General features: G+C 38.3%; 1 protein-coding gene across 2 annotated transcripts; it reads left to right on the top strand.

Annotated features, from left to right (window-relative positions):
• Window positions 1-19,732: 19,732 nt before the first annotated feature.
• LOC309889593 (solute carrier organic anion transporter family member 4C1-like) lies at window positions 19,733-51,705 on the top strand (the record flags this gene model as incomplete). 2 transcript variants are annotated; one of them, XM_082782466.1, is made up of 13 exons in its annotated part: window positions 19,733-20,006; window positions 25,290-25,553; window positions 32,564-32,758; window positions 35,594-35,690; window positions 36,329-36,450; window positions 37,315-37,430; window positions 37,721-37,865; window positions 39,204-39,399; window positions 44,319-44,472; window positions 46,256-46,443; window positions 48,395-48,459; window positions 49,572-49,709; window positions 50,814-51,705. In XM_082782466.1, 13 exons carry the CDS (start codon window positions 19,733-19,735, stop codon window positions 50,936-50,938), a joined length of 2,079 nt encoding a protein of 692 aa, XP_082638592.1. In that variant the 3' UTR covers window positions 50,939-51,705. The 2 variants fall into 2 exon arrangements, with proteins under 2 accessions (XP_082638592.1, XP_082638593.1); XM_082782467.1 differs by lacking the exon at window positions 39,204-39,399 and having other exon boundaries at window positions 44,324-44,472.
• Window positions 51,706-72,089: the final 20,384 nt, after the last annotated feature.

The raw sequence follows: 72,089 nt of genomic DNA, 5'->3' as shown, positions 1-72,089 counted from the left end.
AATAACAGCTGGGTGGAAGACTTCAGATTGTGAAATTTGGGAATATTTTATAACATCTGCTATATAGTTTCTCCATTTTCATCTTTTTCCTCAGCTACCACTGAAATCACTGAGGATAAAAATTCTGTTTTTGAATGGGAACTCCGCTATAGTAACAAAAATGAGTTTCTATCCATGCAAATGTCAATACAGAAAAGTAAGGTTTCCCTAGTTACTAGGCCATCTGAAACCAGCCATCTGGTCTCATTGCTATTTTAATAGTTCAGTTCTTGTGCAATTGTTAATGACTGAAAATAAAAGTCAAAGAGGCTCACATATAAACCTCAATTTAACTCCAGTTCAGTTTAGTGAAGGAGCTGATGCTTCCACAGCTGAATAAAGATCTCAAGACAGACACCAAAGATGGAGCAGACACAGCAATTGATTTTTTTCTTTTGCTGTAACAATGGTCTTCAAAAAGCTTTAAGAAATCCTAAGTGACTTTTATTGAAAAGAGACATGTATTATTAGACTTTATAGCAGGTGCTGGATATCGAAAGGCTCTGACAGCCCTGTTTGTCCCTGCTGAGCCTGCCCAGGGATCCCCCACCTGCCCCAGGTCCCCATGCCAGCCCTGGAGCCTCTGGACTCCAGCTTCCCACAGGCTGGCTCAGCCATGAGCCCTGCTCAACTGGGCCTAGCCATGGCCTGGCCTGGCCCTGTCCTCCTGCAGGTGCATGGTGCTGTGGCTGGGGCTGTCCTTACTTGTCCCTGGTTGCCCTGCTCCTAGCTGGCATTGTGGGATGGTCCCTGGCTGTAAGATGCTGCCGGGCTCCTCAGCTCCTTCCCAATGGAACTGCTGGTCCTGGCTGGGTCATGGTATGGGGAGGAATTGCTGGAGGAGGGAGTAGAAAGAGGTCTCAGGTTAGACCGGTGTAGTGGATGAGTTACTCCTCTGCTGTGGAGAGTGCTTTGTCAGGCCTTTCCGTCCCACAGCTGTTGTACCCACCCCACACTGCTGGTCTCTCTCACTGGAAGGACGTCCATCAGGAAATTAACTTCAACATCCAAGCAGAAGTCTGAGAGGAAAAAGCAGCAGAAAGCAGTAGCAGCAGAGGAAATGCTTTTGTTAAGCAGCTGCACGTTGTTATAATAACAAATCTGAGCTCTAATATAGTTCTCATGCCCTTTCACTAACTTTTAATTATGGTATTATTACATGTTTCACAGTTGTTCTTTTTTTTTTTTTTTTTTTTCCTTAGATACCTGATTAGAAGCTGCCAGTTAATTAATCACTTTTTGTGTACCCTGGCAAAATATACAATAGTAGCAAAGTATCACTTGTCAATGGATACAATGACAATAATAAATGTGGAATGTCAAAAGAAACAAATACCAAATGAAACAATGACATTAATAACAGAAAAATATTTGTTATGACCATACAGTTTATATCCAACTCTTAAACAAATCTTTCTAAAAGTTTCATTTGCCTGCAGAGGCAGAATGACATGTACTTTTATGCATTGCTTAGCCACTAAGGAGAAAATTACTGCTGGTCTTGTTGTAATACCTCTCCAGGAAACTTTCAATGTGAGCAGGAACCTTCCCCAAAGTTGATTATTTCTCTTAGATTCTCTTAAGCAAAGATAATAACTAAAACACCCTGGAAAACAGTCATATGAACTCTAATTCCAGTGACTTAGCATCCTGTTAGAAATTATTTCAGAAGTCTGTTCAGACTTCCCCATGTAGCTCTTTAGAACCTCCTCATTTTGTTAACAATGTTGGATTCCTGGTAATGCAGCCTGTGTTATTTTATCTCAAAGTTTACCAACAATTTTTTTATAACAATATTTTATCTCAAATTTTACCAGCAGATAGCTAGTATCCAATCCTGTAATATTATTTAATTTTAAATTAATGTATTAAACATGTAAACCTGTGCAAACTTCACACATATACTATGTTTTCTCTCTCCATTAATCAAGTCATCTTATAGTCTGTCTTAACAATGCCATATGCCAGAGTGACAGTTAATAGTGCCATTGAGTTACTCTATTTACTCTAGCTTTACTATGGTTTACTGCCTTTAAATCTTCAGGTAATTGTTTTATCTGGACACCAGCATAATAACTTACTTCTAAAATACTGTTCCAAGCAGTGGTATTGAGCTTCTTGTACTTACATTCTCCACTAGGCTCTTATCCAAGTACCTCTTGTGAAAATGCACTGCCTAAGTTGGAATAAATCTACCCAGCCTTACCTCCAGTTTCAAGCCAACTGAAACCCAAAGAGACTTCTGAGAAGAGGCATGGAATGTTGAAATAGGAGAAAATTACTTCCTTGTGGCTAAAAAATTTGGCTGAGGCAAGTTCACTGTAAAGGAAGAAGTGAAGCTATATGCAGCACTATTTATTATTTGGAAATTTTGAAGTTACTAACATGAATAGTCTATTAAAAATATTGTTAAACATTTCATAGAATGTGAAAAGGCTGTTTTTAGTATTAGTATAAAGAGTCATTTTTATTCAAGTACCAAACCCACGTATTTTCTACAATGTTTTAGTGACTTTGTATCCTTACATACTTAAAAAGTCTCCAATAAAGAAAGAAAAAAAAAAAAGTACCACCAACATTTCTGTTAGTGTTTGCAAGTATTAAGAAGACACACCTCAAAATTTCTCTGCAGCACAAATCCAAATACAGACCCAGAAAACTGGCAGAGCAGAGATGGAAAGCCTTGAAGATTCAGGCCTCTTTGCCAGTAGGAAGTTGGGGAACATGTTGGCCCACGTGCTAATGATGGGAGGAACTGGTGTCCCTGGAACAGTCACTATCCCTGACATCTCAGATGTTCTCTCAGCAAAAAAACTGTAGTGGGCCTGCCTTTTCAGGGCTTCTTATTGGTAAGGTAGTCAGGGGTACCACCACAAGCAGTTTGACTATTAGCTCTTCTTTTCCTGTGTCTAGCATTTGATAGGTTAAATTCAAAGCTTTTTATGTTACTGCGTTTTCAAAGAGAAAGATTCTGCCCAGCTCTAAAGGAAGAAGTGGGAGGTGGGAGAGGCTAATAATAAGGGGAAGAGGTTTGAGGAACTTCCCTGACAGCCTACCTCTACAGCTGTCCCTGGCTGATTGATCATTGCTTTAAGTTTCTCTGAGAAGGGCATGCAGTCACAGTGGAAGAACTGATCTCCATTTATCCATACCTGCTAGCACCTACACAGCTTTTGAAATATTCATACAGTGCTCATACTCTCCCTGCAAGAGATTACTTCTGGTAATGGCCTATGCCTGAGCGAACACATGGGCTAGTTCAGTGTGTATAAATGACTGTAAAATGAACTGCAGCACAGAGTCTTGTAGATCCTCCTCTGTGTTTCCAATACCAAGCAGGAATTTCCAAGCAGGAATTCACCCTATGCCTGGACTGTCACTGGGACTGGATGCCTCTTTTTTGCTTTAGCATATGTTCTGTCCTGGAGGCACAGGTAGACCTACGAATAAATTATTACCAGAAAGAGACAATGTTATTGTCATAGTAATAAGAAAAATTGCTTTCTTATTAACGAGTTCCTTTGTGCTTTCCAAAAAAGCAGCTGAAGACTAAGTATATGCTAGTGTCTGTTAAACAATATGAATACAGGAATTTTACAGGCATTCTGTTCCACAAGAAGTTTCAATTATACTGTTGGTTTCATAGTGCAACATAATTTCAGAAATAATATCTAAAAAAGTGACATACTTACAGTCAGTTGGAACATAACACCTTCCACCACCCAGAAACTTTAGTATTAAGGAAATATACCATTGGGAAAGCAAAATATATGACTGGTTTTTATTGTAGGTGCCAAGTGTGAAGCATACTAATAAAGGAATTACCATAACACAGGCTATCATTGTATCCAGCAGATGCATATGTTTCAAAGAGAAGCTGCAATACTTTCTGAAGGTGCAGCTGTGAATGCTGTTGGAACTTCTGGCTGTTGTACAGAATATCACTTTAACTCTTAGACATTTTGGCAGTTCACTTTTTGTCACAAGTTTTATGAAGTGATGTGATAAAGTTGTTCTTTCCAGAGACACACTGAAAAGGCCAGTTTCACCTGTTAATCACATGGTAGTTAATATTGTGATCAGGGGCTTGGGCAAATTCTTACCACACTGTTGCAAGTTTAACAGGGCAATTGCTCCACAGCTGGCTGAAGCACAGATACAGATCTGCCAACCCACTGACTCATGCTATGGACTAAACCTGGTGTCTGTGCCTTCAATTTGTGTTGAAATCACAGTGTAATGATCACTGCTGTAATGGATTGCATTATTCATCTTTGTCCAAAAGGCGTTCTTAGGCCTTAAAAATTTAGAAACTAAATTCAAATAATTCAAATAACTGGAAGATGTTATGTATGTATTGAAGTTCATCCTCCTTTTTGTAAGAACTTTTTGCTTTTGAAAACAGAAATATTGTAAATCAAGCAAATAGGAAAAAGCAGCAGAGATTTTAATACATATCCTTTATGAACTAAATAAATACTTTTCTAAATATATTGTTTAAAAAAATGTGGGGTGTAAATTAACTAATGTGGCTAACCAGGTGCTAGCTGGCAAGATGAAAAGCAAAGCAGTAGCAGCCAGTTAGGAATTTCCAGAGTGTACTAATGTTTTTGAATACAAAACAAAATAATAGTTAACTAAACCAGTCCTTTCAAAATCTGGGCTGATCCACCGAATGTGGATCCAACGAGAGTGTTGGTTTTTTTATTTTTATTATTCTTTTATTTTTTTTTTCCTTTTCGCTACTTATCAGTCCTTTTCTGAGCTCTCTTCTTGAACTTCCAAGCACTGCGAAGGCCAAGTGAAATTACAGTTAACTTTGAACACTTGAGATGTAATGCTGTCATTGTCCTCTCTCAAAATCAGTGTTTCTTCATTCTTTTACTTTGAGTCCTATTTCTATAACAGTTCTTCTGTCTCAAATACCATATATCATACATGGTGTTTGTAAATACATTGTACATATATCACTTGTACTACTGAAACGCAGAACTTAAAGAATTCTATAGCTATTATCCATTTTAGAAGGTACAAAATTGGCAATTCAAGGCATGCTACTGATTTATATTTCCTAAAATGTTATACTCTTGTTAACATTAATCTAAATTTAATTTCAGTTATTTGTACAAAAATACAGTTATGTAAAGAAAGAAGACTGCTTTCTCACACTTGCAAATGTTATTTAAATATCAGAATTGTGAAGTGATAGCCATGTATTTAACCTGTTGAACATAAAAGAGCCTATTGATACAACATTTGAATTGAATATAGAGCTCACAGCACAGAGTCCATACTTTCTATTACAGAATTTTTGAAAATTTCTCATTCAGATATACAGTTTTGAAATAAAGCAGATTTTATATTTTTATTTCTCAAAGGAGAAACTAAAAAAGGTGAGTTTGAAATATTACGCAGAAAAATGTTATGTGAATTATGTCATATATTCAGCTGTTAAAGGTGGTTGGACCTGTTTTCACACCCATCTCAGTATGTAAAGACGAATTGAGAAAGTTAACAACAGAACAAGTGTGAAATGGAATATGAATACACCCATCCTTTAAAACTGCAAAGTAATACATGGGTGGACACTGCCTTCCAATGTTATTCATGCTAGATATGTCAATGGTAAACACAAAGAGTGACTCATTGAATGAAAATTTATTTTGCATGGCTACTTCTGTATTTAGTTCTTCCTCATGAACATTTCAAATGTTTACTACACTGTTGGCCTTAGTGCCATGGATTTAGCTTAATGTTTATAGCTAAATCAATCAAATATGATGTAAGATTACCATTTACATATTGACACATAATTTAAAAACTGAGGATTGCATTTATGAACTAAATTTTCAAAGTTGAAAATTGCAACAGAGATATACAGTAATGCTGCCCCTGCAAAATATGTATTGCATAAAGATTTTAATGAAAACATCAAGCATCTTTTGTTTTCACCCCATAACAACATTTAGATGATGAGAATATTCAGGTGTTGTGGCTTGACTCCAGCAGGCATCTAAGCCCCACACAGATGCTTGCTTACTGCCTCCCAGCGAGATAGGGAAGAGAATCAGAAAGGTAAAAGTGTGAGAACTAGTGGGTTGAGATAAAGACAGTTTACCAGGTACAGCCAGAGCTGCATGCACGAGCAAAGCAAAACAAGGAATTTATTCACTGCTTCCCTTTGGTGGGCCATTTCAGACATTTCCAGGAAAGCAGCATCCATCACACACAGCATTTCTTGGGAAGACAAACACCATTGTGGCAAATGTCCACCCTTCCTCTTTCTTTCCCCCTAGCTTTTATTGCCTAGCATAATGTCTTATGGCATGGGACATCCGTTTGGCCAGTTTGGGTCAGCTGTCCTGGGTGTGTCCCCTCCCAGCTTCTGTTGCACCCCCAGTCTCCTCACTGGCAGAGCAGTGTGACAAGAGGAAAAGTTCTTGGCTCTGTGCAAGGACTCAGCACTACTCAGCAACAACTAAAACATTGGTGTGTTATCAGCACTGTTCTGGTCACAAATCTGCAACACAGCATCATAAAAGCTGCTATGAAGAAAATTAATTCTATCCCAGCCAAAGCTGGTACACAAGAAATAATTTTATATAGCTACCTGGCTGAAAAGAACACATTTGGAGAATCACCAAATACATAATACTGCCTTGCTTTCTTGTTTTCACATAATGAATTTATTCCTCACTCACATCTACTACTACAGGCACACAGTTGTTTTATTAATATCAGTGGATATTGTCTCTTCACATCTTGTGAAAAGTACTTCCTAAACAGGTTCACCTAAATTTATGGAAGGATACTGCTTTCATTGACAGTTTGTGCACTCTTCATGGAGAACACATACTGTGCTGTTCCTACTTACGCAGGTGGTCCCATTGATGTCAAGGCGATTATCAGAATGGGTAAAGTGTATGAAATGGGTTTACTCAAAGGAAAAAAATCCTTGCTGAATGATGTAAATGACAGGATGTGTTTCAGCTTCAAGTGTTCATTCTGATTATATTCTTACATTAGGCTGTTGAAATAAGTCCAGTCAATGGGTTACCCACTCCTGGAACACTGAACTGAAAGTCAGCATTTGCAATTCTACCCTCAAAAACTTCCTTTTCCCTTCTTCTGGACAAATTTAAGTTCTCTTTTGGGACTTACACTTTAAAACTTGTATTTCAAATGTGTAGTTATATTATAATTATACTCTGTTTTTTGTATGTTTTTGAGTGCTCTTCCCAAAGAATGGTGCATTAAACTATATTGCACAGTTCCCAAGGGAACACATCTCTCAGCAGAATTTGATTTAAAATGCTTGTGAAGAGTTAGATAATTGTTCAGTGAAAAATGTTTGGTGTCACATCAAATCCATATGTTCGCTAGGGTATGTACTACCATAACTTGTAATTATGAGAGTTATAATTAGCTGCAAAAACAATGGAATCATAGCTAGGACAAACTAAGGTGACACAAGATTTGCCGGCAAATTCCTGATATGTTGTCTCTGTAAAGTAGTTTGAGCTGCTATATTTAAACAAACTCAGTTATTTCTTTCCCTTCCCACTCAAGTTGTGACACCTATCTCTTGGATTACATGCCAATCTTATTTATTTAGAATGCTTTCCATTCTGTTTAATTCCTTCTCAAAATTTTCCTTGGATGACTAGCACTCTTCCAAAGAGCACACATGTATACTCTAAGTGGAATCAGTTTGTCAGTTTCTCCTGGTTAGTAATCTACTATTCTGAAAAACTCTTAAAGTCAGGGTGAATTTTAACAACTTATAAGATCTCCAGCTCCACAGGTATGAGCTGCATGCTTGGAACAAGTACAAGACTATCTGAAATTCATTTAATATTGCCAATAGTTTATAAATAAACTTAAAATAATAGGGCATTAAAAAAGACATGGTTAAAAAAAATGTGTACCCCCTGCTGCTTATCATTCCATCTTTGAATAGTTGGCACTATTTAATATGTTGTGTTCCAAGAAAATCTGGAAAAGTATTGATAATATGAGATATTTCTTAATCAAATCTGTGAGGTCCCCATGCCCCAAGAGTTACTGCAGCCTATTTCCTTCCATCCATCCCTGTCCCTGGTTCTGGCTGCCTGTGACACCAGCCCTGGTGCAGTACAGACAGGTCCACAGATCAGGCTGCTGGGCATGGAGCTCTATGTGTAGAGCTGGGAGCAGCCCTACTGTGGCAGCCCCTGACTTCCCAATAGTTGCATCAAGCCCTGGCTCCTGCCCTTGGTCCTTGTGCCCTGTGTCTTGTGCCCAGCCCCTGCCCCCTGGACCAGACTGGCCAGTTGTGCCTGGCACCAGCCTCATCACCATTCTCTGGTCTGGTGGTGATGGCCTGCAGGCCTGCAGGAAGTGATTCCTGGCTGCTGTCCCTGCTCCCCCACTCTCCCTCCCACAACTATGGGCTGCACATGATCCCCTTGCCCACTTCCTTGCCTCATCTCAGCCTGACCATCACTTGTTTGGAGGTGCTGACTCGCAGCAGATAGGGTCATAGGGGGTCATGTTCACTTGGACCTTCCCATGGCAATATCCTTTTTTGTGAGTTGTGTGGGTGCAAAGTGCATAGTAGCCCAGTAAATATGAATGCTGTTGCTTGCAACAAGACAAGGTTTTTTGTTAGGCTGATATGACACCATCCTCAAGACTTGTCAGCCTTTGTATTGCCTGAATTTGCATGGCCTATATGACTTCACTTGGCCTGACTGGAAACTCAGTATGACTTGCCACACTTGCCCCCACGATTCAAACTGAAACTAGTGACCTTATGACCCATGGGATCTTTGGGAGTGTGAATGTAACACCAAACAGGGGGCAGACACTAGATATTTCTTTATATGTCATTTTAACTGTATACTACTTGAACTATACATGTATTAATTAGTAATTGGTAATTGGACTAACAGTTCTTTGATTAGACTGTTAAGACGGTGTGTTTGTTTTACCCCAAGGTAATGTGTAACAAACTGTTGGAAATTCAAGCAATCAACACTAACTTGTATCCCATAAACTGGTGACAGTATGAAGTGCCCCTTGATCTGTCAAAATCTTCCTGTGCATTGCTGTGGTCAGATGTCTCCTGCCATTTTTGATGGGTATGCTACATGCCCTCCTGGTGTAGTTATTGATTCATTTATGGCTAGAAATCTTTCTGATACCTTTTCTCTCTACTGTTCTTCTTTTACTCTGGTATGGCTGTGAAATAAGTTTAATGTGAGTGTCTTTTTCAATCTTTGTTAAGTTGGCTAAAGCATTTTATAACTTCTAACATATGAATGGTTTGTCTATTTATTTACTTATTTATTTATTTATTCTCTTACATCTATTTTAAATAACCTGAGAATCAAATCCACTTCATCAATATATTCAATGGGATGCTGGAGAAGGGAAATTAAGTAATTTACTGCTAAAAATATTTTAAACTCCAGTGTAACTGAATTTGAGTTTTCACTTTTTATTTTATTTTTTTCCCAGTTACTGTTCTTAATTTTTAAATTAATTTTAAGTTAATATCATAATTTTTCTGTTCTTCTAGTTTAAGAGAAACATAAAACACAAGCATCAGGTGAAAAGTTTCATTTCTAGATCCGTCTGTACAAAGCAATTTTAAAAATCTTAATTTGCTAATGGAATATTTTTTGACAGAGATATAGATATTCTAGGGATTTCATCAACTTGACAATTTTCACGCACAAACACCATGTTGTAATGCATATAGTAGTTTCCAGTTTTTATATTTCACACATATAATTATCATGATTAAGCAAGCACACTTATTTAGAAAATAAGAAATTTTAGAAAAGAACCTATCCAAGAATCATTAACAGAAATATTGGTTTTGGCCAGGAGGGTAATAGCTAGTAAATGAAATCAGACTGAAACCTCCTAAACAAACAGAAACTTTATATATTTTGAAGGAGGGAAAATCCTTGGAAAACCCCTGACAAGTTTTGCTGCTTCAATGAAAATGTGGAGCAGAATTGTGCAATTTCAGCTTTATTGCACTTGATGCCAAAAATCTGCAGTAAAAGTCTAGAACAGTTGGAAATATTTGACATTAAAACACTTCTCAAAATCACAGCAACAGATTCAGGGCTTATATATTTATGTGAATTACTTTACTTTAATATCCATATATCTACACAGAAATATTTATAATCATAGCTGATTATAAGCCTTGTTCATGTACTATATGAGTCTAATTTGAAGAACTGCTAAAGAAAATCTTGATCCTTTGGATTGCACAGCAAGTTCCATCAATTGTTTTATCCTTTATAACAGAACTAACTACAAAACTGAAAATGTCCCTGACTTAGAAAAGCCTGAGGCATTCCTGAGAAAATTCAACTCTCTCCTACAATTCTTTAAGATAAAAAATATGAAGTGTTGGAACAGGTGCCCAAATCTTACAATCATAGTTTATCAACTCTTTTTGAAGCTTTAACTCTACACCCAGTACAGCCTTAACATTAACTGAGTTGCTTTTGCAGTGGTGTCTCTAACATACTATCAAATTTCTTTCTACACATCTTTTTTTTTTTTTTTTCAGAAACATTTTGTAAAGCTCAAAATACTCAATAGACTCATCTGCTAGACACGTATTCATAACAATATCCTCTGTTAATAAAACGGCAAAGTCAATGGTAACTAAAACAGTGAAGTGGGAGAACTGCATCATCCCACATAAAGAGATGCGTTTTTTCTGCTGCTGAAAACTTTTCTATGGCAGATAACAGAACCACAAAATGTCTGAGGTTGGCAGGGACCTCTGGAGCTCATCTGTTCTAACTCCTCCATTCCCACTCAATCAAGCAGGAACATCTAGAGCAGGGTGCCTAGGACCACATCCAAATGGCTTTTGAAGATCACGAAGGAAGAAGACCTGTCCTGGGCAACCTGTTCCAGTGCTTTGTCACCTGCACAGTACAGAAGTGATTCCTGATGTTCAGAAGGAACCTTCTGTGTTCCAATTTGCACAGGCTGACAGGAGGCAGAGCCCTGAGGCCCAGGGGCAGAGGGGGTAGTGAGCGGGAGGCAAGGCCTGGGGTGATGGGGATGGGCATAGGCTGGCTCTGGGCACCCCTTGGCTGCAAACCTATCGCTGAGAGCAGCTACAGAGCTGCAGGCCTGCAGCTGGGCAGCACACACTTTCAGTGGGAGCAAAGCAGTGGTGCTGGGCACCTCAGGAGGGAAATGCCGAGACGAATACCCCAGCCCTCCTGGCAAAGGGTGGCATTACCCTCTCCCACCAAACTGAACCCATCGGATTCTGGGTGCAGTGGGCATGTGAGGAGGCCGTGGGCACAGCAGCAGGAAGAGGCAGGGACGGCAGCAGGGGTGGGGATGGCAATGACCAATGCATTGTTGACAGCACTGAGACTTTTTCCTGTAATTTTATTGCTTTACTACTCTCTGTGATAGTGAGACACTGAGGACTTCTCTGTGTCCTGAGGGGCTGGCACATGCCCCAGCAGCTGGCCTCACCAGCTCTGGGGCCACTGTCCCAGCATCACCAGTGGTGTGACCTCTTGGGTGGTGGTCCTAAGGCCTGGGAGGTGGAGGCCTTCCTCTTTGGGACCCACTGGGGCCCCCATATGGGTGGTCCCTGCCCCTGCTGGAAGTGGAGAGACCTGCCACAGCCTCCCTTGGCTCTCCATTAAGGACTTCTCGCTCCCTGGGGACATCAACAAGGGTGGCAGGGGGTATCTGGGACTTCACAAAGGCCATCTCCTGAGGTGCTAGGAAGCTCCTCCATGTTGGTTTCCCTGGGGCTGCTGGAGGGCTCTGGGTTGGGGGCAGGAGTCACTGCTGGGGCGGCAGCTGGGCTGGGGGGTACCTGTGGTTCTTGCCTGCTGTTCTGCGGCAGGGTGGGAGATACCAAGGCCCAGCAAACTGTGGGTCTCCCTGCTGTATGATCACACAGTGACACCAGTTAAATGGTGTACAAATATTGCTGTACATTTCCAGTGGTTGAGCTCCAGCAGTTTGACCAGGAGCTCTTTCTCCAGGCTGGAGAGACACAGGGTACCAGTGTCAGAATTCTTCAGCATGAGTGCCTATGAACACTTGGTCCCAGAGATGAGCCCCAGCAGCTGGCACAGCCAGGACAGCAGGGGCAGGAGCAGCGATGGGTTCGCCTGGAAGAGGTACACCCAGTTGTGCTGGTGGAGCGTGCCCACAGAAGCCCTGGGCACCAGCCCTGCAACACATGGCCAGGCTGCTTTGGGACAAGGGCAGCTGGGCCTTCCTGAGCTGTTCCTGCCTGGCAGGTGATGAATGACGCTGCTGCAGATGCTCTCATGATGAACTCTTGAAATTTGTCATTCACCTGTCTTGAGTGCACTGCAAAGCTCAGTCTTCCTCTTGCAGAGAGGGCACTTGTGCTTGCTGTCAGTCCACTGCTGGATGCAGGTGAAACAAAGCTGGTAGAGGCATGGCCCTGCATAAGCTGAATCACCCCAGATGTTGAGGCATATGGGGCAGTGATTGTCCAGGTTCATGGCCATGCTATCCACATGCTGTGGTGGGCTGGGGAGAGCTGAGGTTGATTAGCTGCTCCCTGTCACTGATACTGCAGCAATGTCTGTCACACTAGAAAAGGAAGAAGGAGGCCGTAGTCATTCATTGGCCTGGGGAGGGGTCCCTCAAGAAGGAAGCCCTCTCAGCTTCCCAGGGTGAGGTGTCCCCATACTGCTCACCCCTGCTATTGCAAGCTCACCATCTGGGTGTCCTGTCTGCCTGATCCAAGCAGGGCCAGGGAAAAAGTCACAGTTAGTCACAGCACAGTTAGCATCTCTCTGAGCACGTGTGGTGGTTTTATTCAGCTGGGCAGCTGAACTTCACCACAACCACTCTCTCACTCCCCCTCCTCAAAGTGAAAGGAAGGAGGAGGGGAGAGATACAATGAAAAAGGTCCAAGGGTGGAGATAAGGACAAGGGGAATCATTCAACAATTATCATCATGGGCAAAACAGAGTCACCATAGGGAAATTAATATAATTTACTACCTATTAGTGACAAGCTAGAGCAGTGAGAAAAACAACAACAACAAAAAAAAACACAACAAACTGAAAACACCTTCCTCTCATCCTCCCTCTTCTACATCATCATCTTAGTGGCCCTTCAATGGACTCACTCTGGCAGCTATATGTCTTTCTTGTACTAGTGAGCCCTGAACTAGACACAGTACTTCAGGTGTGGCCTCACCAGGAATGAATATAAGGAAACTGAGGATGAAGACCGAGCAGTAGAATGATCACAAAGGTGGAGTGCATTTTCACTTACCGTATGAATGTTACAGATTAAATTCACTGCTAAAAAAAAAAAAAAAAAAAAAAAAAAAAAAGGAGCTGCCATCATGGTCAGATAAGCATTTAAGAGAGAAACTTTGTGGAGTACCTGCTCCTGCTCTTCATATGCAGAATTTAGTTTACTTCATAAATCATTACTAACTGCTTGCCACTAGAGGTCATGTATTTGCTGATGGAACAAAGTAAGAGTCAGACCTTAACAAACAAACAAACAAACAAAACTAAGGGCAAAAATAGAAAAAAAGAGACTGTCAAGCTCTAGAAAACACTGAAACTAGTGTTTCTGAAACTAAATGAAATAATTGGTCCTTCTGTCTTCATCGGTTCATTAGATTCCAAGAGTAGAAAACAATCCATGGAACTCACTATGTGAGAAATCAACGACTGTTAATTTTGTCACATTATCAATGAATGTGAAACATGAAATCTGAAGAAAACAGGCAAGATTTGGTTAGAAGTAAACTACAGTACTGAGATACAAACAGGAGATGCCTCAAGTTCACACTGGGTAACATTCAATAGACAGTTTCACAAACAATGGTAATAAATGTAGGAATTAATTTCAGGACACCAGTTTAGCCCCTTTACTATCACTAACTATGTAAAACAAACTTGTAAAGACTGATGTCTTTACACTTATATATATACCACTGCAGAATAAATTGGCTCATCTTCCCAAGGAGAAAAATGTTGCAGAAGTAAAAATAGAAGGTCCATGACTGAAGCCTTTAACAAGATAACCCTCCAAGAAAATTTCTCTTTCGCCATATGCTCAAAACGTGGAAAAATTGATGTTGGTTCTTTGTACCCCTACTGTTGACAGAATTAGACATAAGGTCGATTAAATGATAGTTTATTTAAATTAGCATAGACACAAAACACTAAAGGTACCAACACTGTAAAGGTAATGCTACTTTGGCAGAATCACATGACTGCCCTGAGGCACAATGTCATTTAGGGACACCTTTAACTAGTTCAGATCCTACAGCACAAAATTACCTAGGTACTCCATAGGTTTTAATTTGTTCACTTTCAAAAGAATAAAAAGAAACAAAAGCAGATCATTTTTGCATAAATAATGAGACAACTACACACAAAAAATCTAAATGCTGATTTTATATTGTTTCCAAATTAAATATGTCATCAGGATTTAAATGGAATTAAGATTTTAGTTCAGATATGAAACAATGAAGTTGGTCAAGAAAAGGATGACTGATGTATTAAATTTCTGGTTCTGCAAGCCAAGAAAACAGGCTACATTCTGCTCTATTATGAGTCTTTTGGGGTGCTAACGTATCCCAGTCCCTATGCCTGCCTGTATTGAGTTTATGTGGCACGGGTTTTGTAATGAGAGTGGGCACAGGGAGTCTACAGGGGGAACTTCCATGAGCTGAGTTCAGAAGATGGCCCACGTTAGATAAGGGCCAGTTTCAGATGGATACAACAGGGACCCACCACTGGCCAGAGCCAAGGCAGTGAGCGATCCTGGGTGTGCTTCTGGAAGAATAGATTTAAGAAAGGGAAACAAACAAACAAGAAAACTTACTGTGTAACAACAGCTGGGAGGAATGAATGAGAAAATGTGAGAGATTCAGCCCTGCAGCCCCCCATGTGAGTGCCACAGGAGGGCAGGAGGTGCTGCAGGCAGGCAGCAGCAGTTCCCCTGCGGGCTGTGCAGGGAGAGGCCCCTGGTGGAGCAGGCTGTCCCCCTGCAGCCCATGGGTCCCACATGGAGCAGATCTCCACGCTGCAGCCCCCCCATGGGTGGAGGAGCCCCCGGTGGAGCAGGTGGATGTGGCCTGGAGGAGGCTGTGGTCCATGGAGAGCCCCCGCAGGAGCAGACCCCGGGCCGGAGCTGCAGCCCGTGGAGAGGAGCCCACGCAGGAGCAGGGGCTCTGGGGGGAGCTGCTGCCCACCTGTGGGGGACCCGTGCTGGAGCAGTTTGCTCCTGGGGGATGGATGGACGCTGTGGTATGGAGCTGTGTGGGAGCAGTGCTTGAAGAGCTGCTGCCTGTGGGCAGCCCCTGCAGGCTCAGATCAGGAAGGACGGCATCCCATTTGAGAGACCCCATGTGGAGCAGGGCAAGAGAGGGACTGTGAGGGAGTGGCAGAGACAAAACATCAGGGACTGACCACAGCCACCATTTTCTGTTCCCCTGTGCTACTCAGGGAGAGGAGATAGAGGAGGGTGGATGGGGGGAAGGTGTTTTTAGTTTGTTTTTAGTTTCTCACTTCTCTAGCTTGTCAGTAATAGGTCGTCAAATATATTAATCTCCCTATGCTGACTGTTTTGCCTGTGATGATAATTGTTGAGTGATCCCTTTATCCTTATCTCCACCTACGTGCTTCTTTTTTTTTTTTTTTTCATGTGTTTTCTCCTCTTCTGTTGAGAGTAGTGGTTGTGCTGAGATACCTATAGTGTTAAACCACCGAAATGGGGAAGTATACTTAGAAGAGATGTTAATTTCTTCCTTTTGAATATCAACAAATAGATAAAAATTCAAGATTCAAACTTTTTCTTCACTGGAAAAAAAAACAAACAAACAAACACAAAAACTCATAGAAATGAAGATATTTCAATAGAAGAAATCAAACTGTTTAACAATTTATTTTGTATGAAATCCAACCTAGATCAATTAACTCAAAATGTATTATAAGAATCCAGCACAATCCACTTTGCATCTTATTTTACATCTGGTAGAGTCAATGGAAGTATTGTACTGACAAAATGTTGTGCTATATTTTTGGGACGTAATCTTCTTACAATGAGAAAGTAGGGCTGTATACCACTTGGCCTTTAAATGAGAGCAGAATGTCACACAGAATATCCACAAAGCTTCGTAATTTTTTTTACAGACATGTCTTTCCCTTCATACCCTACCCCCCAAATTCTTCACAAGAAAGACACTGTAGTTACATTTTATTTATTTTCTCTCTATATACGTCATTATTCTTAGCTGAACCCTATTATTACCAACAGTTTACATTATCAGCTACCCATTGACAGGTTTTGAGATGCTTGAAAAAAAGTTTTACATATGTACTTTTCACCTTACTGAATGTAAAACTCAACTGCTTTCCAAATTCAGAGAATAACATTTCTCAAACATTTTAAAATTAATCTCTATTTCTTAAGCAAATCCACAGGTCTTATTCCTGTGGTGGATTTATGTCTGATGAACAACATGGCATGCCATGACACCAAGCAACAGGAGAACTCCTAGGACTTCTGAATCTGCAGAAGCTGCAAGGGAACAAATACAAGACTGTGAAGAGGGATTTAAAATAGTTCCCCAAATATAGCAATTTTTTTTCAACATAGCAAATTTATTCTTTAAAATACTAGTTTGCCTCCCCAAAATGTATTTCAGTGTGATACATCAGTTTTATTTCTCCTAGATTGCAGTTTCCCATTCCCACTTCACAGGAACTTTGGATCAGAAAAAGACATCAGAGATAGGCAATTCTTGTGCCTTTATTCTAGTCATAAATTGATTGTGCTCCGTCTAAAGAGTTTTATAATTCAATAAATCTATTAGAAGTTTGCTCCCAAACTCTCCCCCCTTAAAGATTAATCACCTTTGAACTTAGAATAAAAAAATAATATGGTCGGTTTGATCATTTGTTTCAGATTTTTCTTTTTGTCTTTCTTTTCCTTATGGTAGTTTATTGATTCTTGAAGAGCTGCTGCCTGTGGAAAACCCACACAAGATCAGTTCGGGAAAGACAGTATCCCATGGGAGGGACCCCACATGGAGCAGGGGCAGAGGAAGGCTGTTAAGGAGTGAATGAGAAGCTGAAATGAAGTGTCTAGGCCTGACTGAAGCCCCCATTCACTGTTCCCTTGCGCTGTTTGAGGGGAGGAGGTAGAATAGGGTGGCCGATGCATGGGGAAGGTATTTTAGTTTGCTTTTAGTTTCTCTCTGCTTTTGTCTGCTATCAATAGGCAATAAATAGCATTAGTCTCCCTATGCTGAATATGTTTTGCCCATGATGGTAATTGATGAATGATCTCCCAATTTTTATCTCAACCCATGTGCTTTTTTTTTTTTCATCTATCTTCTCTTCCTCTCCTGATGAGGAGATGAAGTGAGATAGAGGTGTGGTGACTACCTACTGCTACACCACCACAATTAGTTCTAATAAAAATACACATACATTGTATGGTCACATTCACCTTTTCCAGCAGCAATTTCCATCCAGTCCATCAAATTATTCCCCTTAACATCTATTATCGTTTTTAACTCTGCAGTCTAGATACCTTCCTAGAAAGCTGTTGTTGATTGACATTTTCAGGTGGGTTGTATATCTAGTCTTGAATGTTGTGAATTTAAACTTATATAATAGTTTTAAACGATGTCTCATAATAAAGCATTTTATAAAAATTGTTAGGATCTGCTGCATTTCTCTATAAATTGCCTGTTAAGAAGCAACAGTATCACTCAAGCAATAAAACCAGTGCAAATATACCTCGTATTTTATTTCTCTATTTGTCTCCCTCTCCCTGTGGCTTTCTCCTAAAATCTGTATTCTAGTAGGTGACATAAACCCTCTTGAGAGTTCATTCCTATTTAATTCTCTGGTTCATTCTGTAAGGGCCTAGAGCAGATACCACAGTACTACAACTCCTACACTTTCTTAAAAAATGTTCTTGACTTCAGCTGGGCAAACTATTTTTCACAGTGAGCTCCACTTCTCTTTTTCCCTTCCTTTCTGTAACCTTCCTGTGATGATAAAACCAAAACCATCATCTGGGAGGGGGCCCAGTAGATGAAGATAACAAAAAGCCTGACAGACCAAGCAGATCAAGGGAAGACGGTACAATTATTTAGCAGTTTAGTGGATCATTCTTACTACTTTAGCACATAAGTGCTTTAGCGAAGATCAGGATATTACTTCTAATGATATGTCCTATTTTATTTTAATTAGATGAAAGAAAAAATACAATAAAATGCAAACAAACAATTAAAAAAAAATCCACATAGGCAAAGATGACCTTACTGATATGCTATTCCTGAAACAGATTAGCTTGCCAGCTAGTTTAGGCACATCCTTAGACCTCCCAAGAGGCTAGCTACAGGGATATATTTTGGTAACCAGATGAGGAAAAAACATCCCTGTCTACAGACCGAAGTGATGACAAGCTAATTTCAGGGTCTGGGGCCATCACTGACTAGCCGAGGAATGATTTGCTGGGGAGTAGCTACCTGTGGGCTCTGGCTGTAGGGTGTGGGCAAAGCCCAAGGGGGACTGTGAGGTAGCTGAGGCAGGGGCAGGTGAGGAAGGTCCAAGGTCCAGGGAACCCCGCAGGTCCCAGCTCCTGCCATTGTCCCTAGAAAGAGCAGCAGCAGCAGGGAGAACTTTTTTTATTTTTATTTTAATTTTTATTTTTATTTGTCATTGCTTTGCTTTGTTTTTCAGAGGGTTATCTCCATGTAGCTGCTAACAAATATTTGAAAGTGCATACTTCCCTCTGACGAGCTGTGACACCATGGGAAGTGAGGTTGGGACTGCAGGAGGGGAATTCAGCAGGGAATTCAGGAGGATGCCCAAGCTTTCAGTGCGACCCTGAGCCAAAGCCACTGATGGCATCTCCACTTTATTCCACTTACCTCTAAAGCACTGCACTCTCGAAAAGGTGAAAAACTACGAGACACACCTGTGCTACCCTAGATTAACGCTAGTGGTGGCAGCTAAGTGATCCCTGGTCTCCTTCCCGGTCGATCCTGCACAGATGAGTGAAGTAATTCCCACCCCGCACTTCCTTGTGTGCTCGACAAGTTACCGCGGCCGGTGTCCGAGTGACTTGCTCGATGACGGGAAGCTCCTGCGGGTGGAAACTTTCTACGCTGCAGCCGGGGAATGACATTTTGTAAGGATGACATTTGCAAAGGCCAGTTGTGTTTTGTTTTGTTTTTTTTTTTTTTTTTTTTTTTTGGGGGGGGTGGGGGGTGGATTGTGAGTGGGTTTCCACACCGAGGGAAGCGTGCCAGCTCGCTTGCCTAAAGCGGGAAAGCACCGCGGCGGGGCTGGGCTCCCCCTTCTCCGCAGCCGTCCCGAGGAGCGCTCCGAGGTGTTTGGCAACGGCCGCGGCAGCCCTAACGGCCCGGCCCTGCCCTCCCGGCCCCGGGGCGCTCCTCGGGGGCAGCCGCCGCCGTCCTTGCCCCGGCCAGGGCGTGGCGTGGCGGAGCCGGGCTCGGCCTCGGGAGGAGGGGGAAGCCGCCGCCACCTGCCCCTGCCCCTGTCTCCTGCGGGGCCCGAGCCGGGCCCGGTGCCGCCCCGCCCTCCTTCCCTCCCTCCCCGCCGGTATTTAGGGAGAGCGTCGCGCCCCGGCGTTGTTCGCAGCCGGTACCGGCATGAAGGGAGACGGCATCGAGAACCCGGCCTTTGAGCCCCCCAGCCCCGACCTCAGCGGCCAGCGACACGCGAGCCGTGCTGGTGCCGATGCTGAAGCCCCGGCACCAGCCCCAGCCCCAGCCCCGTCCCCGTCCCCAGCCCCGTCCCGAGGCGTGGCGGAGGCGGCCGAGGAGGGTCCGTGCGGCTGGGGCCGGTGCACCCCCAAGGCTCTGCAGCTCTGCAACAACCCTGAGGGCTACCTGGCTGCCTACAGCCTGCTGGCCATCTTCCAAGGTAACCGCGGGCTTGCAGCCCTGGGCAGGTGGCGGTGTGTCTGTCCCCGGGCCAGCCGGCACCGGGCCGCAGGGTAGGGCACAGAGGTGCTGGCTCCAGCACGGAGCTGCCAGAGCCCGGTGCCATTGCTGAGCTGTGGCGGTAGCGGCTGCGCCAGGGGAAGAAGGTACCCCAGGGCTGGAGAGGGAAGTTGCTTGCACAATGCTGCTCTCCATACTCAACTCTATTCTTCTTTTTATTTTCTTTTTCTGCCTGCCTCTGAACACCGCCGAGGCTTTGGCCCTGCCAGCGTTGTGCTCCTGTTGGTACTGCTTCCCCATCACTCACAACAAAACATAAAAGCCAGAAAACAAAGCATGAGCTATAAGTGTACACAGAGCTGTTGTGCATTTTGTTACCTGACTGCTAATTTAAAAAAAAAAACAAGCTTGGCATGGTTGGGTGGAACCCTGGGTGATTAAGATGGCTTTCAAAAGTCTAATCTTGTTCTGTGGATCACACTGCACGTATCTGTCTAATGCTTAACTAACAGCTTAACTTTAGGGGAATGCGAAGTTCAGCTTGCTCTTAATTTCTGTTGTTCAGCTTCAGGTATTCTCATCCTTATTTTCTGTAGTTGGTGATGAGATTTGTTAGGACTTTAGAGAGCCTTCAGTTTAGCACTTCATAGGACTAGCTAGAAAAGAAAGCTGTGTCACCTGAAAAAGTCTGAGGCTTTAAAGCTGATCTGTGTTGCACATAAAGAATGTGGCTGGGGGAGAGTGTGCACAGGTCCTGTGCTAAGAGAGCAAGTTGCTTGTGCTAAAGGCAACCAGGGTGTGGATGGCTGTATACCTGCCTGGAACCAAACTGAGATCATTGGGATGGTCTTGGGAGAGCTGAGCTGGGGGCTCTTCTTACACCGAGAAAAATATGACTGCTGCTCACATTGCTTGGGAAAATTTTGTAGAAGAATAAGTGTCTCTCAGAGCATGTCTTCACAAATTCTTTTTGATTTTAACCTGTTTTCAATCTTGTTTTTCTTAACATACATCTTTTAGGTTAGGAAAGTGTCTAGAGTTTTGAGTAGTATCTGTTGTTCTTTCTCTGTATTTGAGAAGCCATGCTGCAGCTGTTATGAGCAGGAGATGATTACTGTTAAGTTTTCTTGCCTTAGCTCACACTGTCTCTAACAGTAAAAAGAATCAGTCAGAATCAATTTTAGAATCATAAAGATTAGAGAAAACCTCCAAGATCACCTGGTCCAACCATCCCCTTACCACCAGTGTCACCCACTAACCCATGTTCTCAAGCACCATGGCCAACCTTTCCTTGAACACTCCCAGGGACAGAGACGCCACCACCTCCCTAGGCAACTCATTCCAGTGACTGCTCTTTCTGAGAAGAAATGTCTCCTCATTTCCAACCTAAACCTTCCCTGGTGTAACTTGAGGCCATTCCCTCTAGTCCTATCACTTGTGAGAAAAGGCCGACCCCCAGCTCCCCACACCTTCCTTTCAGGTAGTTGTAGAGAGCAATAAGGTCTCAATTGAGCCTCCTCTTCTCCAGACTAAACAACCACAGGTCCCTCAGCTACTCCTAATAGAACATGTGCTCCAGGCCCTTCACCAGCTTCGTAGACCTTCTCTGGATACACAACAGAAGAATTTCTTACATAACAGACTTCTTTGACAACTGAGTTGCCGAAGACTTATTAGAGATAGGAAACTGAACATGACCGAAAACTGACATCGAAACATTTCAGAATATATTGTACTAAACTGCATCTTGACTACTTCCAGCACTTCAACTTATTATAGCAATGTTTCTTAAAATCTAGGTTGTGTTGAGTGCTTGTTTGGCTGAATAATATCACTTGAATTTTACCTTTTATTAAAAGGGTAGGTTTTCAATAGCAAAAAATTTTTAAATCTCCAGAATATCTGTCCCCTTAAGATGCTATGTGTGTTCCTTAAGATGCTTACTTTGGTCTTGTTACCATAAGCATAGATGCATAGATGTATGCTAGACCTCAGAGGGATATCTATAATCTAGTTCAGATTTTGGGCCGTAGTGTATGGAAACATCTGATGTTTCTTTGAAAGCTGATGTAGGCCTGGCTACCGTATACTTTGTGGCATTCTTAAAGATTTGTTATCTGGACTTTCTGAACAAGTACCTTTTGCTTTGGCTAGCCTGTGGGAGGAAACTGGGCAGTGAAGACTAGAACTGCCACTCTTTTTTGAGAAGCAGAAAAAACAAGAACAGTTTACAGACAAGATTCAGTGCTGTATGTGATGCTGCAAAAATATTCAGGTGTTGCAGTTCCAGGGTTTAGGTAACTTCCAAATCCTAGTTGTGTGGTGCATGTTTTCATCTAAACTGCTGCTGTACTCTGGGTTTGTTTCTAAGTATTTGATTTACTCTCCAAATTGCAGCAATAATCACTGAGGAAGATAAAATGTAAACATTTTGTATTGACAATGTACCTCTAGGAAAACTTTATCCTACTGTGCTGAACAATAATGAAGTAATCATTAACATGTTCCTGATGTGTAGAAGTCTTTGCAGTTGACCCTTTACAGACTGAGTGAAGACAGTAGGTAGTTATCTGCAGTGTATGAGGAAGTGTGTGTGTGTAACTGAGGTCATGTGCTTCTCAGGTTACTTTCTAGCTGGCCTAGAAGAGAGGTGGTTGTTATCAGTAGCAGCTGATTTTCTCTATTTCAGCTAATTAGTAGATTCCAGGTGAAACTTAACTCTGTTTTTGTCTGTTTTTGTTTCAAGTACAGGTGAAACCTGTATTTCCAGAACAGAAAATACTTATTTGCGTAGAACACAGTTACATGACTAATACCTGATTTCTGTATGGCACTTGAATTGCATAAATGTATGATTGCGTCTTGCAATACAGTAACTGGATATGCTGCAGTTCATAGTTACAGTAGCACACAAGGTAAAAGTTATCTCACTACTTTGAACACAAGAAAGTCTATTTATTTTAGATGTCAGTAATACTTCTGTTAAACAAAGCAACAGAACTAGTCTTTGAGATTGGCCCAGTCTAATCTAGCTGAAAATTCTAGGTAACACTAATGTTTTATATCCTGATTAGATTTGTTACTGGAAGGACACTTATTTTAATGGAGTGTCTGCAAACTACTGCTTTAAATCTGTTACAATAACTGTAGAGTACTCCTTGGTAAATGGATGAATAAAATATGGTCTTTTTTTTTTTTGTTAGAGCAAAAGAACTTGGTTTATGATTAATCGGTGTTTTAGGGATCAGTGCATGGTGTACTTAAGCATGTGGTAGGACAGTAATGTTTTGGATGTCGACAGTTAAAACATAATCTCTATACTACTATTTAAGTGTTGAGATCAAACAGGTTGTGTTTTTCCTGAGGAGACTTTAGTGGTTATCCACTAGATGATGGCATCAGAGACGTTGTGCTGCCATTTATCACATCTGCATTTTTACAGTTGAAATCTAATTATCCAATAAAATTGGATTGCATTGCAAGGTTGCATTGCAAGGTTTTTTATAGCTTTTAGGTTGTAAATTCAAAGGAGACAGCTAAACAACAAGCAAAAGACAATGCCTTCTAATTTGGTAATCAACTCGTTGAGTAGGTCACTTACTTCGCATGAATGTTTTAAAGCTTTAGCAAATGTTCAATGTGCTTTTCAAATAGGAAAATTTGTTTGTTCATTCCTTCATGCTAGCATTGTTCTTTGGTCACTGCTCCTTTAGAAGAAAGTTTCCAAAGGAATAAATAATTGCATGGAGACACACCTGAATACTTCTGTTAATCCTATATGAATTTAAGTGTGGTGGCCAGACTGACAGGTGAAACTATCTTAATAAAAAGGCCACAGTGGTGTATCAGAAAATTAAGATTGTAAGGAGGCGGCTCTTGGTACAGAAAGCTGAAGTGCTTAGTTGTGGGGAAGATTCCAGTGATAGGAAAACAGCTGGTTGATCACAGTTCTAGAGTAATTTTTTTAATAAGTAGGGGACTCTAGACAGCTCTGAAATTCAGCTTTGTGTAGTTGCACTTCTGGACAGTGCAATGCTTGTTGAAAGCTAACTTAAATCTATTGCTGTCCCCAGCCAGCCGTCGTCCTGTGCTGTTCTTGGAACAATAGTAGAGAATCATGTTTGAATTTTTAGGAATAAGAGGGATAACTATAGGGCCTGTGTCTGAAGAGATGCTAAACACTCATCTCTGAGGTTTCAGAACTCTGAATCTTATTTGCAGCTGTGACTTCAAGACCTCCTAACTTTCCCAATGTATACATTTTATTACAGGCACAATTTAATTAGACTATCAGGGAGTTATTTAGCAATGTTATAAAGTACAGATATTCATCTCATTTGTAACAGAATCATATTTTCGGGACTGTTAAAAATAAACTTTAGCTACTTTGCATTGTCCCAAATGCAAACAGAACATGAGGCAGATAGAAATTAGTACCTGCAGCCAAAGCTTTTGTAAAAATGCACGGTGTGTATAAGCATTCACTGGAAACTGCAACTGGCTTAACTTCTGCTTTTGGATCAGTTGTTTTTTGGAGTTTGCTTTTTGCCTCTGCCTAAGTAGGGCAGTTCTTGCAAGGCCTATTTTTTCCAGGTCGTCTGATACTTCAGCTTCAGAGAAAATAAAGATTCAGAGGGCAAACATTTTTGTCAGTTAAAGTAAATCACCTCAGTTGCCCTGAAGGAGTTGCAGTGTTTTCAAATAGCTTTATACTTTTTTAATATTGTAGTGGAAGATGCATGTTCAAAAGCCTTCTTATATCTTTTCTTTGTGATCATAGGGAGGAAATATGTTTGATACAATTATTTGAAGGCTATGTATTGTTAAATAACTTGATTCAGTCTTAGTTTGTAGTCTAATGCAGGTCACTACCTTGACTAATTAATTTTAATTTGTACAGTATCTTCTGAAAACGTAATATAGTCACTTTGAAGTTTGTGCTTCAAACTGAATCTGGAATCTGAATGGAATACATTAGCAGAGCTTGGGGCATGATAGTTTGCTGGATGAATACTTGAGTGTTAAATCTTTAATGCCCACAGGAGAGAATAAAATGGAGTAGTTCCTGTGCAGATTGGCTGGTTTAAATTGTCAATGTGTTAATCCACTATATGCTCAGATTTTAATGTTAATAAATACCTTAAAGTGTGGCTTTGCAAGTATATTCATTGTAACCCTTCTGTTACACAATAGTAAGTTTACTGTTGCAACCCCATCAAATTAAGTACTTTTGACTAAGTATGTTTTTTTTGTTCTCTTGCAGGTATTGTGGTAAATGGCCTGATTAACATTAGTATTTCAACAATTGAGAAGCGTTATGAGTTGAACAGTTCCCTCACTGGCTTAATCTCTGCAAGCTATGACATTGCTTTTTGTATATTGTCACTTTTCGTATCTTTCTTTGGAGAAAGAGGGCACAAACCACGATGGCTGGCTTTCTCAGCATTTATGCTAGGATTGGGCTCACTTATATTTTCCTTACCACATTTCAGTAGTGGAAAATACCAATTTGGAGCTAAGCGTGAAGGTAAGCTTATTCTTATGTTTTGGTTTATTTTTTTTTTCTGAAATCTCCATAGTGAGCTAGTGCAACTTTTAATTTGGTAACCCTTAGTTAATCTTTGAAGCCCTAAAAGTGGGGTAACATTGTCTCTAACAATGGAAGTGAAAGTGAAATCCATGAGTTCAAGAGCTGTCTCTACACTGGACTTGCTTTTTCAGAAGAGGTCTGAGTCAGATCTGTACTTACATGCAATGGTAGAGTAAAATGCTTTTTTATTTGGACTGATGAATGCAATGAAAGCCTAACTTGATTAAAAATGATTTGACTTTTTCTTTGTGAATAAGGATACAAGTATGTGGTGATTTTTACCTTGCTGTGCAGCTGAACTCCAAACAAAGGCCTTGTAGAAGCACAGAGAAAATTATTCTGTACTTCCCATCAAGGAGAAATGTTTCTGTGTCCTGGGAAGCAGGGCCTCAATACACATAGTGGTTGTTTAGGAGGACAGATGTCTTCATAATGAGAGCACCACTCTCCTTTCCCTTCCATGCCTTTTATTGCTGAGTGTGACTGCATAAGGCATGGAATATCCCCTTGGTTGGTTTCTCAGCTGCCCTGTTGCCATTCCCCACCTCTTGCCATCCTACTGTCTTCTGCGTGTTGGACAGTCTTGGTGCAGTGCCAGCACTGCTCAGCAATAGACTACACACTGGTGTGATACCAATGCTGTTCTAGCTGTAGGTGCAGAGCACAGCACTACATGGGCTGCTGCATAACATAACATAGCTGTTAACGCTATCCCAGCCAGACCCAGTATGAAGATAGGTTAGAGAAGTAGAATAAATCTTAAACAAAAGCTGTCAGGCTTACTGTCTTCCTGTCAAAAGGCTACTACATATTGCAATTTTGTTGTGCTTTGAACTGTTGTCTACTGTAAAATCATCCTGAATAATTCATTAAGAAGTTTCACTAGGTTTGTCTAAAATGATGATGTAAACTTGTGGGTTTGTTTGAAATATAGAGGAAACACTCAAAACTGAACTGCACAGAACAAAACGGTACTGAAATGGTGGTAGTCTGCTCTGAGATCTTATGTAGCTTTCCTCATAAAATGACTTTGAGTCCTGTAAATTTAATGCCACATACTTGTATCTCTATGTAGTGGCTCACCTGTAGTTAATAAAGAAACATCCAGATATCTTTAAAGTAGGTTGACTTAATCTTTGATTGTTTTAATTGTTATTGTAGTGCTTAACCAGATGTGTCTATAATAACTAAGCGTATTAGAGTGTTAGTTAAAAAAAAAAAAACAACAAAAAACAGTAGCTATTGAGCAATCTTACGGAAGGTTCTTAGTATTCCAGTTGTTGATTCTCAGGTCATTTTTTGTGTTCATCACATCTTGCCTTGCACTTCCATGCGCTATCCAGATATTGACCATTAATTAAACAACTTTGGTTATAGGTGAACTGTTGTTTGCCATCCAACAGATAGATGTCAGAAGTTAGTTCAAGTTTTAATGGAGTAAGGGCAAATTGGAGGAAAATCAAAACAAGATTTTTCAATGTTTGGAGGCTACAAACAAGAGATTATATATAAACCCATAGTAGAACAGCAACAGCTTAGTTGCTTCTGGCTATGCTACAGAACTTTTTCCCAATGTCAGTTTTAGTATTACCCTCCCTACTCCACTAGTATGTAAGAGAAGCTGAACTTAATTTAAATAATGTTCTGACGTGTTTTTAGCTTTGTTTTTTATTGAAATGAAATATTGACTGAGCAGGTGTTTTGAAGGGAGTCAGCAAAGTATTGCAACTAATCTCTTCGCCCTTGTACCAATTCTGTTTGGAATCTCAGTCTGTTCCTGTTTTATCAATACGTCTGCCATTTCATTTGCCTTTAAAGATGCTGTAGGAATTCTATACCTTAAGTTCTATATTAACTTCTTGAAATCTAAAAGCTAGAAAATTTCAAATGGAGCATGTGCTTTTTTTTTCCATGTCCCCTTAAGCTGATCAAAATCATGCTGTTTCTTTGACTGTTGTAATACAGATGCCCAAGGTGTGACTGCTGAAGTGAGCAGATTTAAGGTCCTAAACTGACTAAAACCAAATGCTATCAAAGATAAATGACTACAAAGTCCAGGGCATGTGTGGACTATGGAAGACTGAGTATAAGTCTACAGGTGCCATTCAGCAGCATCCTTTAACAGTGAAATTAACCACAGTACATGATTTTATTATATGTCTGATTTAGCTAATTCTGATGTTGATGAAATGTCTATATGAAAAGGCTATGCACTTAGTTGTAGAATTTAATAGCAGCACCCCCCCCCCCCCCCCAAAAAAAAAAAAAAAAACACACACAAACACCACCCCACAGCCTTCCTTGTTGCTTATTATTTTTGGATGGCTGTTTTATTATAGACTTAATTTATTGGGAGTGAACTCCATTTGGAAGTGTAACATCCTAATTTTGCAGTCTATTTGTTTCTTGGTGCTTTGTATGAAAATGTACCACCTCATCTATTGTTGAACAGTTAACTAGTTGGTTACTTGATCATTTCTGTTCATCAGTTGTATGTAATTAGTGAGTTTCACCTAAAGTATAATTATGAAATATAGTTCAGTGCAACATTTAATATGATTGTCAGGTGAATAAATAAATCTAACATGGAACTTAAACTATTAAACTATGTCTAGTCTCCATTATAAGGCTTGCGGACAACTGGAAGTTATTTTAGCATGCAATGCTCATGTGCTTTTATTCTGAGTATGTGCACACGATACCCTGATAAATGATATCCCTACATGATAAAGCTACTGCATTGGACATGCTTATATCACTCTATAGGAATAGCTTAATTTCATTCTTATTGAATGAGTAGCTGACCAGTGGACTACCTGTTTATGGGAAAAAAGTAGCGATAGCAAACACATATCTTGTCTGATCTCCAAAAATTCTTCAGATTAAAAAATGTAATCTAGATGTAGTCATCTGTTTGTTATGATTTATTAACGTTACATAGGGTCTTCAGGTTCTGAGCTGGTTCTTGTATTCGGAGTTAGGAGCTCCATCTAGTGATTTTTTTCTGTAATGAAACTATTCTTTGAGACAGTACAGAGTACTGTAAATACCACAGTAGGAATGATGTTATAATCAACAGACTTTTAAACTTCCATCTCAGTTGAAACAATTGACTTTGTGTGAGATGGCTTTTGCAGCAAATGTGAAACATAGGTATTCACTTCACAGAAGGAGGATAGCTTCATTGTGAGGACCGTCAAGCATTGGAACAGGTTACCCAAAGAGACTGCATGGTCTTTGTCTTTGGGGCTTTTCAAGACCTTGTGGAGTTCTGAGCAAATTGGTCAGTGACTAAATGACCTCCAGATATCTCTAGCAATCTGAATTATTCTATGAATCCCTTCAGTAATGTGTCTTCAGGAAAATATCAGTTTGGGATAACAACAGATGTTAGCCTTTTGAGTGGAAATGCATATGGTGTGATTTAATGAGGTGATGAGTTAGAATGACTTGGGCACCTTTCTTCAGTTCCCTGTTTTGCTGGAAACTCTGAATTAGTCTACTAGGGTCTGAGAATTAATGCATCTTCTCAGAAGGGCAGTTCTTGACACACTTTCTTAGAATATGTTGAGGACAAATTAAAGGCTAAAGCAGGCTGTGGCGTTTGGGTACTATTGGTGATAGATGAGAACATCTTTAAAATGAGGAGGGGTGATGACATTGTGATGCCAGCTTCTAATTTGACTGTTTACTCTTGCACTGTTGGCATGCCTGTTTCTGTTAGCTTTGTTAGCTTTGCTCTAAGACTGAGATTAGTCAGATAATGGGTAGCACTGCTGTTCTTTACTTGGTATGTTTCTCTATAGCACTTACGATATTACAGAACATCTGTCTGTAGAAGCTAAGAATATAGTCTTTATTTAGAATATTTATTGATGCTTTCAGAAAGACCTTCCCTTTCAAAACCTACAGGAGAGACAAACTTCTAAGAAGGAACAGAAACTAAGCTATTTTTTCTTATTCTTCACATCTTGTTTTTTTTTTTTTTTTTAATATTAAAAAGTAAGAACACATACAAAACCAAATGAAAATGAACACATCTACTTGCTGCTTTTTAAGGTGTGAGTAAAGCTAGTCTTGACCTGTCTTGTTTCTAATTAACGTAATTGCTAAAACATCTCACAATTGGTTCTGCCTCCTTGGCTATTATGTTGAATTAGGTCTTTGGGAATACTTCGGCCTTTACATAGCTTGGATTCAGGTAGTTATGTCAGAGGAAAGAATGGAAATATGTTTATAATGACTAACTGTATTTGTGTTGCCATTAAAGCAGCTCTGCCCTTCAAAATACCAGTTAAATCCAGTGACTTTTAGAAGTGAGAACAGGTTTATAGAGAAAAAGTAAATAAGTGGTCAGCCACCCATCTAGACTTTTCCCACAGCCTGGCTTATCTCAGGTTAGACTTCTATGATCATGTAAAAGTCAGTGCCTTTTTTGTTTATAGTTCTTATGACTGCAGCAAACAGGCTTGTGGAACTAATCAAGGTTAGGTTTAACCTGTGCCAATCTGTTTAACTGTTTGAAACTTTGTATTAGTAAAGAAACGACAAGGTTGGATGACACAAATGTCTGAAGTAGGGACAGTAATTTGTCATTTGGCCATTTTGACTTACACTAGTTCAAAGTCTCATAACTTCCGTGGTAAATCCTCTTTGCTTCTAAAATGTTTCTTGCAATGGAATATAGAGTCCATGATCCCTATCAGCAAATGCGTATATATACTTGCTGAATTATCAGACTTATTTATTGATATTTTTTAAGTGATGGAAATAAAGGATTATAACTGTATTAAAGTATATATTGATGGTTCTGTTAATTTTGTAGTTAAAGTCTGGATAGCGTGGTTCTGAAAAGAAACTAGTGTGATAATTATTGTGACAACAAGATAAGTTATCCTATGGCATGTAAACTGAAGAGCTGAAGAGAAGCAATACTCAATTAGCAGCACAGTGGCACAGGCTTTTAGATTTATGTGAACAAATCCACAGGGTGTGCAGATAGTGATTCTTGAACCAATGTCAGAGTTGGATTGCCATTAGTGAGTGTAATCTGCTTATTTCATGTGGCTGTCCCTAGATCTCAAACTGGGCTGTATCTTTCTTTTCACCTAATAAAATTCATGCCATTTCCTTGCACAGTTGCTTGTTTTCAGATATGTATATTAACAAGATGCTTATATATGACACTAAATAAGTAGTTAGGTGCTGTTTTAGACTGACCTAATGGGCATTTAAGGTTAAAATGTATAGAACACGTTTGTGGTTATATATGCTGCACATGAACATGGTTAACAAACTATTGTGGAACGTGGTGTCTTGTGATAATTAATTTTAGATGCTGTGCATAATAATAGTACAAAGTGAACTTGATTTAAGATTTCAGCATTGCTGTTTTCTGTAGAAAATTTGTTAACTGAATTGACACTAAATGGAAAATCTACTCCAGAATTAAAGTTTTGAGAACATTACTTCATAATATTCCTTATATGACTTCAACATTAAAATGAAGATCCTTCCTAAATAGAAGGAAGGAAAATATTGACTCCTCTTGAAGTGAGGTATTCCATGACTCTATGTTGGCCACTTTTTGTACAGTAGCCCTGATTTACTGATTGTGTGGTACATGACTCTGCTATCACTATTATAGAATCATTCAGGTCAGAAAAGACTTCTATGATCTAGTTCAATGTTTAACCTAGCATGGCCAAGCCCAGCATTAAATCATGTAACTAAGCTCTACTTCTACATGCTTTTGGAAGACCTCCAAGGATGGTGACTCAACTGCTTCCTTGGGCGGTCTGTTCCAATACTTCACAACCCTTTTAGTGAATAAATTTTTTTCTAATACCACCCTAAACCTCCTGTGGTGCAATTTAAGGCCATTTCCTCTTGTTTTATCAAACTATGATGCTGTTCTTTCTGGAGAAAGTTATGATAAACCCCAGGGATGCATTTATGACAACACCCAAGTAGCCTTCTAGTTAAGCAAACTGCATGGCAAGCTTTTTCTTGATCTTTGTTTTGTGAACCCAAAGCATTGATTGGTCTAATTACCTGATCTGGAGATAGTTTTTGTTCCTCAGGATGGCTTGTTTCAGTTTCACTGAACTGACAGGTATATTATCTTTCTTCCTCAGGGTTGTACACTGTTCTTCAGAGCAGCTTGGAAAGAAATGTGCTACTAAAAGTGCAGTGATAGCAAGGAGGGGGGAAAGAGAAAACATACCCCCTGACTTCATTTCTTCCCTTTTTGATTCTCTCCTCATAAAGTCAAACATTACAGGAGTGGATGCAACCTTAGGCTGTTCTGCCTTTTGATTCCCTCTTTTGTCTGTATATGTGCATATAGAGACAGAGGCATGGTGGTTTGCGTGGGGTGTGCTTTTTCCAGGGAAGTCCTTTTTCAAAAACAGGGTATGAGAAGGGAAGACTTTCACTTATGATTCTCACTGCTGTTTTTCCTCTCCAACAGTCCAACTTTCCTCCTGTTTTTCAGGCCACTATTTCCTCTGTCACTTCAAAATGGAGGTTGCTGTTAGTGCTCCGTAGAACCTTTATGAAGTACAAGAACAAAAAAATGTCTGTTTCCAAAGAATGTTCATGAAGTAACTCTTGAATAACCATTTGGTATTTTTTGCATACATAAGGTCAATAATACTTTGAAAAAGCTGAAGTATTTTAATAGGCTATTTCATCCATATTTTCTTCAAGGAATAGAAACAAAAACCAAGCCATAATTGTATTTCTTTCAGAGGGCACTATGTCATGGAAGTCTTGGGTGGTGTCATATAGGACTCTTTAGCAGGGGTGAAAACTAAAATGGGAGCCTAGCATTAATAGTGCAGAATATTTTAGTTAATATTTAGTAGATATGTACACGTAGAACACATACATATCTATCTTCAGTTGGGTAACAATTTTAAAGGTTTTGTGTTTCTGTCATTCAGATACATGCCAAATTTCAGGAACAAGCTCTACAAACTTCACCTGCAGTGCCAACACAAAGTCTTCACTTTCGAACTACCTTTATGTCTTTATACTGGGACAGCTGCTGCTGGGAGTTGGAGGAACGCCACTGTATACTTTGGGGACAGCTTTTATTGATGATAGTGTCCCAAAGCACAAGTCTTCTCTTTATATAGGTAAGTTTTAAAAAGCTGTTTATAACACGCTGTCTGTGTAGATCATAGACTACACTATCTTACAAATTCTTCTATATACTCCTCAAATCTTTTTTCAATTTTTGCTTATATGCATAAAATAGTTCTGTAATACGTAACTGATAGTATTCAGTAAGTGTGAAATTTCTTCAGTAGTTACTTTAGATACCAATAGTTACCATAGATACCATAAGGTCACTTTGCACCTCTCCTGATGTTTCCTATCAGCAACTGAAAGTGATTAATCAAAGTGGTTAATACAGCTTGGCTACAAACAACAAGAATTTTGAGTAAAACTTGCATTCTGTTCTTGTAGGTAATGAAAGCTACTGTTTATCAGCCCAATAGCCATACCTTCCTTTATGCTTCATTTGGTTGTCTTCTAACAATGGGCATCCCTGTCTGTAGGGACACTCCTGTACATCATGAGATCAATGCAGCCCTCTAGTCACAAAAAAATTGGCATTTAAGGAGGAAATAATGGAAGTATGCTTCTCTACCTGAAAGTACAAGGGAAAGTTAAAGGATTGCCTAGAAACATGGAAAATGGATTTATGTCTTACTGTGGGGCTGTTAGAAAATGAAGGAATACTAATTACTTATAGTTTTTAATGCTTCCAATCAGCATTCTGTGTTATATGCATTTTCCCTGCCTAATTGGTTGAATTTTTAGGGTGTTTTCAATGGATATGAAGATGGTCAGTACTTTCGCCATTTCACATATAAACTGGTAGAAGTATATCGGCTGTACTGAAAACTCCCAGAAGGAATTTAAAACATCTTAGATGTCTGGGTTGTTTTCCAGACTCTAAATCGATATCTAAGGAGGCAAAATTGAAATTTTCAGCTTGAAATATTTGAAATAAATGAAACAGAAAATAAAACTGTCTACATGATTAGGGGATCAAGAAATGACCTGAAAAGTCAAGACTTTGCTAAGTATAGAGAAATAAAACGTAATAGGTTGTACAATAATTTGATTCTTGTACAATCTTTGGACAAATGCTGAATTTAGGACAACAGTGTACTCTGGATGATGCATCAAAAATAGATGAGGAGTGGACGGAAAGCTATGCTTTGACTGTAATTCTTTTTTAACTCTAATGCAATGTACCAAGGATTTAAAGTATATTGTGTTGCTGTCTTACACAAACCTTCTTGCATCACAAAAAGCCAAAACAAAAAACCCTAAAAGTTTCTGTTAGTAACTGTAAATAGGTGATAGCATCTTTGACTAAAACTTTGCAATTCATGAACTGTTATTTTCATTGCCTTCTGAAAATGGTTGTCTTCATGAAGACTGTTTTCTGCTTGCTTAACTGAGACATTTACATGTAGAACTGGTGAACAGTTATGTGGTTTCAAATGATAATTTAAACTGAATGGTCTGTAAGAGGAAATAAATGCCTTTTAATCGAAGTCTGATATTCTGCAGGATGAATGTGAACTTAAATTCAGAGTGGTCCTGTGAGTATGTCGTTATTTTGAAAATACAGAAAATGGGATACATCAACTCCATATTTATTCTGACTTACTGGTGTGCAAGTGTGCTCTTCTACCCTTACCTGCTATTACTTTCTGCTGTCTAAATAGACTGCAATAGTGCTAAATATTCCTAAAACTAGCACTATAGAAAAAACTGGAAAATCTAGGTTCTTCAACCTGGGCAAATGCATAAAATATAGGCAATAAAGTCTTACCATTTATTTAGATAGCTCTAGCTGACTGCTACTTGCAAGCATCTATCTGCAGACAGTCCTGCCATCAGTACTAACATGCTACAGATCTGAGCCAAAGAGACTATTGTGACATAAAGAAAATCATGTACTGAAACAGAAAAATGTATAGGCCTAAGAGTGTTCTTCAGTAGCAAGTACTTACAGCTGCAACTTTTTTCTTCTCTAGAAGCAGTTAAGAGCTCTGATTTTATATTTTTAGGCTCACATCAGTAAATTGAAGTGCACATGATTGAGTCCTCTGCAAACTCAAGTGGCAGATATTACTTCTGTCAACAGTGTTGTTCTCATCTTGGCAGATCTTAAAAAAAAAAAAAAAAAAACACCAACAAAAAAACTCTTAACACTCAAACTACACCTAAATATGTAGACTCTTAAAGATTGCATGCATGTACTACTGACAACTGATGCTTGTAACAGTTTTAGTTCAGAAAGTTTTTCCATATTTTGTGCCTATGATTTAATCTACAAAAGGCAATCTAATAATGTGCAAATATGTCAGTGAAGTGTCTATGCTGCATCTCAGAGTTGCAGCTTTTAATGAGAGCTGCTAATTTTCATGTTGATGTACAGGTACAAACGGTCTTCTGCACACTATACCCTAAGTAATGACACTGAAAGAACAAGCTGATTTCTCGAAAGCATTTGGTCTGAAGTTGATTTCACAGAATTCATAGAATCACAGAATTGTAGGGGTTGGAAGGGACCTCAAGATAACATTAGGCCCAAATCCCCTGCCAAAGCAGAAGCCCTAGAGCAGGTTTTCCAGGTAGGTGTCCAGATAGGCCTTGAATATTTCCAGAGAAGGAGATTCCACAACCTCCCTGGGCAGCCTGTCCAGCTTTGTCACCCTCACTGTGGAGAAAGTTCTTTCACATGTTGGTGCAGAACTTCCTGTGCTCTACCTTGTGGCCGTTACCCCTTGTCCTGTCTCCACAAACCACTGAGAAGAGGTTGGCAAGATCTCTGCCTCCCACACTTAAGGAATTTATAAACATTAATAAGATCAATAAGATCTAGGGATTTCTTTAAAAGAAGGCTTTAAATATGTATGGTAAATAATGTTTTTTTTCTCTTCTAGGAATTGGCTATGCCATGTCACTGCTGGGGCCTGCTATTGGCTATGTCTTAGGAGGACAACTACTTAATGTTTACATTGATATCCAGATCCCAGAAAGGTGAGAATTCTTTTTTTCTTTTTCATTTGCTAATTAGTTGAAGATTTTAAGAATTTTCTTCACATGAGGAGAAATGATTTTGTTTGGAAGATGCTGCATTTTCATGAACTTGATGTAAGAGAGAGTGCCGCTATTTCTATACGGGGGGATAGTTTTCTAGAAAATATATCAGTTGACAAATAGTCTCCTATTCAGGAAGTAACACTTTGCATTGTAAAACCGTCTGGACTACATGAGTAATAAGCATTACTTATACTTTCATATCCTGTATTTTCTGTATTGGCCCTCATACAACTTAGTGATTGTCAAGATTGTCTCTTAAAAGCCTTTGTCAATGCTTTAATATGCTACAGGATCTTAAAAACAAGACCAAATAGTGGTCTTCAAATCAGAATGAGTTTGAACAATTAATTGTAAAGCTGTATTTGGTAGAATGCAATGTTATAACAGAGCTGATTAATATGCTTACTACTTTTTCAACAAATAAGAGATTGAATACATTTGGAAGAAAAGAAAATTACAGTATTCAAAGACTTTTGTCATGTCTATTAAAAAAATAATTCCAGCTCGCTGACATTTGAAATTACTGGCATGAGTTCACAAATTGTAAGCCTGCTCTTTGCAAATTATTTTTCCAGTACACAGATAGACCAAGATGACCCACGCTGGCTTGGGGCATGGTGGATAGCATTCCTTGCATGCTTTTTTGCAATTTGGTTTCTGATAATACCATTTTCTTGCTTTCCGAAATACTTGCCAGGTAAATAATGTGCTTATTTGGTGTCATTTTGAGTTTTGTTTTTATTCCTCTTTGATTCTTTTCTTTATATATTTTGGCTAAAACCTGATTATATATATATATATAGTTTCCAATATGTGGCCTTTTAAAATGAGAGGAATTGGCCAGAGGGAGGCTCTGAAAAGTACTGATGGGGCAGGGGGAATATGTACAGTAGGACTGGAAACAGGTAGAGTGTGGAAACTGATGGTCAAAGTTTGAAAGATGCTTGCAGCTAGACTTCCAGGACTGTGTTTAAAGCTATGGAGTTAGCACCAAGAATCACAGGTAACACCTATAGACTTAACTCTTGCATTGTAGTCTTGGCTATTGTGTTATGGCTATGGGTAGAATTATTAATAAACATGAATCAAAATATCCCAGAGCAGTCTGTTTAAAAATAATACTTTCAATACATTTCCTGTTCAGGCAGAGTCTCTTGGAAAAGCATCCATCTAAAGCAACTTACTTACTACTCATTATGTGGAAGGAGAAATGATGGAGGACAAGGAACAGTGAAACAGGGAACTAGGGGGAATGTGAGGATAAAATATTGAACGGCCTTCAGGGCAGTCTGAAACTCTTAGGATACCCTGATAATCTCTTAATACAGCTAAGGCTCTCAAATGGAAGTATGATTCCTACAGCCATTCTTTTTTTCCCCACAGTAATAATGCATTGATCTTCTTATAGATCAGTACCAATACAATATTCCAGAAGTCTTGAGGTGTCCAAGCTGTCTTTCCCATGTAATATTGTAATATTGTAATGTTTTTTTTTTCTGATTTTAAGCCTATGAACATTGTTATTTAGAATTTCTTTGTCAATAAATATGCACTTTTGTAGGAACAGCAAAAATACAGGCTGAAAAAATCTCTGAAACCCACAATGATGGAAGTGAGGCACTTGTTGAAACCAAGAATATTGGAAAGAATTTTAAAGACTTTCCTGTTGCTCTTTTGGTAAGAAAATCTGGAATTTACTAAAACTGATAGTGTTTGGAGAATGAGACTCTTTTTCAGACTTTAAGTCTTTATAAAGGCAACTGCTTCTTCATGCAACAGCGAAGTCTCCAGTGCTGCTGAGAACTACATATTACTTCATTTTGTTGATGCATGAGATTTTTAAAGCTTGAAAAGCATATTAGTGAAGTTCATGAAAGTATCTGCTTTAAAGTGGCATTTAGTTTACGGGGTACAACAATGATATTTCCTGAGTGTTTTGCTAATCTTTCTCCATGCTTCCTCCATAGATTCTGTTGAAGAATCCAGTACTTATGAGTCTAATAATAGCTAGTTCTTCAGAAGCATTAGTTGCCACTGGCTTTGCCACATTTCTACCAAAGTTCATAGAAAATCAGTTTGGAAAGACATCAAGTTTTTCAGCAACTCTTGGAGGTAATGTGTTGTGGGTTTTCTTGTTTGCTTTTTTTTTTTGTTTTCCTTAACTGCTTTATCATAATATTTAAATAGGTAGAAAATGGAAGGCTATGAAAAGCTGATCATTGCAGAAATAAATGCAATAACATGAAAGAGGTATTAGGTGGGATCACATGAGTAAATGATACAGTTATTTCTAAAGGACAGCAACAAGATCAAGGCAGAAAGGCAAATGAATACTTGCAATGTGTCAGACTTAGTTCTGGAACATCTTGCTACATTACTTCAGCTGTAGAGTGCTGCAATTTAAAAACATGGTAGTTGAACTGCTCTTTGCCCAACAACAATGTGTTTAGGAGAGACTTTGTACTCCTTCTCTGGATAGTACTAGATAATTAGTACTATTGCTACTTGGTCATTGATTCAGAACAAAGTATCTGCAAGTTTTACGTAAAAATAAATTGGAATGCATGCTCAACTGTTAAACATCATTAGCAGTGCTGTGAGAAACAATGTTCAGTTTTTCCTTTAGACCTTGTTTTAATTTATTTTAATTAAATACTGATAGTATTAATCCAATGTACAGTTTTAAAGAAATGCCTGTGCTAATGTTGAAAGCCAGCTGCACCTGAACTAATGTTGATAACATACAGACTAGTTAGTTAAATGACTATTAACTACTTAAACTCTTTTGACTATGTGACTCAGTTCTCCGACTGTAACAGAAGTGTCTGTAAAACTAGTGATCTCAGCTCAGTGCAAATTACATTGATGAATTGTTTTTTTTGTACATATCGATTAATTCAGCAAAACTGGCCCACCTAGGTCTTGAACTTAAATCAAGTTTCTGTAGAAACTTAAGACTTCATTGTCTTGTGCTGTCTGTTGTAATAACAGAACATAATTCTTATTATAAAAAGTTTATAGCACAAATGTGTAACAAAAGATGGATGTGAAAAATACTAAGAAGCCATGAATTAGAATTTTCTATTTTCATAAAGCAGCCTACTGGTGTTCAGAGATTTCTGCACAGAATGCATTACAGTTAAGTAATCTAGATTTGCTGTGTAGAACTTTGATTTTGTACATCTATAAATTACACTGTCAAGCTGAACTTCTGCAAAGACTAAAAGTAATGTAAGGGTAGAAGAAATGACTTTCAGTGAAACTATTAAATTACTCATGCTGAGAGGTTCTGGTAGGATGGTTTGAAAATGACATCATATGGGCTGCATCTTAAGAGGCAGGTAAGTATTGTGATTTTTTTTTTTACTTAACATGAAACTGCTTTCTGAAGTACTTCACTAATTATGTCTTGCATTCTTGTGTAATTGCTGGTGTCTTGTTTTTCTCTAGGGCTTGTATTAGTTCCAGCAGCAGCACTAGGCCAAGTCATAAGTGGCATCTTGGTATCCAAATGCAAAATGGATTGCAAAAACATAATCAAGTTCATGATAGGCACTTGTTCAGTGGCTCTACTGTTAAACACAGTGTTTTTATTTGCTAAGTGTGGGAATGAACCTTTCGCAGGTGTCTCTGAAACATATGATGGGTAAATATATTTTAATGCACTCTTGGGGTTAGTGTTAATGCTTAAAATAAGTAAGTTATGTCACAGAATACAAAACCTCTAAAATGTCATACCACTTTGCCTTGATGTAGGAAAATGGAAGTTTTATTTAAAAAAAAACAAAAAAAAACACAACAAACTCTAAAACCTCGTTCTTGGACTTAGCATGAAATAGATGACTAAGAGAATGTAAGGATACATTGCACTTAAAATGTTCTAAGCATTCCTGGTCCTTGTGGAACAGGAAGGGTGAAGGGGTGGGTACCCGCTTCTGTAGCGAGTCTACTTGTAGTAGAAATGGTATAAATTAGAACTAGTTTTCTGTTTCTTTAAAACAGTAATAAGTCTTTTGTGTATTGTTTTATTACTCAACTTTTACAATCTAGGCAGCTCTTTTCTGAAAGGAATCTGTCTGCAGCAGCTTCATGAGTGAGAAGTGAGGGGCACTACAACTTAAATAATATTCAGTTTGCAAGCTCTTCCCTAGGAAAACAAAGTTATTGTAATATCTAATATCTGAAGTGAGAGGCAGACATGTTATGCAAAGGCAATATAGCTTGGTGACTGAAGCAGAATAATGAAATGGGTAGAATAACATGGTTAAGAGAAATGACTCAAAATATTTGATTAGCATGTATAAGGAGGACTCTTTAAAAATATATACTTCTCTATCCCCTGAAGAATACATTTCTCATCAGTAATGAGAACACAGTTAATCACTTGTTTCTAGATCTTTATACAAATCATAATAGCAGAACTCTAGGATGAATGTTCTTCCTGTTCCTGTGAATAAAGCTTACTCTGGAAACAAGTGTGGCAGTAGAAAAAGTGAGTAAAAAATGAAGCAAGATTAAAAATAATTTTCCTCAGAAGTATGTTTTAAGAGAATGCAATTCTAATAATCCTTCAGCATCAAATGCACATGATGCTATCACCAGCATAGGCAGTATATTATATAAAATGTATTATCATGCCCTATTAAGGAATTAACTGTAAAATTGTAAGGTTTAAATTCTCTTATAGTCTTAACACTTCTGTAAAATGAGCAATACTTAAACACAGGAAAAAGAGGGCTAGCTGTGTCAAAACTGACAAGTGGTCAGTTACTCCCTGAATTCATAACACAGAGGCAACTCCAGCTGCTTGAGGATATGCCAAAGAGCCAGAAGATGTGCAAAATATTTCCAAGATGGCTCATAGCAGAGCATGAGTAGTGTGCTGTGCAACTTCTCAATATTTAAATATTGTCTACCCAAATCCCCCATTTTAGAAAAAGGTTAGGTCACCATAGAACTTCTACAAAGGTAGAAACTGCTCTGTTCCAGAAAGTCCAAAAGCATTTTCACCCAAGTGGAATGGGGGAAGAGGATCTTTCTATCTTTCAGGTGCAATACTATAAAATGCACCATAAAGATGTAGAAGAATAGGGGATAGACAGTGGAATTGGTTTTGATGTGTCTAAAACAAATGCATGTGGGTAATAATTCTAGCAAAAAATGGCAAACTTCTAATCAACAGTTAGGCTTATATGGTTTCTTCACTTGACATTATCAGGCTTTTTATTAACTAATTTTAAATGAGCATATAATAATAGAATAGTACAGAAGAATCAGATCTTACTCAGAGGCAATTAAATACACATTTTATAGGATATAAAAGTTACCAGTATTCTTAGGTCACATAAACATAACAGGGATATTTCTTTTTTTTTTTTTTTCCCCCACATAATAGCAAAGAGTGATGTGAAAGACTGACCAGGTATTTTTAATGTTTCTCTTTTAGGTAGATATGAAAACTCTAACTCATAACTTTAGGTTAACAGGTCAGAAATTCAGAGGCCTTGAAGGCAGTAGTGATTGAATGTCAGGCTTCTGATTCTGCAACAGTTGCTTTTGTATTTCTTAAGAGGATACATTTTGCTTAAACTCTGCACAGCATGTTCCTTAAGCCATCATGGCATGCTATATGTTGATCATGCCTTTATCAGAGTTACGCACTGTCCTGATGAGTAAAACCTGCTGTATGTGTATATGGCAAAAATATCTTAAAAGGCATCTTAAAGTGTATCCCTTGTTTCTGCAAACTTTTTAAGCTTTTTAAAGGATTGGTCCCAGGGAAGTCAGGTAAAACTTTGATGACAGAGTAGAAATTTAGTGCTATTACCTTTATGCTTCATCTTTATAGAAAGATGAAGAAACTATACTTCATCACTCCTTTATACTTGATCTAGATGGCAGACTGAATAAAATAAACTTCACACTGGTGACTGGAGGGGAAAAAAATACACATTGAAAGCCTAAGTTATTACTCATTTAGATTATATCCTTACAACTTGCCATAACAAATGTCATCACAGGCCTTTGAATACGCTGACACTTAAAACATGGCCTTGATTTAGGGTATGAAAAAATGCTAGCAGGAAGGTTGTTGTAGACACTTCAGATCTGTGAAAACTAGGATGTAAACTTGCGGAAAGTTTTTATAGTTACATATTGAGCAAAATAATCAAAATAATCAATATATTGCTGATCATTGAAGAGGTTGTCCAGGAAATAGAATATGAAACTATTCATATTGTGACTAATACATATATACTGTGAACAATACATAATCATATTGTATGTCCACTGTTAATGATCAACTAGCAAAAGGTACAGCTGAATTGATTTTCATCTTAAGTTAAGTGCAGTTAATTTGGTTTAAGTTTTGCATAACCTTAGCAGTTATGTAGTTGCAACTGTCTTGTTGTAGACCTTTTACAACAATTTAGCATTAACCAATCCTGAAATAACTATCCACTCAGTATCTATTATCAACAATTATTCAGTTTTATCTAATTCACTGTTACACTTAATTTTAGTTCTTTTGAGACAAGACCTCCATCAGATCGAGTAACACTAATACAGTGCTAGTTCTGAACTTCCTTTCCATGAAGGAATAAGCAGCTGAAATATGTAGTAGTAGTTAAAAATAAAAAATAAAAAAAATTAAAAGCTTGTGGAACAATAGCCAAGTTCATACAATAGTTTACATAGAAATAGCTTATATTAAATAACATATGTTACTGAACAAATGATTCTGAAAGAATAAATTTTGAGGGTGTTTGAGAGTTGGCTTGGCAATTGATGTAGATGAACTTTTGTGGAGACTTTGAAGAAATCCTTTATGGCAAACATTCCATTTCTATTGAAAAATAGCTTGGTGGTGGTAATGAGGGAGCATTTTTATGTTTAGTAGCAGAAGCACATGAATGTTGGATTATTTCTGAGCTCCAATGTTAATGAACAAAGTGTATTCCTTTAATAGCCCTCAGTGTTAACTGTGATAAGTTGTGCTATTAAATTAGACTAAGCAGAATGAACACGTATGGTTTAATCTAGTATGTGCTTCAAGGAAGTGTTTTTGCCACACTTGTTTATCTAGTATTTCCTCAAACGTGAAAGAACAGAAACTTATTTCTGTTCATTCCCACACATCTATGGGACTTTGTTTTGTTTTCTATTACAGAACACACAATCTGTAGAGCTTTTAAAGACTTTTACTTCCTTATAGTGCTGTGTTTCTCCAGGGGAAAAAAAAAAAGAACAAGAATTTCCATTTCATAAGAACCTAGGTACATGAAACTACTTCTTCTGTATTCTAATTTTTCTCTGAGAGTACTTCAAGTTTCAGTCCCATTTTTATGTCAGAATTGAGACCTCTGCACATGTGGACAGAGGTCATATGTTGTCATTCAATTGATCAAGTATTTCTAGGCTTGACTGATAAGGCAATGTATGGAGAAACCAGTGATTAGTAAGTTATTTGTGAATTTACTTATGGTGTACTGGGATGCTTTAAACCAGAGCAAACTGGCTCTTGATTCTTCCCTATCTGAAGAATGATCTAATGTGACAATGGTAGGGCTCAACTGTGCTGTTATAAAACTGAGTACATAAGTAGATATGATGTCCCTAATACTCCATATGCAGTTTGAATGCAGTGTAACTAATCAGCTTAATTCCTGGAAAAAATATTTCTGCTCTTAGTTTTTATTACCGTGTTAAATTCTCTCAAAGTATCCTAACTTTGAGGTAATGAATCTGAAACATTCAGATTACAGAACAATATTTCAGCTACTGACTCTCAGAATCCTGTTTTCAGTTGACTGTTTTCAGCTGACTGAAATTCTAGCCCATGAAGCTTTTGTGCTTATTATGTGCACCACTATTAGAAAATCAAGTGTTTTTATTTTCTCCAATTATGCCTTAAGACATAATGTCTTCCCACATCTCAAGTTGACTTTATATTAACGATATATTGACAATATATTGGGACTGCTTCAAATATAGGACATAGTATGGTTGTACTGAAAACAAAATGCATAAATCAAGAATGGTTCTGTATTTACTGTATGCAGTCATCTGGGTTCTGGAATGATGTAGATGCCTGCACAACAGGGTTAAAGGTTGTAGAAATGCAATGGGTTTGCAACTCGACTTGAATCCAAAACAACAACAAAACTTGAAATTTAATTAATAGAATAAACATCACCAAATACTGGGTTTAATCTTGCTGCATTTTTAAGACCTTACAACTCAATTTATTCAATTTTAATATGTATGTGGGATAGTGGAGACAGTAGAAGAACTCAGTTGAGACATGGAGTTTTCATCTGTTTTGTGAATGTATTTTGGAGAAATAACCTATGAAAGTAATAATAGCACAAAACAGCTACATGCAGAATAAATAGGAATTTCCCCTATAGCTGTATGTAGCTACTAGGAATATTGGTTTGTTTTTGAACAATTATGTGCATAAATAATCTGAACTAAATATTTTGTGATTCATTATCCTATAAATACTGTATTGCTTATTTACATAACTGCTATTTTTTATTAAAAAGCCTATTTACCTTCCAGAACAGGCATGCTACATAACTTAACAGCACCATGTAATGCTAACTGCAAATGCTTGCGTTCTACGTACTACCCAGTTTGTGGCAGAGATAAAGTCCAGTACTTTTCCCCATGTTATGCAGGATGTACATCATCTCTTCTTACCAACATGAAAAAGGTACTTTATCTTATGCAGGTAGCTGACCTGGTCTGTTTTTATTTCATACAAAAAGTATTAAATGTGGAAAGTGTTCTTCCCCTAGTATGCTGGTAAATCACAGTATTTCTGAAACTAAGTGGTAATTACTACAGGAAAAGTTAATGTGCATTGGAAGCAAATATTTGTCAGTAGGATGAATGTTGATATGCTTCTTACTTGTGCAGTGTCACTGCTACTAAACTTTCTATTCTGAAAACACATCAAACCTGAATTTACTTTGAATAAAATTGGCAGTCAGAAAAATAGAAATCAGCTACTGCTTTGACATTAAGCAGCAGTACTTACCTTGATCTTTAAGCATAATATAACGTCTATTGTATGCATGGCAATCTGTTTGTGTGTGTCTGCATCCCTGAATGTCAGTTTGCTCTGGTGGTATGCCATGAATGTGGTAAGCCAAAGCCATGAAAGTCGTGGATATTATCTAGACTTCCCAGAATTGAGTCTTTTGTGCTTGTCTCTCTACTAGCAGCATTGTAGGCAGATAAGTCTTTAAAACGTAGGCAAGAAAAGGATGATGGTGGGTGACTACTTTCTGGCAAATAACTGAACACTTTGAATTATACTTTGTTTTAAAACAGAGTGGATTTAAATGGAGAACCTGAAACTATCCCATTTGTTCACATCCTTACAAAAGCAACTCATTACTTCTGTTCTTTACCACTTAAGTTTTTGAGTAGATATCTTCTCTTTTCTTGTCAAGTACAGCCTGCTGTGAAAACCAGCTTGTTTATAACCAAGACTATAGAGACAGATGATCTGAGACTTTCTAAAAACTCAGAAGAATGAGGACTGTTGCAGTTTTTAGTTTGTTCTCCCACTGTAACTGGATAATTTTTACGAAGCCTGAAGAGTGAGGCTTGAGGAAATAGTGGCATAAGTAGATTTAAATCTAAAGAGTGAACACTGTTTTAGTGTAACAAGTTTTTGTAGTTAAAGTTGCTTGGAGTAAAATTTTTCAATTGTATAGAAATAACCAGCAGCTTTGTTTAATAAATAAGGTAACAGTTAACAACAGCTAACGTCAGTACTGGGAAAAGTTTTTGAAAACCATGTTAGAGATAGTTTGTTGTAAGGGAACTGCAGATTTTGACAATACTTTATTTAGAAGTGAAACACTGCAAATGAAACATTTCTTTCACCTGGGGAAAGAAAAAAAGGACACTAACCTGTGACACTGTACATAGTGTTTATAATATCTGTGAGGAGATTTTTTTTGAAAGTCATTTTCACAATTATATGCAAAAATAAAACTAGGTTTGGAGACTCTAAAGCTTGCCCTTTCCTAATTATAAACAATGCTTGCTGCTGATTCCCTTCACTGATGGATAGTAAGATTTGAGTGTGAAAGCTAGCTTTTCAAGTTTTATTTTGCTGGTCTTGCATAATGTCATGTATTACATATGACTGTGGCTCTAGCTGCAGGATCTCCTTTAGTTTTATGCCTTTCGTGTTTTGTCTCAAAACTTGTTACTCAAAAAACTGTCACTTTTTATATCAAAAAAAAAAAACCACACAAATAGTTGCTGCTCACATGAGCTGGATCAGTCAAGTTGTGCTGAACTGGTTTTAAAAATGAGGGTTACCTTTTATCTGATCATGAGAAAGCAGACTGTTTCCCATACTGTGAAATAAGTTTATTTTCCTTGTATTCCATGGGATGCAGACATACTGAACATCTACAATGTTACTGCCACTCTTCGTTCTTAAAGCTAAATTTTGTTTTACAAATTATTTATAGGCTTACTACAACTGTTCCTGTATTGGGAAGCTGAAAATAGAAAATGGTTCAGAAGACATTCTCTATGAAGCTATACCTGGAAAATGTCCAACACAATGCACAGTTTTACCTTTATTTCTGATCTTCTTCTTTTTTGCTGTTGTTTTTACATTTATGGCTGTTACTCCAACAACTGTGGCCATTCTCAGGTAAGTTTTTGGGCTCAGGAAAAAAGCATTTTAGTGAAAACTCCGATCAGTGAAATCTAAATCATTTCATTTTTGAGTACGGATTCAAACCAATGTGCAAGGGGATTTCCTGTTGTAGTATTTTGTGGATAAAGCAGGCAGTATTTGAAGCAGAGTATAATCATGTCATTGTTTCCTATCTCTATAGTTACATTTGCTTAGCAGATACTGTTTGAATCCATAAAAATAACCTTTTCCAACTTTTAGCAAAAGTTAAAAGCTCCCATTTTCATGAGACCACACTTTTGGCTGCTTTGTTGAAAAGAACACAGTAAATGTGCCACATGCTTGGATGAAGAAAGTATTCAACTACCGTGTGTATGTAGTTCCAGTTTTTCAAATTTTACCAATAACCTAATAAAAGTCAATAGGTACTTAATTCTAAATTGACTCTCTAATTGGGTTCTGATGTGTAAAATTGTACTCTGACAGGAACTGTAGACTACCTATCATTAATGTTGTAATAGGGGGATTCAATGACAGTCACTAATATAAAACCTGACAGCATGTATGTGTTTAACTGCTGGCTTGGCTGCTTTTCAGATCCCTAACACTCTAACATTCATATGCATGAAAGCTAGATACACTTTTTTAGTGGAAGTGGAGCTGTTTCACTTTACGTTGAAATGTGACTTACACTTCCAATGTTTGTGGAGAGAAAATATTCACGATGAATAGACATGTATACTCGTCACATGATGCTTGGGTGAGGGGAAGCTGTTATTTTCTTGTCAAGTTTTGGGGTGGGATGAGGAATGATATTCTGCAACTGTACTTTGTAGTAATCTCCTGTTTAGGGTTGGTGTAAACCTGAGCTTAAGAATTTATCCTGTTAGTCTGGCTACAGAAATTTTACATGATCTTCAGAATTGAGCTGACAATTTTATTCTGTTAATTCTAAGCAGTAACATTTGTAATTTGGAATCTTTATATAAACTGAAACAATGAAACAGTTTCTGATGAGAGGACTGTAAAGCAGTTTAAATTTTGAAAAAATTTAAATAGCTAAATGTGAGTTAAATGACTATAGCATATTCTATCTCTTCAGCAAACTTATTCTGTATGCGCTGAAGTGTAAATCTAGGTGTTTCTGACATATTCAAGTGCTAGAACTAAACACCCACACTATGTAAGACTGCTCATTCTCTTACCTGTGTTTGCCTTTATGGTAAGGGAATCCTAACAGTGGCAGGTGCTAACTGCTCATTTTAGATGAAGTACTTCAATATACATCCTACACTCTGAGTAAACAAAATGCTGCAGAAGCTTAGTTGTATAAAAGAAGTTGTATAAAAGATGTAGATCAAGTTGTGTTAATCTTTGTGTAGTTTCTTTAAGACATTACCAGGATAAAATGTTTGCTGCTAAGTAAATATCTGAAAGAAATGGGTAGGAGGTAAAATCTACTAGTTTTATATTAGAAATAATATTGACTTCTATAAGATAGTCACCCAACCTTATAATTAATCACTTTTGGCCTATGTAAATGTTATAAGGGTGTTGTGCTGTAGCCTAGACTCAATTATGTATTGCTTCTTCAGGTACAATAGCTCAGGATTAACTCTCTGGCACGGGCCTTAAATCCTTAAATCCTTGGTTGTTCTATTGAAAAGATGTTCAACAGTGTATCAGGGTGCTGTTAGTAAGCTAGATTTTTGATTAGTTTGTTTTGTTAAGCTAGTTTAATTTCAGTTCCTTTAACCTCTTGTAGGAATAGCTTTTATATTTATATATATAATATTCATTGGTCAAAGAATCTCTTGAAGTCCTTTAGTTATTTGTTCTGCACACAGGATTTCTAAAAACCCTGGAAAAAGAATATATTAAGCTAAAAGATATTCACTGAGGAATATAGCTGAGAAATGAAACAGTTAAAACTTGTTTTCTGTATTAAATTGCATCTTGTTTACAGATGTGTGCCAGATAAACAGCGTTCATTTGCTCTTGGAGTACAGTCAGTATTTCTACGACTACTAGGTATGACTTGAAACTCCTGTTTCTCAATCTCCTTTTGACATTTTTCTAGACTTCAACATGTTGTATTAAGAAGCTTTCAGAGGGGTGTGTAGCAGCCTTTTGTTGGCTTAGAAAATGCACTTATTAGAAGGCAAATGCTATCAGAATTCAAATTTGTTTTAAATAGGTATGCTTGTTCATTTTAGCCTTTCTTGTTATTATATATATATATATATATATATGCAAGAACAAAATGTCAGTAAATGTCATTCTTTCAGCAAAAGGCACCTTCTGTCACTTTCTCCAAAAGGAAGCACACTCTAAAGGTTGATGGAAATTTTACTAAGAACTTGAACTGCCTGCAGCGACTGTAGTTAAAGAAGGCAGCACCTAACAACATTACTACTGATATTTATGCTATAGACTTAATGGATCATGCAGGGACCCTAGAGAGAGGATTTGTAGTGATGACATAGCTGCATGTTTCCTCAAGAACAGCTTAGTCCTTGAGCAGGTTAGGTAGACATGCAGTGATGTACCTCAAGTGTATAATAAAACTGGATGCAAACCACTTGTGATTTATAAAGCATTGTTGTGATAAAAATAACACAAATATAGTGAATTCTAAGCAGGAATAATATTAAATGATATTCATTCTACATTAATTTTTTCCTAGAAGCTTGGCTACATCAGAGTAATGGGAAAATGTTATATTAATGTGTTTGATTATATATTGTTTTGTTCCTCTGCACTTGGAACAAGTTAGTGTGTTACACAAAGGGACTTTCTTTTCCTTCAGTTAAAATCCTACTTCAGTAATTACCTGTTCTATCCCCTAATTCTAATTACATTTTTCCAATGAAAATTATGAAAAGTGAAGTCTTTGAAAATTGCTTTGAGCTGTATATATAACAAATTCTGTGCATCCTACTTATTCACTGAGGTCAGTTGAAGAGGTGTTTGCTATGTAACTAATACAAGTATTTTAACTGAAGTCATGGGGCTTACTTACATGTACCTTTAGCGTGTTGCTCTCCCACTTTATCTTCCCCACCAGCTTGACATTTCACACTATGCATTAAGATTGGGTAAGACCATTCCAAACATTTCAACATGTTACCCTGTTTTCTTAGGCACTATCCCTGGACCAATTTTGTTTGGTGTTGCAATAGATAACAGCTGTACTCTGTGGGATATTGATGAATGTAAAACTAAAGGAGCCTGTTGGGTGTATGACAATGAAAGAATGGCATATCTGCTGATGGGCATAAGTAAGTGACTTCTTTATATTAAATACATGTACAGGATAATATGCTGACCTTGACTGCTAGAAGGAATTGTTTTAAAACAACATTCAGCTTTTGTTGTCTTAGTAGTGGTCTTTAAAGAAAAAAGCATCAGCAACAAACTTTTGTTTTTCCTAAACAGAAAAAGCAAAATATTGGGGGAAGCCTATACAAAAATTTAACCATAATACAGAATTGTTTTACTTTTCAAGTCTTTTTTTTTTTTATTGTCACACTTTACTGAATTTAAGGGCTTTTAGTGCACACATTTCAGTCTTAACTATTTTGGTCCATTTACAAATTAAGGTATAAGAGGAACTCACTCTTGTCATATTTAACTTCTTTTTATTCAATTAACAATATGAAAATATCTCTGAACAGTAGAGAATTTTTTTCCCAACTTGTCTAACAAGCTGCTCCTTTCAAGTTTATGTCTGGGGGAGGGAATACAGGCTAAGTGTACAATCGTGATAAATGCAGTTGTCATATCTTCTGGTAATTAAGGTACTTAAAGTGTGTAAACTGAACTACTAGCATCTAATCTTTAAACTAAAAAATAAAAAGTCTCAACTTCAGGTTTCAGTATCTCTCAGGCATATTTCAGTGATAGAATGTAATCCCACCCATAGTTGGTCAAAATACCAGTCAGCACCACTGGTGTTGAATATGAATAACTTATGAAATGTTATTGAAATTGAAATGAATAACTTCTTAAGATAGCTGAGGAAGAATACTTACCAGGCCTGTTGTACATGGGCAGTTCTAGCTTGAGGAAAATAGAATACTGATGCAACAAAGAACAGTGAAGCAAGAAATAAGGAAGACTTGCACTTTAGGCTAGAATGGGGTGAAGAAATATAGAACTGAAGTAATGGCAATAGCAACTGCTGCAAGCAAGAACCAACAGGCAGATGAGAGGTCTAAAGTCAGTTGAAATGCTGACTATACCTGCCCTTTGCTCATCTAAAACACATTGAAATTTGTAGTATCAATTAAAAATGCAGTTGAAATCTTGCAGTGTGAAACTTTATGAATAGGTGAAATGGTTTTGTCTCAACACTGAAGGACTCTTCTGTTCTTTGCATTCAGGTGCTGCTTGCAAAATCATCACAATCATCTTTGTGATCATGGCAGTACTTTTGTATAAGCCTCCACAAACAAGTCCAGCCCTGACACAAAAGGATTCAGAAATGGTGACTGCTATACACACATAAATTGTGAGCAAATCAGGGAGTTTCAAAAGAAGCCAATAAGAGTAAGCACTGTTAAGACACTTATACCAAAGTTCTTGTACAACATAAAATATAAAAGATAATATTTAATTCTTGAACTTTAAACTATTTATGAATGTGTATCACATTCTTTAATTTGCTGAATGTGATATTTAGTATTACATTCTGTATATCCAAAAAAGTCCATATATTTCTAGTTTAATTTTGAATGTTGAAGTGAAACAAAGTAGAATATTCCAATCAAAAAATGGCAAAAATGAGCTGAATGGGACTGACTGTGAGTCACATTTTCCCTGCCTATACAGTAATACCTAAGGGAGGAACTCTAGTGGGAGAAAATGTGGAACTTAGTATGTTAAAGGGAACTGTCAATGTTTAAAATGGGGATTATTTTTATGTGCACATTGCCTGGGCCTTTACTTCAAGTATGGATTCTGACTGTAGATATACTTGGGAGTTTGCAAGTATGGACATGTTTTAAATATTTTTACATGTTATCCTAATGGCATTAATTCACTTCTTAGTATTTGTAGAAAACTGTAAATAGTTATAGGTAGCTGCATTTGACAGCATAGTGTTTGTTAACTTAAATGCATTAGTTTCTATTTGAAATATATAATATATACAGAAAGTTGCTGTCAAGCTTCTTTCTTTAGGGAATGTCAACACTTTTTCTATAAATTTTGAAAATAAAACCTATTTTCTTAAACTTCTGTGTATGCTGTGTCATTTGTATGTGAGTGAGTTAAGAAGCCTAGGAGTCAAAGAAACAAAAAGCTGGAAAACAAATAAGTATACCAACATTAGAAGCAATAAAACATGGCTTTAATTATCCTGTTGACTTGTGTACTGTGTACTGAAGCTGTTTCTGTTTCACATGACAGATGTGACTTAGCCACTCTTACTGGGTATTAAACTGCATTGCCTTCTACTGAAATATCATTCAATATTGACTGGGTTGTTTTAATAAGCAAGATATTCTCTGCACTTGTTTTAGCTAATGTAAACCAATTATCTTGTACACTGGTAGTGCATGCCACTTTTATGTAGTGATGTGTACCCATCTTCTCTGTTTACATAACTTCTTATTGACTATCAAAACTTCAAACAAGTACTAGAATGAAGTTTTGTAACAAATGAGTCATATTTCATTTGAGTCTCCAAATGTAGTGCTTAAACTAGGCAGTTGTAAGTAGACAGCTCAAGAGAATCCTGCAGAGTTATTCAGATAGAGCTGTTCAAAGGGAGAGGGGGAGAGGAGGTTTGAGCAGAAGAAGACTATACAACCCTAAAGCACAAGACTTCATGTTTTTAAGACAGGAGAAAAGTGGTGGAAGACAATTCAAAACAATTGAAGTTAGGCTTTCTCTTGTTGAAAAACTCCTGATAACACAGCTGCCTTATGAATGGACTTACAGTGAGGTGGCTAACTTCCCTTGAAAGATCTAGTGATCTTCAAAGTTTGGGAATATGGCCTAAAACTTCAAATTTGTTTTCCTGCTGAGTTTCTCCATGTGAGGTATAGGAAATCACTTAGTAGTAAAGATGTGTAGTATGGTAGCTAAGCTGGCAAACTTTCTTCTCTTGGTCTGACTTGAGACGTGAGATTATAGTTTAGTTTATACTGGTTATCATGTTTGGGTGTATTACAAAATTTGTCAGGCAGAGCAACAGGACCTTCCTCTTCTGAGGAAGTTATTAACGCTCTTAGTTGCTCTTAGTTCCTATTGGGGTGGCTATTTGGGTGGATAAGGAAGGAAGTATTGCTGTGGTGTAAAGTTACAGTTAAGGTTAAAGGCTGTTGCAACTTAGAATTTAACTTTTGACTTGCTAAAGATAACGTGGGCTAGTTAGGAAGACCAACACAATAGATAGAAGGGAGATAAAATGCATAGAGCTGGGTAGATTTACTCATTTTACTCATTTACCTTGCATTATAAAAACATTCAATTCTCTCTCCAAATAAATAGACAAAGTGGTAGATAGCATGTTAAAGGTTTTACTAAATAGAGGTAAATGTCACAGATGAGCTGACAAGGTCTGTATTGGTATTTAGATGGTGTTGTGGATTGAAAAAACTGTCCCAGATAATGGGATTAGAGTGTACTCTCAGCAACATCACAGATACTACAGAAGTATCAAGGGCCATCCAGAGGTATTATGACAAGCTGGAGAAATGAATATACAGAAACATGAAGTTAAATGAAGGGAAGGTAAAATCCTGCACTGAGGGAGGAACAGTTTCAAGTGTATGTATACTTGTACATACAATACAGGCCGACCACCTGGAAAACAGCTCTGCAGTGAAAGCCTATGGTAGGAAAGGTGATGAAGAGGCAGCAGTATGTACTTTCAGAAAAAAAAAAAAAAAAGGTCATAGGCTCCACTAGGCAGAGCACTGCTAGCATTTTAAAATCTGCTCAACACTGGTGAGGCTGCAGTGCTCTTTAGTTGTGGGTTCCTCAGCCCAGGAAAGTTGCACAATTGCTGCAACAAGTGTGCTGCAGGGCTACAAAGATGGCTAAAGATCTGTAGCGTCTTTCATATAGGCAGGCTGAGAGAGCTGGGGCTGCTCTTGGCATGGAGAAGAGAACGCTCAGGGGGATCTTACCAACATGTAAATATCTATCTGATGGCAAGAATGAAAAGAAGGAAGCTGAACTTATCTCAGTAGTGCCCAACTGACTGGACAAGAAGAAATGGTCACAAACACATGAAGTTCCACTGGAACTGTAGAGGGATAACATGACAGGGTTTTGATAACAGGAGGCTGCAGGGTTGAACTCTCTGAGAAGATTCCAGCAGCTGCTCCATGTTAAATGAGGGCCAGTTTCAGCTGGCTCCAAAGGGACCTGCCACTGCCCAGAGCCAAGTCGAAAAGGGGTGTTGTTTGGGCCTCTGTGAGAGCAGATTTAACAAAGGGAAAAAAAAAAAAATAAAAAAAAAATAAAAAAAAAAATAAAAAAACACTGATGTACGACAGCAGCTGGGAGAGAGGAATGAGAAATAGCCCTCTAGTCCCCCAGGTCAGTGCAGCAGGAGGTGCTCCAGGCAGGCAGCAGCAATTCCCCTGTGGCCTGTGGGGAGGCTCCTGGTTGAGCAGGCTGTCCCCCTGCGGCCCATGGGTGCCACATGGAGCAGATCTACATGCCGCAGCCCCACCCATGGGTAGAGGAGCCCCTGGTGGAGCAGGTGGACGTGGCCTGGAGGAGGCTGCGGCCCATGGAGAGCCCCTGCAGGAGCAGGCCCTGGGCTGGAGCTGCAGCTTGTGGAAAGGAGCCCACACAGGAGCAGTTTTATTTATTTTTTTACTAGGAGGGCAGTGAAACACTGGAACAGGGTGCTCAGATGTTGTGAAGTCTCCATTCATGGAGGTATTTAGAACCCAGTTTGACCTGATCCTGGATAACCTATGCTAGCTGAACTTTCTCAGTCAGGGGAGTTGGACTAGATGATCTCACGAGGCCCCTTGCAACTTACTTGCTTCAGTGATTTTCTGAAATAGTTATTGTGGTCTTTGTTCCCCATTGTATATGATGTGTTAGTTCTTTAACTTCTGTATGGATTCTAGCAAGGGAAGACCTACTTGTTATTGCACAGTTGTGGTTTTTTTTTTGTTTGTTTGTTTGTTTTTGTTTTGTTTTGTTTTGTTTTCTAGCATATGTATATATCAGCTTGTACATGTACATCAAATTAAACTATGTTCAGAATCTAACACTCGGTGTGTGTATATTGCTAAGTTGTAATATTTCCGTTCATGCTAACACTCCTGATCAACAAAACATTTCAAACAGCAGTTGACAGTCTTTTGTGATTTATATATGCTCTGTGAACTCCTTTTTAATGTGCTTGTACAATCCTGAGTATTATCCAAAATAAAGATGATTTAAAAGTTTTTGAATGTTGCATATTCTAACTAGCATGACTATTTTTAAAAACTATTCCTAGTGCAAATAAATGCAATCCGACACTGTAGATGATAAAATGTCTTAATCTCTGAAGCAGAAGGAAGCTTTTAACTGAGTATATTGCCTTGCATTTCCAGCTCAAATAAGGTCTCCAGAGTCCTACTGGAGCCTCAGCTTGGTAAATTTCTGTTGCTTTCTTGGCTAGTATTTTATTTTATAAGTTTCTAAAACGTTTTTGAAGTATAGTATACTTACTCACATTAGCTAGTTTTGTTTTTGCTGTAACTTTTTGATATCTAAAGTTCTAACGTAATAGTAAATTTCAAAGTGTTTTGTTTCTTTTTAGATGTTAATGTGCTGCTTGTATGGTTTGCAGGATAGAGCTCCACCAATAGGTTAAACAAGTACTTGCAGAATACGAAGAATGAAAAAACAAACAAACAAACAAGTATAATTTTTGAGTATTGACTTCAAATGTGCATTTACCTAGCTGACAACCTACCTCTGAATTCAGAAGAGTATTTGTATCTTCCAGGATTACACCTTCTTTACTATAACAACAGCAATGTTCTTTGTAACTGAAAAGGGTGAGATGAATATTTCTTAACAAATGATTTCTTAACATTAAGCGATACCCACACACGTTATGGCAGATTTAAGGGCAGCGTTAGGACACTTTTTTTTTTTTTTTTTTTTTTTTTTTATCATAAACACATGTATTCAGCCATTCAAGTTCACTTGGCCTTGCTGAAATTCATGAGATTCACATGTGCCTCAAGCCTGTCCAGCTCCCTCTGAGTGTCACCCTCACCACAGAGCTTGGTGTCATTTGTCAACTTGCTGATGGTGCACCAGATCCCACTGCCATGTCACTGACAAAGGTATTAAACAGCACCGATCCCAGTACTGACCCCTGAGGAGCACCACTTACCACTGGTCTCAGCCTGGACATTGAGCCGTCAACTGCAGCTGTCTGCGTGTAGCTACCCAGCCAATTGCTTACCCACTAAATGGTCCATCTGTCAAATCCATGTTTCTCCAATTTAGAGACAAAGATGTTTTGCAGGACAGGGTCAAATGCTTTGTACAAGTCCAGGTAGATGATGTCAATTGCTCTTCCCCTATTCTCCAATGCTGTAACCCCACCATAGAAGGCCACCATATTTGTCAGTCATGATGTGCCCTTAGTGAAGCTATGTTGGCTGTCACCAGTCACCTCCTTATGTGCCTTCACGTAGTTTCCAGGAGGATCTGCTCCATGATCTTGCCAGGAACATGTGTCAGAAAAGACTCCTGAGAGTTATTCTCAAGGTATTTATCTTTGAAGTCAAATTTAGCTGTTTCTCACTTGAGAAAAGGCCTTGTGTTCCTGAAAACAAATTTTAATGTTCAAGGTATGTGAACTGATCTTAAAACTATTTCTGCTATCTGCAAATCTTGTTCTCTCCCTGAGTATACTAAGGCTACAGTGAAGTAGCCCAACTTCCAACTAAAAATGTTTATTTAAAGCTTTCTTCCTTTCTTTTTTACTTGGAAATGGTGATGAACTACTCAGCCCTGGTGAAGCCACACCTGGAGTACTGTGTCCAGTTCTGGGCTACCCAGTACAAGAGGGACATGGAACTACTAAAGCAAGTGCAGAGGAGGGCTACTAATATGATTAGAGGACTGGAACACCTGTTGTATGAGTACAAGCTGAGAGAGCTGGGCCTGTTTAGCTTGGAAAAGGGAAGACTGAGGGGAGAACTCATCAATGTGTATACATGTAAATACCTGAGGGGAGTGTATTGAGGGGGTGGAGCCGCTCTCTTTTCAGTTGTGCCCAGTGACAGGACGAGAGGCAGTGGGCAAAAACTGAAGCACAGGAAGTTCCAGCTGAATATGAGGGGGCACTGCTTTACTGTGAGGGTGACAGAGCACTGGAACAGGTTGCCCACATAAGTTGTGAAGTCTCCTTCTCTGGGGATATTCAAAACCTGCCTGGATGCCATCCTGCACAAAGTGCTCTAGGTGATCCTGCTCTGCAGGGGTGTTGGACTGGATGATCTTCAGATGTCCCTTCCAGCCTCGGCCATTCTGTGGTTCTGTGGTTCTGTGAAGCTCTTAAGATGGAAAGCAGCTATACAAGAGTCATTTGTTGACCTTAGTGTATCAGGATCTTTGTTCTTTTAAAAATTAATGTTTAACTGAAACATTTTAACATTTTTTTTGACCTTTATTTTTGTGTTTTGCCATTACCTCTAGCAGACGGTTTGTTCCTCAAGAGTCACTTTTGCATTTCCATACATTAACAAACATGCTTTTTTTTTTTTTTTTTTTATTTTCCCCCTCTTTCCTCAGCATCAACAGCTTTTCTGCTCAAGAGGTGAGAAATCAAGAGCATCCAAAACTCTAGAAAATTGATATATTCATTCTCTCTTTTGGCTAAAAAGGGCAGGTTTACAGCATGTCCTACTGATCCATTCTCTGAAATATCATAGAAGAAAGTGAAATTTTGTGACATGCTGTATGGTTGAGTAAACTGAAAAACAAACAAACAAAACAAAACAAAACAAAATAAAAAAAAACAACACTGGGACTGCCAGTACTGCAAATTACTTAGCTATAGATTGTCTTACCTTTAAAATTTAAATGTTGCTGCTTCCTTTTTTATTTTTTTTTTTTATTTTCCCACGAGATTTACCAGGGAGTTACAGTAGCTTGAGGCTAAACCTCTGATTCAAACTTAGCTCTTATGTTTCCTTTTATCTGAAAATCAAGACTGTTCTGCAAAGGAAGGACTATGATAAGAGAATTTCAAGCTGTATTTGGAGAGCTGAAGCTGGAACTCTGTTAAGCTAAGTTAATTCTTTGTATTTGAGTACTTCTACAGAAAGTATGTATAGCTTAACTCTGAAGTTCATTGCAGTGGCACGTGACATTCCTCCCAGCTTCATTAATACCGAGAAAGGGGAAAATCTGAATTTTATTTTGCATGTGACCATCGTAGGTAACATTACTTAAAACTGAATGTATAAATTCATTTGTATACTCACCTTGCTTGCAGTATCTCTTTGCACATGACTATATATACTTAAAAAAGATGACCTGGAATGGCAAGATGTAAGCAGAGTACACCCTAGTGTTTCTCCGTAATTCATGGACTGAAAGATGGGAAGCTTAGGAATGGTGCAGCTTGCTAGATATTTTTACATACCTGATGTTTAGTTGTTGACCACTACTGAATTGGTAAGAGCTGGCATTATAGTGCTTCCTGGTCTAAAACATGTTAAAATTAGATCAGGTGTAAATGTATTTAAGAAAATTACTGAATTTTACTGAAAAATTACTGAAAATATATCTTTCAGCTCTGAAAGTCTTCAAAAGGGTTGTGGATTGAGTAGTATTTCAGTTTTGGAATGAATGTATGTGAAATACTTCTATTATCCTTTGTTATAGAAGGAAAACAAAATTTTTAACTTCCCCTCCTTTTATTTATTTATTTATTTATTATTTTTTTGCCAGTAGATGGCTCTGTTTCTGTTAACAAAAGTCATTTTTGGAGTGCAGGGAAGAAAATATGCAGCTTTTGCAGAAATATTCTGCTAATGGAAGCATGGCTGCTCTCTTTTGTCTGTGTGATTTCTTGTGTGGATTTCTTGTTGTGGTAAATATATGAATATGCTTGTTTATGATTTTTTTTTTTTTCCCTGACACATTTGTGTAGCACTCTATGCAACTGTATTTTTATATGGGTTCTTTTATGTCTTTTTCCCCAAAGACAAAGTATCCTTAGGCAACAAGGATCAGTTTTAGTTTGGAGAAGCTTTGCAAAAATACAGAGAGAGACAATGAATTTTGTATCTCAGTAGTAAAGATGAAAAAAGCTGAAATACATTATATGTGTGCATCCCCCATAGCATATATACACAGAAAGAGTGAGTCTGCTGCTTTACTTAAGACTCTTACAAATTAGAGCTTCCTTCAGCTCCATGCAGTGTATGCATTTCAAATCTGTAATATGAGTGTTGGTAACTGGTTAGACAATTACGCCTCCACAGCCCCTGAATACCTTAGTAAATGGAAGTCCAGGGAAACACATAAAGCTTTTCTGATTATTATTAATCAGCTTTCATATTGAACATGTGTGTTAGTATGACTCGAAACCTCACCTTGAGAAGAGGTGAAATATAAACCAGGAAAATAAAATCCAGGCTGATCATGGAGATTGTTATTCCCTCAAAATTATTCAAGAATTCCTAACAATGGCTAGGCTACCTGGAGGCATGTTTTCACCCCTTCCCACACCCATTTTACTATGATATTTTATTTGAAGGATTAAAATGATGAGAAATTTAACTTGTTTGGAAATAAAAACAGAACCATAAAGCAGCAACAGTTGGTTTGAAGAAAAGTGAAGGTTTTGCTATTTACTTAATGAGTATCAAGGTATTTAGACAAATTACATGACAACAGTTTAGTATTTGTTGTACTTAGCAGAAGTTGGTGTAACTACATTGAAAGTATTTGATAACCTATAAACCTAGTAAGATATGACTGAGCAATGACAGAAGTGCAGACTGGGCAGAGAGAAATGCTTTTCATGAGGTTTTTCTCCTACCTAATCACCTTCTAAAGATGTTTCAATTCTTTTGTTTTAGGCAGCTGGATGAAGGCTTTGGCTTTGTAGATTGGGAAAAGACCACCAATTAATGCAAATCCACATCCCCACCTTTGTGCTTCCTGCTTCTCAGGCATCTGTTGTCATTCCTTTGAATGGCAAACTGTCAGACTAGAGATAATGAAGGCTCCAAAACACCAAGGTAATTACCTACAATAAGTGAACTGAAGCAGTTCCAGCAATATATTGGCAAATAAACACACAAAAACAGCTATAATTGGAGATATGAAATGAGACAGAAGTAATGAGGGCTGAAAATGAGACACATGGAAGGAAATTCATACAGGAGATGAAGAAGATTACATTCCTGTTATATTTTGTTCTAGTCAAAGTGAACGACCTTCATTTGAAATGCTTTGTAAATCAGTAATTTGTACTCAAAGGAGCAGAAGGATGTACAGTAGTTGATTGCATAGGAGCATAGCCTCCTGGAAACAAACTGCAGAAAAAAACAACCTGATACCGTGGGCATATTATGATATATGGTAGGATAGGTAGAAGAAGTAAGATGCAGTATATGAAATTAAATTTAACTTTCTAATGCTGTAAAAACTCTAAGGCTATATTTTTCATGTACATATGCTAATCTAATTTTTGTGGATTTTGCTTACCAGGTAATGTGCTGATATTTTCAGTTAACTGGGTTTGCTTTTTCATGACTTTCTCCTGAGCATGCCTCTTTTCTTTGGTTGTCCTATCATTAAGAAAAAGCAAAGCAAAACAAACAAACAAACAAAAAAACAAACAAACAAAAAAACCACTGCAATAAGAATTCTTCTAAGATTGATCTGCTAAAAAAACAAGAAAAATTTGACCTATTCTGTCAGTTCCCTACTTCTTTAAGATTGCCTCCATGTCTTTCTTGGGAATTTTTGTGGATGTGAATGAATCTGTACCAAATTTAACAGAAACAGAAGACACAAATATGTGAAACTTCTAGAAATGTTCATCAGACAGCATCAGAACTGATTGCTGGCTGCCATCCACTAAAGAAAGTTGCAACTCAGCCATCTATCTTTTCTAAAAGCTAGAGGTCAGCCAGACAGTTACATATAGATCTGAAGGAGTGATTGCTGCTCGTAGGTGCCCAGTGGGGCAGTTCTGGGAGTGGTGCTGCAGGTGGATGACAAGCCCATAACAAAACCGGCTTGTTTTTAATATTTCTGCTGTTCATTTCTATTTGTTTTCCTTTCAGCTTCATAAAACCCTTCAAAACCCTTTGTTTTCCTTTCAGCTTCATACCATTTTTGTTTATTTTCTTGTGTGACCTCTCTGCTCTTGTCTTACTCTGACTTTTTTTTTTTTTTTCCCCCAGAAAAAGAATTAAAGAACACTTTAAAATACAACTTTGTTCTTTCAAAATGTTTCCCTAAGATCTGGAGGGCAGAATGAAGTTTTCTAGTTTAAACTTTAAACTTTAAACTTTACTGAGAGTAATTGGGCACCTATTATTATATTTAAAAATCTTCAAGATTAGACAAATTTAAAATTCACTTTGTTTAATGCAGACAACTCTTTGTCTTCACACAGGCACCAGTTTTGTCATTATTTACCACTTACTGTTGAACTGTCTTCCCCACACCCTGTTCTGTGGAATAGGTGGAAAAGATTTTTACCGATATTTTGATCCTATCAATCTGTGTGGAAATCCTTAACTTCAGTTGTGTCTGCAGCTCCCTAAAAGTATTTGTAGATTTCAAAGAGAGCAGATGCATAAATGTTTTTAAGGAAAAAGATAAAAATAATTCTGTGAGCTTCTGAGACAGTGACATCTACCCTGAAACAGTTTTCTCATCATGCTCACGCCTTTAGACAAACATATGCTATCATTTAAATCATGAAGCCCAAAGGAAAGAGATGAAGCTATTAAAACAATTGCAAAAACAATTAGATGTTATTAATTCAGTTCCAGTGTAAATGAGTCTTTTAGCAAGAACTACTGGAAGAGATGAAATTGAAAACAATGCTGGTGTGGAAAATAAGCAATTTATAGATCTTCCTGCATCTGTCAGTAGGATTTATTATGACCTTTTGAGGCATTTTTGTTTTCCTGAATACTTGAACTGATATGGGAAGTCTGCTTCTGAACCTTTTGGAGTTAGATTTTTTTTTTTTACTGCTATATCGAGAAAAAACTGTCTTGCCTCCTGTGCTAATAAACTGATGTGTGCTGGAAGTTTTTGACTACTGAAGCCCATGAATGATTAAACAAGTATTCTGCTTACATTTTATTCATTTTTCAGAAATTTGAGGCTACATGTATGAAGGTGAAAAAGCTACCAAGTGCCTCAGCTTTGTTAAGTTTAAAAATTATTCATCTAATGAAGTTTTCCTCCTGTATAATAGCAAGAGTCAGGGGTCAAGGCATGAAAGAGGATTTAATGTCCTGTTCCAGTCAGTCTAAGAAGATAGTCAGGAGTTTTTTTTGAATATTGTTATTTGGTCTCCCATGCTGTGGTGGTTTTACTCAGGTGGGCAACCGAGCTTCACCACAGCCGCTCTCTCACTCTCCCTCTCCTCAAAGAGGAAGGGGGAGAAAATACAACACAGAGAACTCAAGGTTTGAGATGAGAAAGGTTTAATTAAAGGGAAAGGGAATGGGGAGGAAAAAAGAAACAAAAGAAACAATCAGTCTGCGCGGAAGCACAGAGAGAGAGAAAAAAATTATCCTCTACTTCCCATCAACGAGCGGTGTTCGGCCACGTCCTGGGAAGCAGGGCCTCAAACGTGTAGTGGTTGTTCAGGAGGAACCGCCCCCTCCCCCACGAGAGCCCCCCCTTTTATTGCTGAGTGTGACATCAGGTGTTATGGAATATCCCTTTGGTTGGTTTAGGTCAGCTGCCCCAGCAATGTCCCCTCCCCATCACTTGCCCACCCCCAGCCTGCTGGCTCTTGGGGGCTTGGAAGGAGTCCTGATGCTGTGCTAGCACTACACAGCAACAGACACAACAGTGGAGTGATATCAGTGCTGTTCCAGCTACGAGTGCAGAGTGCAGCACTGTGTGGGCTGCTGCAGGGAAAAGGTGACTCCAGCTCAGACAGACCCAACACATATGCTTTAAGTGCTTTCCACAGCTGCCAGTGAACAGTTCTCAAAATGACTAGAGGGATATTGGCTAATGCAATAGAAGTTTTCCTGTGTTATGTATCATCTTGTTATTTTGGCTCACTTCAAAGCATGCAAAGTGAAGAATAAAATAATAATTAAACAAACAAACAAACAAAAAAGTTGAGATTACATGTATAAAGCAAACAATTGTGCAAAAAAAAAACAGAATTCAACAATAAAGTAACGGGAGACTGAAAAGGTATGATGGGCAATAATTTAGCCAAACATTAGTAGATAATAATAATTAATATTTTTTTCCCTTTAAACTTTTACAGTTTTGTGTGCTGTGCTAAAGACGTACTAGATTTAAAGTAATTTTAAGGTTTTTGTAAATCAATTCAGAATCAGGCTGTTTTAAAAGAATTTCTATAATGGCTGCTTTTCCAACGATACAGATATGTGGAATGCACAATATTATTAAATAATGTTCTATTTACTAACTCGATTGAACTTTGCATTCCTTTGTATTCTTTATTATGCAGTTGTGTGGTTGGTTTTCTTCTTCCTTCCTTCTTTCCTTCCTGCCTTCCTCCTTTCCTCCTTACTTCCCGCTCCTCTTCCGTCTTTCTTTTTTCTCCCTCTTTCTCTTATTCTCTCTCTCTCTCTCTTTACTGCACTAGTGTTTGCAGCAGGTAATATAGCTGCTGCTGAAGACTTCGTAATTTACTTGAGAAATAAAGTCTGTTTTTGTCCTTCTTGCTTTTAATTAAGAAACAAAATTACTTCGGGGATGGGGAATTCTGCCTAAAATATCTGTAAAGCTCAAAAATAATAATGAGCATGTGCTGTGATCACTCCTTTAAATATTTATGGCTATAACACTGCTGGGCAAGAAAGTTTATCATGTAACGGGATGATTTGATATATACCATTCCAAGTCCCTTAAGCTATAGATCAACAGTTTGTTTATAATAAAACATGATGAAAATTGGTGTGGGCTGGATAGAAGTTGATATGGTAGAACATCTGTCCTAAGAGTTAGAAGTAAGGGATGCTTGTGTCAATGGTCTGGCATAAAAATGATATAAAAATAATGGCAAGTCAGAAGTTTATAGGTAAGTTTTAGCACATTATTACTTAGAGTACCTAGCAGCCCTGAAAATAGATTTTATTCAAAAACAGAATGCGAGCAGATCAGGAGGTACATTCCTAAGATGATACAATTGAATACAGAGGTAATAAACTCACACACATTTTATTTAGGTGTTTTTATATTCAACTAGCTTTGTACCAATAGTATTTCCTATTCAGCAGAAACACATTATTATATGCTGTTGGTTAATGAAAATTATTAATGAAAATTATTATACCATGTAGTCAATTCTCAGGAAGAAATAGAGGCATAATTCTGGAAAAAAATGTGCAATCAGTAGAGTGGACATACTATGCAGTATCTTTTTAATATATATTAAATATGTATATTGCATATTAATGTGCTTTTTGGAACTTAGTCTTCAGTTTTAGTGTTTGGCGGAACTTTGTGTTTTGTTCATTGTCTTTTTGTGACATTTGATCCTGAAATAGGATCAACATGAACCTGATACCCTGTGTGTATATAAACAGTTGTACTAAAGTTGGTATGAGCACAATGATGAAGTTTGCCTCTTTCTGAGGAATAATAAACCAGACTGACAGTGGTGATATAGTTAGTTGAATTATTCCATTTGTTGGATTGTATAGTTTTGTGTGTATATATTTGTACACACACTATATATATTTATATATATATATAAATTATATATAAATTACATATAGATATATATACACACAAATACTGTGTTTTTGAAATCATACAGCTTACCTATAGGGCTCAATACTGTCACTACGTGTTCTGTGTAAAAAGTCCAAAATCTTTTTAGACTCACAGTGAATGGGCTCATTTTAAGTGTCTCATTTTAAGACTGTGTTCTTTGCAAAACTTCAGGGTTACTTTGATTGGTATTTCTGTGAACCCAGTAGCAGTTTGCATGGATTGATTGATGCATTCATTATATATCTCTTTGTCCTTCACTAACATATTTCAATGAATAAAGCAGAAAGTGATAGTTTCTAATTTTATCTTGTAACTTCTTCACATTGTCTATGGCAGACAAAATATTTTCCTTTCATTTCCATTTTTAAATTTGATTTGCACATGACAATATCCATCACATTCAGTATGGAATTAGCAATGGGTAGCATTCATTACTTTTTGATGTGAAGAAGTAAAGCAAGGACAACACATTGCAAAGATATGCTGATCAGGTTTATTAGTATTTGCCTGAACAGTAATGTTGTTTCAGCATATTGCATAACATCACTTGCAGCTGGTAAGAGAATATTATTTAGCAGGCCAGCATAGTATATATTTTAATGTGAGCCTTGTTAGAAAGAGTCAAGTGTTTCATTGTTGACATCCTTTAGAATGCCCAAGGGAAGCTCTGCTGGAAGTCTTGAGTCCTCATCAGTTTGAAAAATCGGGCCAATTAAATGAGATACCTAAATTGATCATCTATATGTCTAACTGCAGTAAAATTTAGAGGTACCTGAGCTTCATTTTAAATACTCAAGGTAGAAGCTGTGCATGGGCTAATTTATCCAATGTTTCAGCTTTTATGCTGCTTCAGGTATCTTTAGGTGAACAGCATTCTTCAAAGCAGACATCCTCAGAGGATCCTAAACTTCAATTTTCATTAAAAAGCAAAGCCTTCTCTGATTCTTCTATCTGGTATTTAAAGTGTTTATTTGTTGTTCTCACAGGGACCAATGTCTTGTTCTTTTCGGGTGAGTAATTTCTTTTCAAAAAGGATATTAGGAGAGTAAGAGTAATTGTGATAAAATTGGGCACTGGGGACTCCTTCCCTCCCTTCCCCAAGTGCTTCTAAATTATTAACTACACTGTAGTGGCTACATAATCTAACAATACAAGTATAAGCAGTTGCTGGTCTCTTAAAATTATGATCCTAATGGGAGTTTACTTCTTCAAGCAGCAACTTCACTTGCTGAAATCAGCATATTGGTAGCAGAAAATTAAAATGAAAGTAAAATTGTAACTGTCAGCATCTGATGCAGAGCAATACACCAGTAACCATTAAATCTTATTGTTCTCTCTGCAGAGGGAAAGGGATGATGATGATGATTTTTTTTTATGACTTTCATTTCAACCTTGTTGCAGAGCCTTTTTCTGAAAGAATTATGTGCCTAGCAAAATACCTTTTCCCTTCTAGAGCATTAGCCTCAGAATCTTGGGTTTAAATTTGCCTGCTATTTTTCATGGAGTATTCTAGCCCTGTAAAGCTTCTCACAAGCTTAGTTTTTTGTTTTGTTTTGTTTTGTTTTTCCCCAAACTAAAATGGACTAAATCTGAAACATGCAGTGTCAGTGTCAGCATGTTAGAAATGTTTTCTGCCCTTCTTCTTCCTTGCCCTTGATAAAATGTTATCATAAAGGTTCATTCACTCAGCACCAAAAAGCAGGACAGATGCCTGCTCCATGCAGTACCTGTGCCCACTGACCCAGCATGGAGGTGAGCCTCTGTTGGGCATAGTGTGGATATAGGGCCTGAATGGCTCTTTACAAGCTGTGGAAGGTGTCACACACCAGTGCCACATGTTTCACTGGCATTTAGAAGGTTTGGGTTGCTGCACTAGCAGTGGAAGCTGTGAGGCTGAATTTTTCAAGGGCCTGTCAGTATGGAAATCTAACAATTACAACTTGTATGCTATACTTTTTTTTTTTTTTTTTTTTTTTTTCCCTAACATATTTTTTACATAATGTAGAATTTACTTATAGAGGAAATATCAAAACTTTCAGAATAACAGGAACCTAATTAGCCTATAAAAGGTCTTGGGACAACAGATAGAAAACATAGTCTCTTGAATTAAAGCTCTTGAAAAATGTGATTTTGTGCACTAGAATTGTATGCTAAAAGTGCAAATAAATCTGCTGGTGACAGGCAACAAACAGGGTAGGGTTTTAGAGGGTAGTACACCTTTCTGTTTTCAGAGTTGTATCCCATTAAAATGATTGCTGAGGTGATAATAACAGGCTGTTAGGTGACAAGTACAAATCTGTAGCTGGTGCCATGCTCACAAAAAGCTAGATGAGCCAATTTACCATTTATATGCATAGCGTTTTTCTTTTTTGTTTGTTTTTGTTTTTGTTTTTGTTTTCTTACTCGGTTCCTCCCTCTTATTTCTTTCATAATCCTCAGATTTTATCTTCAGGAGCAGACTGTACTGCAAATGTAATCATTAGATAATTGAATGACCTCTGGGTCCGATGGAAGTATATTTCTCTTTGGTGTTGGGCTTTATTGTGAAACAGTGTGATTGCAGAACTGTGTTAGAGAAATATGCTATGTACGGTCTTTTTTATAATGTGATCTTTCTAACCAGGCTCATTAATGTCTAACTTAATTTGTTGTTGATTTAAGCCACAAATACCTGAAACTGAGGGTTATTTTTTACCTTTGAATGTAGACCAGTACTTAGTATCTGCATTCTTCAGTAAATCACGCTGTGCTCCCACAATACAAGGTGAGGTTAGAGAGGAGATACGTGGTTTCAGATTTGGGATTCCTTCCTTCATTCCTCAGAGCAGCTTCCCCACTATCTCTATCTCCATTTGAGCAAATACTGCACAGACTTTCAACATCACTGGGAGCATCCATCAGTCTGTCTTTTTACTGGGTCATGCTTAATTGTCCTGCTTTCTAGTTGTTGTGCATGTTGCACCAACAACTAGATTTATTGAAGGAAATACTTCCTAGTGAATTTAGGAGAAGCAATAAAAATGTGGGAGTTCTTTCTCTATTGCCATAATAGCTATAATTGTCGTATAGATTCCTCAGCTTCTGTTTTACAAACTTCTCCATGTGCTTGAAGATGAGCATGTAGGTTTGTCTTAATAATTGTATTTCAACTAATTATATTTCTGTGCTAATTGGAGCTGGAATGCATATCTTCTACTTTCCAGCTAATTGTTCTAATGAAGGCTTTAATGAAAATATTGTCATGGAATGTTGCAAGCAGCTGGGAACTAGTTCTGCTCCTGTTCTAATTTGACAAAAAGACATGCAGCTTTATTTTATTTGGTGCTAAACTTGAGCTAATAAGACCTGCTGAAAGAAAAGACTGTAGCTCAAGCCCAGCAACATATTAACAAGATTGTCTCATCTTACACTGAGCAGATAATTTATTTATCTATGGTCATGTTACCTCCGGTCTCTCAGCAGCAACTAGTAAATAGTGCGGTACAAAAGGGAATATGCTGAACAGGAAAGGCTAAATATCCTATCCTATATCTGGTGAAAGCTTCCTTCTCTCTCCCCACCCCTCCCACCCCCCGTATTGTTCCATAAATGGAGAAACATCTTTATGTTTAAGAGAAAATACTATATACACAATAACATACAACAGAACATACTATGAAAAGAAGAAACAACTTGTCTGTAAAACAGTCATGTAAAGCATGGTTGGATAAATGTTTCTGTGAAAACTACATCTTGGTGCTCTTTATTTATTTTCTGTTGAAGCTTCCAGATCAGATGAACTCAGTTAATAAGAAAGCAAGATTTTCCTAAGAGCCCACACAGCATGCCCAGTGATTTATGTGAAATTCAAGCTGTGTTCATTCCACTTCCTATATCATCACTAATATAAACAGTCTGGAGTCAGAATTTCACTGCCAATCCTGTTGATGGATTTTGCAAATTAAATATCTTTCTTTTCTCCAGTTGTTTTGGCTCTAAGACATTGGCAGTATATATTACTGTAAGCTAGATTTGGACATTGAAATAAACAGTTCTTTCTCAGAGGGCAGGAAAGAAACTTGCAGCATGTGCAAGTGATAGAGTTATTTTTTTTCAAAATCATTTGATCAGAATTGTAAACACAACAAAGTGGTTTGGAGACTGTATATAGAATCATAGAATCACAGAATCATTAAGGTTGGAAAAGACCTCCAAGATCATCTGGTCCAGCCATCACTCTGCCACCCATATTACCCACTAAACCATGTCCCTAAGCACCACATCCAACCTTTCCTTGAACACCCCCAGGGACAGTGACTCCACCACCTCCCTGGGCAACCCATTTCAATACCTGACTACTCTTTCTGAGAAGAAATGTCTCCTAATTTCCAACCTAAACCTCTCCTGGTGCAACTTGAGGGCACTCCCTCTAATCCTATCACTAGTTATCTGCGAGAAGAGGCCAACCCCCAGCTCCAAACACCTTCCTTTCAGGTAGCTGTAGAGAGCAGTAAGGTTTCCCCCGGGCCTCCTCTTGTCCAGACTAAATAACCCCAGCTCTCTCACAGCTCCTCATAAAGCTTGTGCTCCAGGCCCTTCACCAGCTTCATTGCCTTTCTCTGGACATGCTCCAGGGCCTCAATGTCCTTCTTGTATTGAGGGGCCCAAAAATGAACACAGTACTTGAGGTTTGGCCTCACCAGAGCAGAGTACAAGGGGATGATCACCTCCCTGGTCCTTCTGGCTACACTATTCTTGATACAAGCCAGGATGCCATTGACCTTCTTGGCCAGACAGGCACACTGAGGGCTCATGCTCAGGTGAGCATCATTCAGAACCCCCAGATCATTTCCTCTGCACAGCTTTACAGCCTTTTTCCCACATACATGTAGTGCTGCATGGGGTTGTTGTGGCCAAAGTACAGGACCCAGCTCTTAGCCATGTTAAACCTCGTCCCATTGGCCTTGGTCCATTGACCCATCCTGCCCAGGGCCCTCTGAAGGACCTTTCTACCCTCTGTCAGGCCAACATTTCCCCTCAACTTGGTGTCATCTGCAGACTTACTGAGCGTGCACTCAATACCCTCATCCAAATCATCAATAAAGATATTAAAGAGGATCGGCCCTAACACTGACCCCTGAGGAACACCATTGGTGACCAGTCTCCAGACCCAGCCAGTTTTTAACCCAGCAAAGAGCGTACCTGTCCAAGCTTGGGCTGCCAGCTTCTCCAGGAGAGTGCTGTGTGAGACTGTGTCAAAGGCCTTGCTGAAGTCTAGGTTGACTACATCAACAGCCTTTCCCTCATCCAGCAGTCAGGTTACTTGGTCACAGAAGGAGGTGGTTGGTCAGGCAGGACTTGCCTTTCATGAACCCATGCTGACTGGGCCTGATCCCTCCATTGTCCCGCGTATGCTACATGATTACATTCGAGATGACCTGTTCCATCACCTTTCTTGGCACTGAGGTCAGGCTGACAGGCCTGTAGTTCCCCAGATCCTCCTTACGACCCTGCTTATAGATGGGCATCACATTAGCAAGTCTCCAGTCATTTGGGATCTCTCCAGATAATCATGACTGCTGATAGATGATGGAAAACAGTCCAGCAATCACATCCACAGACTCCCTCAGCACCCTTGGGTAGATCCCATCTGGCCCCATGTACTTCTGACAGTCCTGGTGGAGCAGCAGGTCTCTAACTGTTTCCACCTGAACTCTGGGGGGTTTCTTCTGCTGCCTGTCCCAGACTACCAGACTGGGGGGCTGAATACCCCAAGGACAAGTGGTCTGACTATTAAAGACAGATGTAAAGAAGGCATTCAGAACCTCAGCCTTTTCCTTATTCTCAGTAGTCATGTTCCCCCCCGTGTCCAGTAAAGGATAGAGATTCTCCTTGTCCCTCCTCTTGAAATTAATAAATTTATAAAAACATTTTTATTATCCTTTATTGTACTGGCCAGGTTGACCTCACGCTGTGCTTTAGCCGTCCTGATTTTCTCTGCATATGCTGGCAACTTCCTTGTACCCTCCCCGAGTGGTTTGTTCCTTCTTCCACTGGACACAAACTCTTGTTTTCTCCCAGAGACTCAGCAATATTTCCCTGTTCAGCCATGCTGGTCTTCTTCCCCACCAACTTAACTTGTGGCACATGGCGACAGCCTGTTCCTGTGTCTTTAAGGTTTCCTTCTGGAGGATCATCCAGACTTCCTGGATCCCTCTGCCCTTCAGGACTGAAAGAATAAGGACCTCTTTGCACAGACACCTTAAACTTCAGTACTTGTACTAGCTTTTGGTCTGTTCCTGTTGAAAATCAGCCTGATTTTATCTATCTATCTATCTATCTATCTATCTATCTATCTATCTATCTATCTATCTATCTATCTATTTATTTTATGGTGCAGAGAATGACTAAAATCTCAGAAATACAGCCTAGTTTCTCTTTCCAAGTGCTCCTTGGAAATAATGAAAATATTTAGAAGTGGTCATTGTCATATTAAAAGTAAATCTACATGATAGTTTTAAAACATGATATGATATTACGTTTATTTTACTGAAATAGCACGGAGACATCCCCACTCAGGTTACAGCACCTTTTGTGCTTGCATTGTCACATTGCCCAGAATTTAACCTATCCCCTACGCAAGCATTTTTTAAATGTCCACTTCTGTGATTTGATTTTTTGAGCAAAATGTTATGCTGACAAAAAGAAGAGGCCATTGCAGGGACAAGCAAAGGTAGTGGTGGTGGGGTTGACTGAGGAGGATGCTGAAGAGACAATCTCCTTCTAAGGGTACCAATTTGGGAGAATTAGAGTAAGCTCATTACACAGTGATGGAAAAATATTCACCCTGCCATGGAGGATGGGAAGCCTGGTGAAGCATTAAGCAAAAGCATGCTTTATATCACTGAATAAAGATTCAAGCTTGTTCACCTATCATTTAAAATTTCCTAGTCTTATTTAGCATGACAGTTCATTTACTTTTAAAAAGCCTTCTACCAAAACAGGAATAGAAGCAGATGAAAGTGGCTTTTATGTTGTTATTCTACAAGGGGGCAACTGAAAGATACATAATAAGATATAAAAAGAGCTTTGCAGTGATGCAATGACTCTGAGCAGATTTCCTGGAGAGGATCTGAATCCTTGAAGATTTTCAAAACGTGACTGAACTAGGCTTTGAGCAAATTGGTCTAGCATTTGAATGAGCATTTGGAATGGAACGTTGTACTAGAAGACCTCTGGAAGTCCTTTCAAAGCAATGATCTGAAGTCACATCTTCATGATGTGGTAAATAATATGGATGTGATAAATTCCAACCTCCCCCCCCCCCCCCCCAATTTGCTAGAGAAATCATGTCTCTCTCAATTCTGTGGGAGGTAGTCTCTATGCAGCCTGCCCATTTTTCCTTAGTAAATGATCTGAACTTAACCTTTAGAAATAATGTTTTAACTCTCCTTTAATCCCCTGTGGTAGTTCCTGGTTGGATATTCAGACAAGGTACATCTGTTCTGGATATATCATGCAGGAAATTTATTTTAGTGAACTGCAAACGTTGACAGCCTAATTACAATGATTCTTTGTGGGTGGTGATTTATTTTCTTTCAGCTCTATGTTAACTGAAGAAACAGAAAAGCTAAATTCCATGCATTTTAATGTATCAGTGTGAAGTAGGTGTCTTAATACCCAAAGAACTAAATGAATGATTCTTAATCACAATCGAATTCTTG

Source organism: Aythya marila, assembly GCF_965140915.1.
Source record: "Aythya marila genome assembly, chromosome: Z".
Taxonomy (NCBI): Eukaryota; Metazoa; Chordata; class Aves; order Anseriformes; family Anatidae; genus Aythya; species Aythya marila.
Note: the sequence above shows the minus strand (reverse complement) of the source record. Positions and strands in the feature narration are given on the sequence as shown.